Source organism: Pipra filicauda, unplaced genomic scaffold (assembly GCF_003945595.2).
Source record: "Pipra filicauda isolate LSUMZ 115617 unplaced genomic scaffold, ASM394559v2 scaffold98_size3848907_pilon, whole genome shotgun sequence".
NCBI lineage: Eukaryota > Metazoa > Chordata > Aves > Passeriformes > Pipridae > Pipra > Pipra filicauda.
This window is the reverse complement of record NW_024105186.1, coordinates 1,126,043-1,194,548: the sequence shown is the minus strand read 5'-3', so window position 1 is coordinate 1,194,548 and position 68,506 is coordinate 1,126,043. Positions and strand designations below refer to the sequence as shown.

Genomic DNA, 68,506 nt, shown 5'->3' with positions numbered 1-68,506 from the left:
GGCCTACTGCTCAGGAAATTGTAACCTGAGGAAAACCGTCCAAGCTCTGCTCAGTTTTTTGTGCTCCTCCTGGGCTTCCCCCTCCAAGCCCTCACCTTCTGGTAGCACCTTTACTGGTGCATGCTGGCTGGGCACACTGTGCCAGGGCTGCAATCACCACCCACCAGCGCTGCTGAGCAGAGCAGCAATTCCACACCGAGGTCCTGCTGGAGGAGGAACATTCCCTGGAGCAATGCTGCAATGCACATAAGCAAAGCAACAGCAGTTTGATTTATTCCTTTCTGTGGCATCTATCTGCTGGGCTGCCCTTCCAGGTAGCAGGGGAGGTGCTGTGTGCCACGCTATGCCAGCTCCAACCTGCCCTGACAGATGCTTGCTGCAGGTGTTTTCTGTTCCCTCTCACAATGCGTGTGTGCTCAGTAGTCAGTTCCCCATTTCTACACCTGCCAGGAAAAAGATAAGAAAGCTGACATTTTAGAAACTCTGATATTTTTGCACCCCAGCTGGTGTTGGCAGTGAAATGCATTAAAATGAGGGTTCTTCAAAAGCAACATGGTACCTGTGAGCAGTGGAGCACCCTTCACCTTGCAGGCAGGGAGTGAGAGTCAGCTGGCTACTGGCACTTGGTGGCTGATGCCACCTCCCTCAGGCCTGGCACCTGTGTAGTTCACACAGTGGTGCCTGTACTGCTGTGATGCTGAGCCCAGGTGCTCAGGCTGCCCTGCTCAGACAAAAATCTTTGCAAGGAGCAGAGATAGCCAGAGATGGGAAATGGTTGAGGAGGAAAGAGGATGTAGGATCAGTGACTTCTGATCTGTCATCCGAGCATCAGGCTGTTCCTCCTCATTGCGTCTTGGCTCGGTTATTTTAGGAGATGTTTGTCCCTGTTTCCTCTGAACTCCTAGGAGGCTTGTGAGTCCCCTGACTCAACTCAAATGACTCCACATTCTTTTATGCACTACCCCCTGATGTGACAATGTCCTTCCTATGGGATTAATGCTGAAACATGAGATCAAAATACGGGAAGGAACATACAGTTTCACTTCAGTTTTGCAGCTGGCTGACCCTCGTGTGACCAGTTGTCCCACCCATGTTAAGGCAGTTAAAATGCAGTTAAAAGCTGCTTTGCGAGCAGCTTATCAAAAACGGTGTTGGGAGGTGACTTAAACACTTTTATGGCAAGAAATACTGTGACTAACATGGCTCTTCAGTCTAGAAGGGGTGGAAAAGCCAAGAACCAGGTGCTGGAGTGTGGTGTTAAGTTGGACGTGCTGTTGGGCTGAGGCCAAGTGTTGCGGGAGATGCAGTGGCCCACGGTGTGGGAGGTATTTATAGGGCTCCTGTGGGCTGTGCACTCTGCCCAACAAGGGCTGTGGGGCATTCCAGGCACCTCAGGGTTCAGGGCCAGGCAGGGAACAGGCATCTGGGGACAAAAGAAAGACTTTGATCTTGTCAATTGCTTCCTCTGGACAACAGCCACTCCGAAAAGTGCCAGCTCTAGCCTTCCTGGAAGCAGATTTGAGGGATACACTGTCTGTGCTCCCTACTCAACTTGTGGGTTGCACCGGGGTGCAATCAGCCATTATATGTCCCAGAAGGGATGTGTGAAATCTGGGTTTTTGGAGTGTCAGCCATGCTGCAACCCCTCTCCCTCCAGATTAGGGCTGGCAAGCATGGCTCCCAGGATAGCCTGCCCTCTCTGCTTCTGTCTCCCCAAGCCAGTTCGACCTCCAAGAATTTCACAACACCACAAATATCCCCATCCTCTAGAAGACCATGTGGTTTTGGCCTTTGCTGCTGCATTTCTCAATTGTGGCAGTCACTGGCATGTGGAAGAGGATATGTTGCCTCTTCTCCTGTAGCAAAGGGGCTGTGGAGGAGGCAAGGAAAAAGGCACTTGAGAGCGTGGAAACACAGCAGGTAACACTGAGAGCTGAGGCAGTGCTGTCGTTCCTTCAAATATCTGTCTTTACATCCTTCCTGGGGAAGCACCTGGGTCTGGCTTGGCTGTGTCCTCATTGTCCATAGCTGGCCTGGTGCTCCCTCCTGTTAGCTGGAGAGGAAACAGGCGCTGAGCACCTGGAGGAGAGATGTGGGGCCAAGGGTAGTGCAGGCTCTTGTTCCTATGAAGGTGCAGACCTGGAAGGCACCTGCAGCAAGAGCTGGACCTCCTCTTCAAAGACCAAAGAAAGATTTTTTTTGCCTCCTTGCAGCGAGGAGGCTCATCTCCCCATCTCTCCCATCACACAACAAGGGACATGGATGTGGTGATGCTCATTATTGCTGCTCTGCTTGCCTGGGGCTGGCATGGAGGCCCAGCAGAGAGGCTCACGCTTGGACACTGCCCCAGTGTGACTAAAACAATTTGGCTCTTTTAACAGGGCTTCCTTGCTTGCAAAGACTGGTTTTCAATGGGATTTTAACCCCCAAAGTCTTGGGGACACCTCTGTGCTCCTTGCATGACCCTACCCTGCTTACAGGGAGAAGGGTGGACTGTTACCTAGCTTTAGACCTGCCCAGAGGACACAGGAAGATGAAGCAATGAGCAAAGAGCGAGGCTTTAGCGTTGCTTCCCACCTGGCAGTTACATCTTTTGGCAAGGTGCTGACCCTCCCCAGGTGCAGCCAAGGGGGAGAGCAGAATCACAAGGACATTCCTTGGTGTGCATGGGGTTGATACCAGTCCTGCCAACAGACAAAGTGGCCCAGCAGCCCTGTGGTGGGCAGCTGTGTCCAGTGGAAATCTAGCAGGGGCTGTTGTTGACCTGGAGCCTTTAACAGCGCGGGGTCAGCCTGGCAAAGCTCCCACTATCTTGGCTGCACCACGGGACTGTGCCGTTTGTCCCTGCTCTGATAGCAAACTCTGCCTGGCTGCTTTTATCTGGTGGTCAGGGTGGCTGTGGCTGCGGCAGGGGGGCTGCGGGGCTGGGGGCCTCCGACAAGTGTACAAATAAGCTCAGGACGTGAGTACAATAGCTAAGGATCGGCCTTTGAAAAGCAAGGGGACACAGCGTGGCCGCCCTGGGGCACATCAAAGGTCTGTTTCTCTCTGCGCTGTAGAAAAAGCCCGTGTGTTTGATGGCTACCCATGGACCTGGCCCCGGCATTGTGTCAGCACAAGGGGAAGAGGGTTTGAGTGGTGGGAAGCGGAAAGGGAAAAAAAGCAGCAGGGAGAACACAGACACAAGAGCTGGGACACAGTCCTGAGTGTCTCTGCCTCCAGATCATGGGTTTCTCGTGAATTTCCTTGGTCCTGCTTTGTTCTGGCTCTTGCTGATCTGTATCTGGAGTGCAGCACGCTCCTTCTCTCTCCTCCTTCAGCGCACCTCCAGATACACATTCCATTTGCAAAGTGCTTTGTGTGCAACTTTACACGGACTTTCCTTGAATCAGCAGTTGCCACAGCTGGGGGCTGTTGGGGTTTTTCCCTTCCAGGTGGTTTGAATCCTAGAAAACCAGACATACCATCTAAAATTTGTGGTGTTTCAGTCAAGAAGCACATGTGGCCAGAAGGAAAGTGACTTTTACCCAACAGCCTCGGAAACAGCTCTGCACAATGCCTGGACAGAGCCAGGAAAAGACATAAAGATACGGTGGGAGGGATCTGCTTGGTATGCCGGATATGTGCCTGCCTGACAGGGTCCTGCAGTACCTGATGTACGTCTCTAGCAGGATCCAGTCCTGCAAGAGTCCCTGTCTGCTCCCTCCAGGGAGGCTCTTTTCCAGAAGAGCCTGGAAAGCCCGGGAAAGTTTTGCCTCTGATTTGCTCTGCAGTGTGTGCACACACTGCTGCTTTTGGATAAAGGACAGCCTGAGCCTGCTCAGTGGGAACCACCCTCTGCGATAAGGGTACATGTTGACTCAGGAGATTAGAACTGTCCACTGCTTTGTGTTTTTATAAAGTGCATTTATTGGCAAAAGAGCAGCCCAGAGGACAAAGGAAAACCACAACATAAAGAAGCCAGTACCCTGTGCGCATTGGAGGCTCTGTGGGGAAAAACCGTGTCCCTAGGAGGCCTGGATGATGGTTCTGCTCTTCGGGAAGTAGCTGCAGCCTGCAGGCACTGGCCCCAGGCGTGTGGGAGCAGCAGGCAAAGCCGGTGTCTCCTTTGTGGATTTGTGATTGCAGGGCTCTCATGGCCCTTCTGCTCTTGATGCCGTTGTCAGGGTAATTAAACACTCCCAGGCAGGTGCCGAAGCCTTTGCAAACTGAGATTTGGCTTTGTCTTGTTGGCCTGCTGGAAATGCCTTTTTTTGGGTGGATTAATGTCTCACAGCAATATCTGAAAGCAAAGGGAGGGCTTTAATTGGGGTGGGATTAGTGCAGCAGGGTTGAGCAGGGAGAGTGGGAGCTTTCTCCCTACCTGCTAATTGCCCCTTCTCTGCACTCTTCAACACCTGCCCCTGGCTGCCTGTGTGCCAGCTTTGTGCCATGGGGACCCAGGTGGTGCCAGGGATCTTGTAGGTTTATTTATGGAGCAGAGGGTGAGATGTGATGCTCAAACCAGGGGAGCTCGATCTGGCTATGGCAGCCAGAGGGCTTGGGATGCTTTTGGCACTCGGGTGCCTGACATGGCTCTGGGGGGCTCATGCCTTTCCCTTCGGATGTTGTGGGTCCCAGAGGCTGAGCTGAAACCCGTGGGCTGCAGTTTGCAGCCAGCCCCTGTCGCCGGGCACAGGCAGGCAGCAGGCTGATATAAATGTGAGTCTGGTATGGTTTTCCCTGGGACATGTGAAGCAGGCCAGTCCTGCAAGGGCAAATCTCCCAGGATGTGTGTGCTTGGAGAAGGGCTATGACTCTCCAGCTCTTGGAAACAAGAGATAACCAGCCCTGTGCCTCAGCCAAATTGCTGACCTTCCCATCACCACTGGTCTGCCCTGCAACAGCCTCCTGTCCCAGGCAGGCACCATCTCCCCACATGCCTTTCCAAGGGACGGGGTGTCAAAGGCAAAGGTCCACAATGGGCTGTGTGGAGGCACAACCTTGCTCATCACCCCCTTTTTTGGCGGGCATCCTTTTGGATGCACATACGGCAGGGCAGGCCCCTGCTTGGTGGGAAAAGCTAACTTTACCCTAGGGGAAAAAAAATATGTCAGATTGTATTTTTGTCTCAATGTGGCCTGAAAGTCAAAGTCTTTGCTGCAGCTAAAAAAACTCCCTGGTCAAATCAATTAAAACAACTTCCCCTGCTCTCTTCTCTGCTTCCCCAGCAAAGAGCAGCCTGGTATTTGTTTTTACCTCCTGACTGTTAGTCATCTCTGGTCATAAAGGAATGGTCAGCAGGGACTGTTTTCAGCACCAACCTGTCCTTTAGCTCTGCTTGGCTCAGTATGTCCACGAGAACTGCCCCAGGGGCTGCTGAGCCCGCTGTGCTGGTGCAGGCACCCGTCCCAGCTCCCTCCTCGGCCGCATGCCTTTGTGGGGTTTGTTGGGTATGATTACCCCTCTCTGGAGAAAGCACCTTTCTTTGCCTGTGCATGTCCTGGTGGCTTTTATGGCAGGTGTGAATTCGGAGGTTTTATTTGTTACTCCATGATGCAAAAAGGGTAAAGGGGCCCAGGGCAATGTGCATTTCTCCTAGAGCTGCCCCAGCCCTCCCTTCTCTTCTTCATGATTGGAGACTGGGGGTGAAACGCCTTGTCCCTTTGCTTTATCCCTCAGAAGGGACTTGTGGGAAGAAGTGATACCCGGAAGAGAGGCTTGGCTAGGGCTGAGTATTGCTTTGCTGTCAGCAAGAGCTGGTGATACTAGGCCTCTACCACCCTCTACCTCAGCTCCATGCACCTTGTAGGGTGCCATAGGGTGCTGTGCTCACAGCCAGGATGGACAAAACCATGTGTACGCACACATCTACATGTCAAGTTTGGGCACACACACACGTACATCCACATGTACGCCTCTATCCACGTGAACATGAGCACCCATATGTGTGCCCACACCTCTCCGGGCATGTCCATCCCCTCCCACCTCTCTGCCTCCTCCCCTGACAAAGCAGGAGTGAGCAGGCAGTGGGTGGAAATGCTTGCATGGCACCCTGGTGTGGACCTGGCACTGGTGACAGGAAGGGAAGGGAGGTGTTTTTCTTGGTTCCTTTTGAGCTGCACTCCGGATACTTTCCCACCTGCAGTGGGAGGCAGCATCACTTGGGGACAGCTGAAGAAGTCTCACAAAGGGCTGAAGGCTTTTCCCCAGCGAGTGGGACTGCTCCCTGTGCCTGACCCAGGCCATTGTGGTCACCGTGGGGTGGCTGAGGCTGGTGGGTTGGTGTTATGGAACCGGGAGGGCTCAGGGCCATCAGAGAAGCACCACCCGCCTTCCACAAACATGCTGTGTCTCTGCTGGCTCTCTGCGAAAATATTTGTCTGTCTGAGGCAGGACTTTTGAAAGCCTCAGCATTTTCACCTGCAAGCTTCTTGCAAGAGACAGACGGGTGTAAAAATAAAGCTCCCGACCAAAGCAAACGCTCACAACCCGCTCAGAGGGCGTGTTAACCTAGTCATTCTCCAAAAGCAAACATCGGCAGTGACGTGCAATATTTTAGGTAGCTGTGGCACAAGAAAGCCCCTCTGTTATTCAAACAAGGTGCCCTTTCATTCAGAGGTTGGAGGCAGCTCTGAGAAAACAGTGGCATGTCACTGGGATAACCCACTGGAAATGCAGACGTTACCTTACGGCAGCAAAACACTTCTTTGCGCCTGAAGGGTTGGAGCAGGGTGGAAGCGACTCCTGAGGGTGTTGACCGTGGTATTTCCACAGGATCTCCCCAGCCGGGTTGGGGACTGCCAGCTGTTTGTTCGTCCCCTTTGAAGGACACAAAGGCCTCACCATGCTGAGCCCCACAGCTTGGTCACTTCCGCTCTGGCCAAGTGCGGCACCGTCAGATGTGGGGCTGCTGGGAGGAAAAGTAAACAGAAAGGGGGCCAGAAGGGCTGGGCAGAAGATGGGGGTGTTATCAGGTACCCAATCTGTAAGGCTCTGTTCAAAACAGAGGAGAAGGCTGGAACCATCAAAGCTGCTCTGATGGCCTCGATCCAGACGGGAGAAGGGTTTCCTCCAGCTTCTGCTGGGCTTCTTCCTTCTCATGGTGTACTCCACTTCCTCCCAAGCCAGGGACAAGCCCCAACATCCTCTTCCTCTTCTCTGTGTGGGAGATGACCTTCAGAGTGCTAGGCCCTGGGCAGCCCCTTCGGTCCCTGGTGGGGACCCTTGGGTGGGAGCAGCAGGGCCAGTGCCCTGGGAGCAGTGGTTTGGAAGCGTGATTGAGGCTACGGCTTGGGCGATAAGCAAGCCTGTGAGGACAAGATGTTCCACTCCTGGGGGCACACCCATCCCAACTCATCGCAGTTTATATCCACTATACAAGATCTTAGACGGTATAGAAAGTCACATACATATTTATAGATGTGTGTGTATACATTATGTGTGGGTTTTCCATGTACATGGTCAAACAGTCTCAGCAGTTTTGGGGAGAGGCATCTTGCTGACCTGGACTGCAGTTTGGCTGCTGAGGATCTGCAAGCCAGTTCCCTGGGGGTCACCCCTCTAAGTGCTCTGGGACACAGTGATGCCCTGGTTGTTCCAACCTGGCAGCACAGGAGCCTGGTCAGGGTGGGAGCATCCATGGTAGTATCCAGCTCTGTCTGGGGAAGGAACAGGAGGGTCCCTGGCAGTGTCATCAGGGCTGTGCACAGGAGCTGGTCCCATGGCCGTGGCTGGGCAGTATTTCTGAGAGTCAGAGGTGGCAGGGAGCAGGGCATGGGAGGATCTTGCTCACACACCCTCTGCATCACTTCTGCCTCTCAAGAAGTTGAGACATCCGGGGGCTGGATTTTCTGTGAAACAGTGTGCTCTTCTGGTTAGCAAAAATCCCCAGCTCTCCCTTGCACTCCTGCACACCTCCGGTCTCGTTCCCCCATCACAGCCACCTCACTGGCGTGTCCCATCACCCACGGCCAGGCAGAAGGCTCAGGAGCTGGTGTATTTTGTGGGAATGATCCTTACTGCCTCATGCTAGCAGAAGGGGATTTTCCCTTCACAGAAGGGAAAGGCTGAGGCCAGCAAGACTCCTACCCCAAGCCCCTCCAAGGCCAGCATTTCTCCTGGTGACCTTGAGGCAGAGACTGGAGGCAGCTGGCTGGCTCTCAGGGCCTGTCCCCATCTGAAATGCCAGCTCAGTCTATAAATAACACCTGGCATGGTTCTCTCCCCAGGCGTCAGAGCACTGAGAAACTGAGCCCTCTATGCCCTCATGCCCCATTTTAGAGATGGGGAAGCTGAGGCATGGTGGGGTCCTTGACCCTGCCTTGCAGTGAGCCGTGATGCAGTGCTGTGGGTTTGCAGGGCACTGGGAGGTGTTTTCCAGTGTCAGAGAGACTGGTCGCCACTGGGAAGGGGAGGATTTGATGGGAGCTATTGCTCTGCCAGGGGCTCTACATGTTGTCCCACACCAGCTGGGCTGTCAGGGCACTCAGGGTGCCTTTGTCCCCAGAGAAGGGGACCCACAGGGGCTTGGTGTGTCGTACCCCTGTAATAGCCCCCCTGCCCTCCTTGCTCACTGCTCCCTCCTCACCATATCTTCCAGGGACCGCAGCTCCCACCCCATCAGCTGCCTCCCAGGGCAATCGGTGGGGAGCACCTGGGCCTTATCTGCGGGCCGTCCGCGGGCAGGGCTCCCTGCCATCCCTATCAGTGGGTGGCTCCAGACCCAGGGCTGAGGGGAGCCGGCCCCATTCCTGCTGTGCTGGGGCCGGGGGCATTGTCACTTCCCCGCGCTGACCATTGCAGGGGGATGGTCGAAGGTCCGGGACCCCTCTCCAGTCCTGTGCTGTGATGCTGATGGATTTGCAGGGGTCCAGCCAAGGCCATCGCACTGGGAGGTTGTGGGTTGTGGTGGGGCATTGAAGGCAGATGGTGGCAGCAGCCTTATGACTGCCAGCAGGATCTGCACGCCCTGACATGTCCTGGCCATGGGGAAGCTGGAGATGGTTGGCTGGGAGCCTGCGGTGCCCACCAAGGTCAGCTCCTCTGGCCATTACCACAGGGAATTAGAAATGGGTGGAAAACTGTATAAAAACCCATGCAAATATTTGCATTTCAAGGGATTTTCCAAGTATTGGGGAACGCTGACACAGCAGCAGCGTGGGCGATGCTGGCATGCCAAGAGGGTCTGCTTGACTATTTTTTTGGGGCAGAATTTCAGTGGTCAAAGAGTTTTGTTTAGAATAAAAAAGCTAATCAAGCAAATGGGGAGATTTTCCACCACTGCTGCTGGTTTGTCCAACAGCTTCTCAGGGCAAAACAGCCACCTCGATTCTGAGGGAGCCATGAGCCTTCAAACCACTCCTGCCCTGGGTTGGTAGGTGTATGGCTCCCGTCTCAGTGCTCCTTTTTCCCTCTCTGATGAAGGGATTTTTGGCAGGAAAGGGGCTCCCTATGCCTGGGGCTGCTCTGCCCAGGGGCATCCTGGGAGTCTGGGGCTGAGGTCGAGTTGGTGAGAGCCTGACCTATCTGTTGCCCCCCAGTTTTGCCCATGCCAGAGGATGCTCACCTCCTGTTGGCTCCTGCCCATCCTGCCACCTTTTGGCCGTGGTAGCAGCCCGTGTGGAGAAGGGTGACTGGTTGTCTTGGTTTAAAAAGACAAATGTCTGCCAAGGAAGGCAGTAACCTGACTGGAATGGAAAGAAGACCCCTTCCTCCAAATTATTATCCTTCGAAACTAAGAGGCTCTCAGGCAAAAATGTAGAACAAAGAATTACAGTTCTTTACTAAAAAATATATATAGAACAAAACAGAATGAACACCACCGCAACAGAAGCTTTCAACCAGCTGAGTACTGCTTCCCCTTTCGGTGCAGTTATAACCACAGACGGCAGGGGACGCGGCACGTTTCGGGAGGCAGAGGGTCAGCCGAGAGGGCGGTGCCGAGTTCCAGGACTCACCCGACCACGGTGGCAGAGACGGTCTGGGAACCTTCCCGTGGGCAGCACAAGGACCCTCTCACCGTTTCCAGGAGCGGATGGGTGGGGAGGGGGTGGTGTTGGAAGCTCCTCCACGGACAGTGCCCTCCACCAAGCATAGATAGGGGCTGCAGTAAATAAGAAGTTGGGGGGATCCTGGCCTCCCCCATCCCGCTGCGTCCCCCCTCTCCACACCTATCTCCACCAGCTCCCGGGACAGGTCGAAGCAGGCAATTTGGAGGCACGTCCTGTCCTGCTGGGGCAGCGAGGGCTCAGTGCCATGAACTGCAGGGGTGAGAGCCCTCCATGTCCCCAGGGACAGCTCTGGGGTGGTGTCCACAGCAGGATGGTGTGATGGTGTGTGGATGTGTCCTGGCCCCATGCAGGGTGGGATGGGGTGGTCTTGGGCAGGGTGATGGGGCTGGGGGCTTGGTGGAGGTGGGTCAGTGCTGCTGGTGTCACCGGTGCATCCAGCACCAAGACAGGATGAAGAGGGGAGAGTGTGCAATGATGGAAACCTCCTTGCATGTGTGTGCATGCATGGTGGGACCAGCTCATGCAGAGCATCAATATGTGGGGCTGCCCCCCTGCTCTGAGCTTGGCATCCAGTCATGTCCTGCATCCCCATCTCAGGTTGGCAGGATGATCCATGCCCCACAGCCATACCTGGCACCTCAGGGTGTGCTGTGCTTGTGGAACGCAGAGGACCCAAGGCTCAATCATGCTTTGGTGCTACCTCAGTGACAAGGAGGGTCATGATGGTGCTAGAGCAGAGTCAGGGACAGACAGATCCAGGTGTGCTGGACAAGGGGACCACTGTGTGCCCCCCTGCAGTGGGCACCCATGGGTGTTGCTGGCCCCAGGGCTGTGTGCAGGCAGGGGAACAGGCTCCTGCACAGCCTGTGGGCACAGCACACTGTGCAGCATGTGTGCGTGCGTGCTGGGACAGGGCTCTGCTTCCCTGGGGCCACGGATACGTGCAGATCATGCCTGTGGTTATGGACTGCAGGGGGATGAGCACCAGGTAGATGAGGCAGGAGAGCGGGCCTGCCGTGACATAGCAGTGACCGCCAGACACTGGCGGTGATACTGGTGTGGCACAGGGGTGCTGGGTGGGGGGCTCCCATAGGGCCCCTGCACCATGTGGGGTCCAGGAGCACCCAGGGCTGTGGTCACCCCCTGTGGGGGGTTTGCTTGTGCAAAGTCAGGTAAGTGTGTGTGTGTGAGTGCACAGGGCTGGCTGTGCAGCGTGCAGTGTGCCAGGTTAGTATGGGGGTACAGCATATGGGGCAGGATAGGGAGCATGTACAGTGTGTAGGGACAGGGATATGGGGCTTGGTTAATGGGGCTGAGGGGAGGGCCAGGTGTGCGCAGCACCTCTAACATGCACAGAACCCCCACAGCAACACCCTTCTCTCCCCATCCCCTTCCCATAACAACTGAGGCATCGCCCCACCTCACCACCCCATTCCCATGAAAATGGCAGCATCCTGCTCCCACAGCAAGATGCAGGGCACCCATTTGGGGTCCCAGTGCCACTCTGGCTTCAGCAGGAGCCCACTGCCAGAGGGGCAAAGGGTGGAGGGCTCCAAAGGGACCCAGTACAAACCAGTACTCATTTTCCTTGGGGTGCTGGGAGGACACCTGGAGCCATGGGCAACCCTGGGACCCATGAGGGTGCTGAGATCCCTCTAAGACAAGGATACACTGCTCCTAACACTTCAGCTCCCTACTCAGTGTGCCACCTCCAGCCCGCTGTCCCCCTCCTCAGGCCGAGGCTTTGCTGTTGTCCCCAGAGGCCAGGGTGCTGAGCCGGGGCTGAGCACTGGGCCAGCCCTGCCCCCTGGTGCCGTGGGAGCTGCTCCCTGCAGGGCTCAGCCCCGGGGCTGCTGGAGCTGAGCCACCACAAACTCCTCACAGGGCCCGCAGAGCCGCTCAGGAGCTGGCGAGCTTCCCACCGCCCTGTGGCATCACCTCCTACTCTGTCACCGCTGCTGAGGGGACAGAAGGACACGTCCTGGACCCTCCATGGCACCACCAGCCCATTTCCGGGCTGCCCTTGGGGATATGCAGCAGTGTCACCCCAGCACAGGTGCCCTGGGACACGCAGGACTGCCGGCACGGGTGACAGTCGCCTTCCCGGCACCCCGGGTCGATAACCGGGCGGCCGAGGCTCTCTGTGGGCCGGGACACCAATGGGTGGCTGCAGCAGTGGGAGAGGGAGGGGAGCACGGGAGGCTCTGGTTAAACTGGAACGAGGCGCGGCGTCCGCCCGCGGTCCCTGCCCTGGGGACTCTGACCCCGTGGGCCGGCGAGGGGAGCTGAGGCAGGCGGTGACGAGCAACCCCACAGCCACTGGGACGGAGCCGGAGAGAGGAGAGCAGGATGGATCCGATCTTCGAGCTGGCAGATGACCCCAGGTGGGTGCCGGAGCCCCCCATGCTGCTTTTCAGCCAGGCAAATCTAACTTTTTGCAGCAGAATTTTGGATTATTCCATCTGCTAAGGAAGGGAGTCACTTGTGGGTGAGGCAAGTCAGCCAGGGGACTGCAGGGACCCTGCAGGGCTGGGTGTCCCCGTGTCCTTGTGGCCCTGTGCAGCACTCCCTTCTGCTCCACAGGTTCTCCCACACTTTGGTGGAGATGCTGATCAGGAACTACAGCGTGCCAGCAGCCTGCTTTTCCCTGCCACCCACCTCCCGGCAACTGCTGCACCGTAGGTGGGGGGGACAGGGTTGGGGACACCCTCCTCTTGTTGCTGGCAGGAGCAACAAGGGATGAAGGTGGTGGGGTGGCTGTAGCAGCTGCAAGCAAGGAGCAGCCCCAAGGAAGGGGGAGGCAGTGTGGTGCTGCCAGGGTCTTAGCCTCCCATCCCACAGTCCTGCCTGCAGGGATGGGGATGGCCCAGGATGGGTCAGCACTGGGGCAGGTGACAGGGGACAGGGAGCAGCAGGTCAGAAGTGCCAGCTCTAGCACAGCAAGACATGCACGGTGTGGCACAGAGCTTCCCAAATCTGTGGGGTGGTGGGTTGGGGGGCAGATCTCTGCAGTAGTGGCCCCAGGAGGGACAGGACAGGATGAAGATGGCTTCTCCTCCCTCCCCGGCAGAGCTGGACACGGCCCAACTCACCATCATGGGCCTCTGCACCATCATGACGCTGCTGTCGGTCGCGATCTTTGTGGAACAGGCTTTCTACCTCACCCACAAGATCCGCTGCCCCATCAAGATGAAGACCCTTCGCTGGAGCAGCTCGGCCCCTACGGTGAGCTGGGGTTTGGGGGTGGTGGTGGGGCATCACCCCGGGCGGCCAGGGCCACCCAAGTGGTGCCAGCCCACAGGAGGGGGCAGTGTCAGTGTGCCAAGCTCGTGTTCCCCCAGGTTGTGTCTGTGGTCAGCTGCTTCGGACTGTGGTTCCCACGCTCCACGATGGTGGTGGAGATGGCTACCACGACGTGAGTATCATCCACCCCAGGGAAGGGGCACTGTGAAGCCCATGGGGCTTAACTTGCCTTCCTCCTCCCCCTCCTCCCCAGGTACTTTGCCATCTGCTTCTGCCTCATGATGAAGGTCATGGTGGAGGGCTTTGGGGGGAAGGAGGCAGTGCTCAGCACCCTGGAGGATGTGCCCATGGTGGTCAGCACTGGGCCCTGCTGCTGCTGCTGCCCTTGCCTGCCCAAAATCACCATGAACAGGTGAGGGAGAGCTGGGATAAACCCCTGCCCCTGGGGAGGGCTTTCAGCCCCTGCTTCTGCTGGGCTGAAGAGAGGCAGGGGCTTGGGGACCTCAGAGTGCTATTGGTCTTTCTGTCCATGCCAGGAAAAAGCTTAAACTGATGATGCTGGGGACTTTCCAGTATGCCTTCTGCAGGGCAGTTGCTGTCTTCCTGGGGCTGGTCCTGCACGCCGATGGGAATTATAACCCTGCTGACGTGAGTGCCAGGGCACAGGGATGGGCAGGGCGATGTCCTAGACAGGGAGCCTCCACCTGCTCTCACCTTTCCCAGCAGCTTTGTCAGCCCAGGAATATATTCTGTGTGCTGCCCCTACAGATTTCGGCGGAGAGTGTGGCCCTCTGGATCAACACCTTGGTTGGTGCCTCTACCCTCTTCGGGCTGTGGGCCCTGGGCATCCTCTTCCGGCAGGCCCGGCAGCACCTGGCTGAACAGAACATCCGGGGCAAGTTCACCTGTTTCCAGGTGAGCCCCTGTCCTGCCCAGCCCCCTCCTGCAGCACAGATGGGATGAGGTGGCAGGGGGGAAGATGGTGGGACAGGAGCCACCACTGGGAGAGAGCCCGATCCGGCTGCAGGACAGAGGGAAAGGTAAAGGGTGGGATCCTGGCAGTGGTGCAGCCCCCACCACTTGTGTTGGTGGTCGCAGCTCCTCCTCGTCCTGACGGCACTGCAGCCTGCCATCTTCAGCATCCTGGCCAACAATGGCAGCATCGCCTGCTCGCCGCCCTTCTCCTCCAAGGCCAGATCGCAGCGTAAGTCGGGAGACAGGGAACGGCATCGTGTGCTCCTGGCTGGGCCCCTCTGTCACATGGTGCGGCGTGGGGAGGGGGCATGGTGGAAGGTGGCAGCTTCAAATGACCCTTCTGCTTTTCCAGAGATGAACTTGCAGCTGTTGATCCCGCAGACCTTCATCCTGGCAGTGCTGACGCGGATGTACTACCGCAAGCAGGATGACAAGCCAGGCTACCAGCCCGTCGGCTTTGCACCCACGGGCACTGACGTCAAGGCGTGAATGGGAGGGAGAAACTGGGGTGCCAAGGGGCAGAGTGAGGTGAGGGGCTGGTCTGCCCTGTACAACCATCTCCTCCCCTGGCCCTGGGGAGCTGCAGGCAGCAGAGGAGGCAGAAGGGGAAAGAGCATCTTGGGACCGAGTGAAAGGGTCTGAATCCTGAAAGCCACAAGCCAAGGGGGTCAGTGAAGCTGCCTCCAGCATGGGGGCTCTTGTCTAGAACTGAGTAAAGGTGAATTTGTACTTGAGTCTTGTGTTGGTGACTGGGTTAATATTATCTCTGCCCAGGTTGGGTGGGAGATGACTCCATACGGGGGAGGAGGATGAAGTCCAGAGCAGCACAGCCATGGCATGGGACCATCATGGGGTGCCCAACATCCAGCTGTGACAATGACCTCTGGGTGCTGCTGCCTGGGGTCCCAGAGCCAAGGCAAGGCCAGGGTGACGGTGATTTCTCCCAAGACCTCTGGATGGGTCTGGCCTGTCCCTGGGGCACGTTCTCCATGGCAGTAGCTGCTCCTGAGAGCACAGAAGGCAGCATCCACACCTGCCAGCCTGGAGCCAGGCAAAAGGAGGAGCGTCGATGAGCCTTTGTAACACAGGCAAGTAGTTAATGCTGCCTTAACCAGCCTTGCCCCCGTACCAGTATCTGCTCTACATTTAGAACAGAGGTGGGGACAGACATCAGGAACAATTGCAACTTGCAGAAACCACTGGGCAATCTTTTGACTTCCAAGTGTTCATTACAGACATCACAACAGGCACAACTTAGCCCATGTTTTCAAATGAACAGATCACATGTTTAAAATCCTAAAAAGTTGCAGCACCCTCTGATGCTCTTGCTTCTACCAGCATCCTTAGCATCTTTCAGCTCTATTCTCCTGCTGCTGTTCTCTGCCATCAGAAAATCCCCTCCTAGAGGCTTACGCCAGCTCTACAGAGAAAGTGAGGTAGGGCTGTCTCACAGGAGTAGACTCTGGATTTAGCAGCATTAAACTCCACACGTTCCTCATTGCATGCTAGTAAAATTTTATTTTCCCACTGTACCTCTTACTTCATGCTTAATTCAAGCATGTCTCTTCTGGATGCTTCTTCTGAAGAGTGAGGGATGGGTTAGGGGTGAGCAGGACAGCCCTGAAGCAGCAGCATTGGGTATATCTGTGGGGAACAAGATGATCCTGGGAAACTTGGTCACGTGTTGCTGAAAGATCAATGTCCTATTCCTGATAGGACATGACAGCGCTGGTCTAGCGATCCATGAGAAAACAAAACAACAAAGGAAAAAAAAAAGAAAAAAAGACTAGATTGGGATTTGAGTGTCCAATTTAATTTCAGTGCAAGGAGGAAGCAGGGATTATTGGTTACAAGAAACAGCTCTGTTATTCCAAGCTACATGTAAAACCATGGCTGGCTTCTTACTGAGCACCCCAGGTTTTGCAGAGAGACCAAATATGTTAAGGTCCCTGCAGAATAAGCCACCATCCAAAACACCACTGTTATCCAAATTTATAGAACACTGTTGCATAACTTGTGTTTTAAACAGTAGTAAGGCTCTAAAGTAGCCTGACCTTCGTGATCCAGCTCAGGAAAGCAATGCAACACCCATACTGAGGGAAGGGTGAGAAAGGGAAGGTGGGGAAGATGAGGGAAGAGACAGTGTGGATGACAAAAAGTAAGTGCTCTACCACTCATAAACCAGAGGATTAACAACTGGCTTCTACCAAGTGACCATCATTTGCTCCTTACAGCTTAAAATCCATAGCAGCCAGCCACATTCCCACAGCCACACACATCCCTGCTGAAAGAAGTCCAAGTGGAAGATTAGGGATCCCCAAAATATCCTTTCCCATACTGGCTCTGAACTCAACAGAAGCACAGAGTCTCTGTCAAGCCCTTTGGACAGCATGACAAAGGACCAACAAGATAAAAGCTGGAAAGAAGCTGCAGCCTGTTCCTACCACAGGGCTACCATGTACCCTGGAAGCATCATATCGTGCACAGCTTGTGGCAGCACATGATGAGTCTCCTCCTTGCACCTGCTGCTTCCCAAGCCTCACATCCCGATCTGGAGACCTCCCTGCAGCACTGCTGACCGGGCTCTGAGCTGTCCTCTGCTCCCAGCACTGCAGGGTACAGGCAACTCGGCCCAGCAGCTCCACCCAGAGACCAGGGAATCACAGGCAAACCTGACAGAAAAGTGAGTGGGAGCTCCACAGCTCCACAGCAAGGCCAGTCCCTCCAGCGCTGGCTGTGGGACAGTGCACTGACCTGCTCTGCTCAGACACGGGAGGGCGAGTGCCCTCGGGGAGCTGCAGCCCACAAAGCTCAGTGTGTATCACAGACACGACAGCAGGCACAACTGGACCATGGATTCAAACAAGCATTACACGTTTAAAGACTTAAAAAGCTGCAGCACTCTCTGATGCTCTTTCTGGCCTGCCTCAAGGATCAGAGTGAGCCTGCACCAATTTGTGCATGTGCTGCACAACCCAAGTAACTGTCACATGAACTGGGACCCTTCATGGGGGTAAAACGTGCCCTTCATCTGCCCAGCTGCACACATTGACACGGACAGAAAACTGGCTGCTTTGCCCTTAGAACAGCGACTTCACAGCACCAGTGTAAAGGACTGCTCTGGCCCTTAGAGCACAGAAACTGAAACACAAACACACACAGAGCAGTGCTGAGGGGCCGTCTGCACAGACAGTGACACGTATAACACACCACAGACTGGGACAAGGAACTTCTCAAAAGAGTACACACATTCATTTCCGACATGGGCTCTCACACACCCAAGGAAACGCATAGACAGCAAGTGCCCTGAAGCAAAGATTCATTCTCTTCTCTCCAACAGCAACTGAGGGCTCAATTTTAGCAGTCTTGTTGAGGTTAGCTGGACAGGCCTTTCCCCTGCAGCCCCTGTATACTTTGGAGCTGTGAATGCTGCATGCTTTACGGGGTGTGCCACTCTACGGTGCCATGAGTCCTTCCTGGGTGTAACTCCTGCGTGCCAAGCTGGTACCCCTGCCCAGCACGCCCTCACTGCGACACACTGGGAAGCTCAGTTTAGAGGCATGTGAGCACTACAGGGTCTGCTGGATAGATTGCTATCGCTCCAGCCCAGCAGGGAGGTCTCTATTTCCTAAAGCCTTGTTACACCACTGCTTTGTGAGTGCCCTCGAGGTCATGCTGGTTGAGGAACTGAGGGGTCTTCCGTTTGGCAGTGGCACAGATACTGCCTGGGGGGGGGGGGATAAGACAGAGGAGCTGAAGGAAAGAAGAGACAGATGGATCTTCCCACTCTCCCTCTTGCCTGGAGATTTAACAAGGGAAAAGAAACCAAAACAAAAGCCACGCTAGAGTGCTATTCTTTGCGCTTTTAACGAGTATTTTTTTAAAATATAAAAGCCATCTTCACCCTGGAAACTACTAGAACGTAAACAATAAAAAGGGGATTTGGGGAGAAGAAGGGAGAGGAGGTTCGAATGTGCTTCCAGGCAGCAGCCCTTGCTAAGAGCAACGGGTGCCTCCAAGGCCCTGTGCTCACCGTCAGCCCTGTTCCTATGGCTCTCTTGCTCATTTAGAGTTCCCCGCTGGGTCTGGACTTAGGATTCTGCGATTAGCAGTTCACAGCAAATCCTGGCAGGTAGCTTAATCCTCTTCATCCTCACTGATGTCATAGGTGACTGCAGACTCATTCCTGGAGCGGTTGGCGGGTGAGGAAGGAGGAGTCTTGGTGGAAAAGGGCCAGCGGAAGGAGGGAGATGGGGAGCGGTCATGTGTGGGGCTACTGCTGGGACTCTGCTTCGGGCTGATGGCCTGCAGCATCCGGCCCTTACCCTCCTTCAGCATGTGTTTCTAGTGATGGAAGCAGGAAGACAGTTAGCACAGTTTAAACAGTCATGGAAATGAACACTACTTACAGTTGTGCAGCAAGAGTTGTGTCCCTTCATTACTTTGTGCAATGTAAGAGCAGAAAATGCCCCAGCATCACTCTGGGCTTTGGAAACTGCACACAGAGTAATCACCACACATTTTCAAGCACTTCTAACATGAAGTGCCTGTGATATTTACCCAGCAGCACAGGAAAGCCTGGCATAAACAAGTAGCTTCAGACTCATCCCAGGCCAGTGACAAAGTGACTGCCATCCTCTTGGCAGATCAGTGGCCAAGAGGGCACAAGCTGGAGTTGACAGGCCAGCTCATGCGACAGAGGAACTTTTCACCTACAACCATAACTAGCATTATCTAGTTGGCAATGGTGACGGCTCCCTGAAAACAGGCTGCCCACGCCTGGGACAACTTGTCTGGAGACAGGCAGCCCACTGAGCACCGCAATTAAACCCTAAACCTCTGCTCTGCAGACTCTGCAGAAGCCCTACAACGAGCGTTGATCTCTCCAAGATCCCCTTTTCCCAGAGCACCTCCTTACCAACGCGCCTTCTGGACCAAACATCTCCAAGAAATTGCCGATGAACTCTCGGGACTTCTCTTCCCACTTCTGGATGAGATCAATGCTCTTCTCCTCCACTTTCTGGACAAATTCCTTTGACTTCTCCTCTACATCCTTCACCCTCTTTTTCACCTTATCCACGCGTTCCTGGAGGTGGTATTTCTTCTCCTGCACAGTAAGTGGTGGATCAGAACACAGCTCACTAAATCTCAGTGGTGACCACTTCTGCTCTGTGTTACTACACTGAACTGCTGCTTAAGACTCAGCATCTCCATTAGTCTGGTGACACTTCTCCTTCATTTCCATGACACTTCTTCCCCAGACTACATGGCAGACACAGTGGGGCTGTGAGACACTTTGTGGCAGGCACTGACACAGCACACAGAGCAAGGCTAAAGCGAGAGATAAGCACTATCTAATAGGAGTGCATGGAAGAAGGAAATATTTATATAACATACAGATTAGATTTGAGTGACCTGCTGTAGGTCTGTCTGCATATCACAACAGCACCAGGCTTTTTGCTGGGTGTTTTTAAACAGAGGCAGAGTTACATGCCAAAGAGAGGCTAAGCAGCCGTTACCTCTCCTCTTTCATTGTTGTTCACAGGCATGGTATCTGAGTGATAAAAAAATGTTTACTACTTTATTTCCAACATCAGAAGTGTCTTCTGCCATGTATTTTGTCTGTGGGCTAGAGCTGCTCAGCAGAGGATCAGGGCACGTCCTTCTGTCCTACTCAAGTGCTTACTACTACTCCTGCAGCTCCAGGAAGAGAACAGTACAGTGGGAACAGGATCAGATTTTATCCTAACAAATGACCTTAAGAAGGTGGCTGAGGGAACAGGAGAGAGATGAGACAGCAGCTGCTGCCAAAAACAACCCACTTTTCATTCAATTCAAGAAAGCACATATTTCGTCACACACCCTCTCTCCAGCTCTTTCAATAGGTAAAATGTCACCAGGATATCTCTGACAATGGAGCAGTATTAGCAAATCACCAGTTCCTCTGGGTGGGTCCCTGAGGTGATTTTAGGGGCAGAAGAAGTTTAATTTCTACTCCAAGGAGGCTGGTTTGGTGCAAATGCTTAGCTCTGCAGACAGGCCTTTTACTGGCATGTGGCAGGACTGTGCTATCACTAGACAAGACTCAGCATCTTCTCACCCTGCAGTGTGTGCTGAGACCCCCTTCAACTCACGTTTATGAAGCTGACGTTGAGCTCTTTAGCCGTGTAGCCCCGCTGCAGGTTCCGTCTGACATAAACATCATAGTCCCGCACGATCCGTGTGATGATGTCTGACGTTGAGATCCCCTCGGTCCTCTGAGTGGGTGCAAACATGCCTAAAGTTGGGGAATAGGACCCAAGACAGCTGTAGCAAGACACATGGCAAAAAGCTGCTGCCACCTCTACTAGGAAACAATCTCTCCTGTCAAGAGCAACTTTCCTAACTGTCCTCCTATCACCACATCTTTGACCTTGAATGTACAATACCAGAGTCCTCCTTTTTGGGACTATAAGGAAGACCCAAGTAAGACCACAGCTTGTCAAAACCCTGTCAAAATACCAGGTATTCTAATGAAAAGTTCTTTACTTTAGCTGGTATAAAGACTATTGATCATAACCCACTGCATATAGAATAGTGTGGGGACAAGGGGCCCTACAATTTAGTGGGTGGAAATATAACACGCTGTGAGGGCTAAGTTTGGATAGTATAAGAAAGCTGCACCCCCAGTGAATTTTACAGCAAACAGTTAGAGGAGCCCCTTTGCTAAGCTCATGAAATTCCCCATTTGTGAGAATCTGTAAGACAAACTGCAGTATGTTTTCAAAAGGTGGCAGTTAATTCAATCACAGCTAGATTGGAACTAGGAATTAATGCTGGGCCATGCATGGCCTGGGACATGGGACAGTCCTAGTGATATGAAATGGGGCCCAAAGCTGCTTCTTCCTGCCCTCAAAGCCTCCTGGGCAGACCTTGTTCCCAGAGGGGCAGTGCCACTTCCCCAGGCATAAATAGTCCTCCCATGCACAGGCACAGGAGAAACTACAGCAGATCTTTGACAGAAAGCCCTGGGGAATCTGACTCAGACCCACCTGCCTCTTTTATATGCTTATAGACATCATCACTGCCAGCAGAGGAATAGGGGATGTCATCATGTGCAACAAAGTCGATCTGAAAATTAAGAAAGTGAGTCAACATTTTATCTTGAATGTGCAGGTCTGCTTCTGTCAAAGGTTGGTAATTTTCGGCTCAACACCTCCACGCAGGGGTGCGACAGAGAACAGCAAGAAAGCAACACTGAGCAGTCCCAAGTTCTCACTGGCAATTGCCTATCAATTGTAAGCACACGCCAGAGAGGCAAGGAAAGCCTGGGAATAAGGACACAGCTGTTTTAAGCCCCGCAGAGAAATGGTTTGTTAATGGCAACAAGTCTCCCCTGGAGACTCCTTCACCTCTCAAAGCAGTTCAACAGATGTTAGAGATTCCTTTCACTTTATCTCACCAACTAATAAAAGACTCTCAAGGCAGCTTGCCTGGTCTCCTGCTGCAGGGAAGCTCATGAAAATGTAAGCTGCTCCTGCTGTAAGCAAGGAGTTGGACCAGACACCCCCCAGAAATCCCTTCCAACCCATGTTATCCTCTCCCTACTGCATTTCACACCTATCTCTACCCAGCACCAACTTCTCCTGGAACAGCAAGAACCCTCTCAGGCTTCTTCACCATGTCACAATCTCTACCTTATTTTAACATTACCTGCCAGTTCAGCAAAACCTTCTAGTCTCCCAAGAAACCCACTCGATCCCCATAACCCAGTTCGTTCTATAGTCAAGGAGTTTCAACAGAAAGAGCTTGCTCAGGCAGAGGTCACCCTCAAGGATGAATTCTTGCTGTGAACAGACAAGAGGCTAATCAAAATTCCAAAAAGATCAGATATCGCAAATTACCCTGTGCTCTGCCAGGAACTCGGGCGTGAGTGTCCATGGCGCGTTTCTCACCACTTCGTCCACATAGCGACAGTGCTGCACAGCATCATACCGCTCATTCTCGTTCATTACCGTGAAGCCCTTGAAGTTATGGGTCAGCTCATCACTGCAGACTGGAGAAACAGGCAGACAACAGTGAGCCTGAGGTACTTACCCCGGTGCTTCACAGTAAAAGGATCTTGCACACATCTCTGCTGGCAGAGGCTGGCAATGGCACTTCCAAACCCAGCTCTTCCAGCCATAAAGAACCAGAAACAGGGAGCAGTACAGGGCACTAAACTCCTGAGCAATTCTGGGCAGGCTGTTTGGGGAATTTCTGCCCAAGCCCACACCCCAAACCTTCAGGGTCTCTAGAGCTTACAGCGCTTATCAAGAAAACCAGTCAACACAGAAGACAACTCTCCTGTATGAAACAGCACCTGGGGGCCTACTGGGCTTTTAAGCCTATGGATGTCTCAGGCTTGGAATCTGAAGTCCACAAAAAAACCCATTGTCTAAGCTTCCCCTTTCATAAAATGCCATAACACAGTCGAGTTCTTGGAAAGTTGTATTAAAACACAGGGTGAATTCACAGGAAATCAAGTTAGCTTAATTATTATGTTCTATGAGAAAGCAAATTAACAACTCTTCATAATCTGCAACGCAAGGTATTGAGGAGGGAGTTTTATTTGATTATCAGACTCAAAAGTAAACAGGGCATTACCAGTCTCACTGGTATTGGATGTATTTACGTTCTCGACAAACATGATAAAGAGCGGGTGAGACTGTTCCCAGCTTGGAGCTCATGTTCTCTTGGGCTGTGGCCTCTTGTCTCAGTCTTGGTGCAAGGGGACCAGGGGTCAGCTCTCGACAGACAACATGCACAGCCTGAGGGGCACAGAGGCACTGCCTGGACAGAGGCCCGTGTACTGCAGCAGCCAGAAGAAGGGTATCCATTTTCCTCTTACATTTTTGAAGGAAGCCTGGCTAAAACACCTGTGTTAGATCCCCTCAGGCACTCAGCAGGATATTTCTGGCATCATCTAAAGACTTACGACCTAACAGCCAAAACGGTGAACTTCTATTTGGAGAAATGGGGCCTCACTGACTTCCATGTGTCCAGGCACATGCCCAAGAAATGACTCTGATCTCCACGCTCCTAAGGGGATCTGTCTGGCATTAAGCAATTCCCATAAGCAATCCCCAGCAGGGAGCTGGAGCTGGGGAGCGACTTGCAGAGCAATATAAATGACACAAAGCTCAAGCAGCCACAGAAGGACTGTTACTCATTCTTTAGCTGTCTTATTCAAGAGTCCAATGCTCAGTTATCCCTAATACGTTTTGATACTCAGGTGTGCAACTCACCTGTATCTGTCACAAAATAGAAGGGTCGAATTAGAACAGCATGATCAAAAATCTTTTCCTGAAGCACTCACCTGGTAAAGGGAATCTTTCTGCAGACATATCCAACCCTCAACATATTGCAATAAGACTCCAGCAACATTTGGGACAACCAGCTCAGTGAGAGCCACTGAGGCCACAAAGACAAAAGCCCTGTATGCACAACCCCAGACGCAGGTAAACTGTACTCCTGCAACAGCCAAAGACAACAAGGTCACTCCTTACCTCCAACAATGAGGTATGTGTTTGGGAAGAGGTTCTTCGCTTGCATCAAGGCCCGGGCATGTCCAGAGTGAAACAAGTCAAATATTCCATCGGCATAAACTCTGACGGGGCGATCCACTGTGCCAAAGGGACAGAGAGACAGTTGTGAAGATGCCTTCCGGGAGAAGCAGCTGCTGCTCATGCCTGCATTTGAGGACCTACTTAAGCTCATGGGGGTGTTACAGAACACAGAGCCATAGCCAGGACAGATTTGTGAAGAGAAATGGCTGTCTCTCCGTCTTCCCACATGGAAACAAATGCATCTGAGCTGAAATACAATCACATTCAAAGGCAGACTGAAAGCCTACCATATATCACCCTAACAAGATAAAGGGAGACCTAAGGAAAAGCAAACCCTGAACATTTCCCTTCTATGGAAATCCAAACGCAGAATAAACTTTTTTCACAGCAGTGAACTACCAGAAGGGAACTGGCCCACATGTTTCATAGGTGCCTGACTTCCTCCTGCCTGCCAGGATGGCATCTCAAGACCTTTAGAGAATCCCCCTCTGCAGCCTGCTGCCACAGCTACCAGTCTGGTTGAGGGACCAGACTGTTCTAATCCCCCACCAGCATCATTGCCTCCTCTAGACCCAACGGCTCTATCCAAAACACAAGCTGGACTACACAAAGCAAAGCAGACACAATTCTGCTGAACCTCTGGCATTAGCAGCTAAATCCATAAATAAATATGGAGGAACAAATCTCTCCTCAGGCTACCTCTGCCAGGGGAAATTGTAGCTCAGCTCTTTGAGGTCAGCACAGAGGTAAAGTGAGATAGTCTAGCCCTGCCATGTAATAGTGGGAGGCTCCCTGACTTCTGGTCTTGAGACTATACAGGATTGCAGTCCTCTTGCTGCTGGTAACAGAAAGCCACACAGTCTTTGTATCTGACACACTCGGGAACAGCCTGCTGCTCTCTAGCCTAGTCAGGCAGACAGACTCAGGGAAGTGGTGTGAGCAGAGGCACACCAAAGCTGCAGTAAGGACAGGGTAGAGATAAGACCTAGCAGGATTGCTGAGACCCCAGGGCTCTGGAGAGGGCCCTGAAGGTACCCAGAGACAGAGCCTGGAGGGCAGCAGGAAGAGGAGTTGATGCAAAGGTCAGGGTTGTCAAGTTCAAGCTAAGCAGAGGAGTCAGTTTGAGGACAGCCTCTTGCAACCACTTTTTAGTGATTCTATGACCTCAGTCTGAAGATGTCAGGAGGCTCTAAAGAGCCAAGGATCTGGAGATATGCGACTGCAAAAGCTCTCTGTATGCCAAAAGAAGGCTGGTCCTGGCAAGCCTTTATGAATGTACAATCACATTCTGGAAATTGGCTGGGACATCCTTCCCTTTCCTCTGTACCTGCAGCAGCTACAGTTCCTGAGCATAGACATAAACAGCAACAAGGAAGCATGCAGTGTATTTTAGTCCTAGCAGGCAGAAAAGCTACCAGTGTTGAAATCAAGAGACCTTTGTGCAAGCTCTGGAGACTTTCAGCTGGGAAATTAATGTGGACTGTGAAATACACTGGATTTTCAGAGCCTCTAGCAGGAAACCACTGCCAGGTCTCAATCTGAGCTGGCTCATCTGTCAGCAGCAGTCAGGTAGATAGAAATGCAGCATTTTTATTGTCTCTGTAGCTATAACAGAGAGGCCAAATAAGATGGCACCATCTGCACACTCTGTTTGGCAGGAGAGGGCAGTCATTCCTCAGGAGTCAGTCCTGCCTCTGCTTTGGACTTGCAAAGAGAACAGTGTTTCTCCCACATTGTTGTTGTGAGGCTGGCCAACTGTGTTTAATGACACTGACTTTACTTCAAATCCAGGCTAGAATGGGACATTCAGATATGTATTTTTTTTCATTTGCCCATTTCGATTATCAGAAAAGATGACTTTTAAAGTGCTTAACTTCAAGCTACCACAGACAAAGTAAGTACAGAAAATGTATCTGATATTACTCTATAGCTGTCAGTGGCACAGGAAGAGTTAAAACAAATACGTTTGCTTCAAAATACCCTTACTGGTGAAGGCACAGCTCCTCACACCTACAATTTCAGTTGTACTGACAGGCCCAATTTCACATGGGAACAGTTATCTAATCACCAAAGCATTAACTAAGTCATTGGCTGCAAATCTGGTCCAACACACAAGGTTGTTTTGGTCTCAGAGATATCACAATCACATGCACCCCCCAAAACCCCAACATTTACACAATCTCCTTCCAGTCTGTTTTTTTTACTTACAAGGGGTCCCTCTCATCGCTTCCTCATAGGTTACTCTGATGTATGGCTTGCTGTAGTCAATTTCCACTTCATCTGAAAACGGAGCCGGTTCCCTCAGTCCCTAAACAGCCAGGGAAGTTTCGCTGTGAGAATGCAAAGGTGAGGGCAGTTCAAAGCAGCAGCACTGCCACTGCAGTGTCCTAAGCCACTGAGTGACTCACTGCGTCTCTGCACAGTTCAGACACGTGTACTAAAAGACTAGTTAGTGTAAAACCTCAAAACAGCCCTGCAGGGTGATTAGCCTGAGTTTAGAGAGCAAGAGAGAAAGCAATGTAGAGTTTAGAAGACAGCAGTTATACTGGACCCAAGAAAACCGGTGGCTCAGATCTGCAGCTGCTAAACCCAAACTTTGGACACACGGCACTTCACAGCAGCACAAGCCAAGCTTCAAACCTCACTATTGCAGCTCCAGCTATGCCCACTCTAGAAAGACCATCACTCTGCTGTGCCTGAGTGCTTGTGCCATGACATACAAATTGTAACAGCTCCTTGATTTGAGTAGATGAGTGAGCAGAAGAGCAATACCAACAGCAGCACTAATGTGTGTATTGTCATATTATATTACATTCACCATTTCTGAGCCATACACAGTGAGGGACTAACCTCAATCTGAGGCAGAATACTCCAGGTGCTTCAAGAAAACAACTCTAACTTGCTAGCTTGACCACAGCAGTACATTTAACCAACAGCTGAAGTCCAGGCATCATTTCTGGTCTGCTCTAAATGGAAACAAAACATCTGCTCTTCCCATAACAAAATTTCCTTCTAGCTGGAAGGTGTGGGGCAGCAACGGACAACTCGTTCCTGAGTCAGAACACTAGGAAACAAGCTTACAGACCAATAACATCTTCAAGCTGCAAAAGTCTTATCAGCAGTTTCCTCTCTGGCCTCCTGTCCCCCTGCAGAATCCTGCCACGGTGCCCAGCACCACTGCAACCAGAAAAACCACTGCTATTATTGCTACTGTCATTCCTCATTAGAGTGCTTATAGAAAAGAGCACAGGAAAACAACCACTGACCACTACATTCAAGCAAACTGATACTGCTGAGCATCTCCTTTAACTTACTGAGGCTCCGTGTTTCACACACCACCTCCTCTGCCAGGATCCTTACTGTCAGTTAAGGCCTGCAGGCCTCTCCTTTCTTCACTGCCATTGTATCTGGGACTCGTGAATAAAACCAGATTCTTTGTAGTTTGGTTGGCACACACCTGATATGTAGCTAGGAATAAAAGCATAAAAAAGCCCTATCAAAATTATCAGAGGAACAGAGAAACGTTCTCAAAAGGTCCTGCCAGTGTCTTGCCCTTCCTCTGCAGGGCCTGGGAGGGTCAGAACCTAACGTGGTGTGCACAGTACAACAGGCTTATGTGTCAGCAGGTTTGTTACCACCATCTGCTGCTGAGTCCTGCTGCTTCGGGGGAACATTCTGCCAGCCAGCTGCTTAGTTGGGAGTGGTAAAGGCTTCAAGGTAATCTCACAGTTAGGCAACACTATTACTCTTGCTATAATAAATAAAACTTTTGCAAATGGAAGAAAAAAAAGAAATCTTTCACAGGAGATCTGTGTTTGCCCTGTGGCTAAAAAACAGGCAGGAAGCTTAGAAAGTGGCTAGATATCACTTGTCTTGTGCTATTTGTAGACAGATGCTTTACTTCTGATACAGGACAGGCACCAACTTGAAGAGCAAGTGACTCCCATGGAATAATAACCTGCACATTTCTCTTTCCTTATTGAAAAGACATGGGGTCTTTAAAAGAGACAGGGTGGGGTTGACAACAGTCAAGGATATAAAGGCTCTGTGGGATAAGTCACACAAGCTCAAGCCTCCACTCCCAATGCTTGCCTCCCCAGTTCTCACTGCTGGCACTGCTCTTACTTCATTACCACCAATGCTGTGGGACAGGGCTGAAGGCCCTGAAGAGCAAAATGTTGCCATTGAGGAGGAAAGCTGCAACACATCACCCTATTTTGCCAAGGACTATGACCCCAGTGCGACGTGGCAGGGATGGCAGCTGGCTTTTGATAGAGATAAGGAAAGAACAACCAGAGCACACGTGATGCACGGGACAGCTCCAGGAAGAGGGCAGAGGAGAACTGTAAAAAGCCCATTGTTGCAATATTGTGGCAAGGACAAGCTAAAGTCAGCCCTTTACATTGGCATTAACTTGCCCAGACCCCCTTCAGAAGAGATCCCTCTGGCTTTAGCTTGCTAAAGCTGTCCCAAGGTTGATCTAGGAGAAATCCTTCCAGTTGTTTGTGCTTTTACTTTTATTGCTCCTGAACAATCCTGAAGTACCAGGAGCATAAACGCAGTCTTTCTCCGGACCAAGAGAATCAAACAGTGATCTTCCCAGTCCTTCAGAGCATGGATTCAACAGATTACTTCTGTGGGTTCTTACAGACTTCAGACCCTCCTGCAGTTCCATGTGCTTGCTTGGAGTATTTCTCCCTCCCACTGGGTCACTCAAAACACACCTCTCAGAAGCGACATGCTACTCCTCCATGGATATCTATATGTGCCTGTGCCACTTCAGCTTAAGTGACAAGCCGGACACACTACAAAAGCAGCTTAGCGATTGCCTCAGACCTAATTTAAGCTCACGTTGTAAGTATGTTATTAGTATGAACAAAGGAAGATTTCAAACTGGATTTGCAAGAAGGATAGCTACTGTCATGTGCTTCTTCTCCTCTGCCCCCCCCTTGTTTTCTGTGTCCACAGACAAACCACCTCAGCTCAATGTTCTGATCTCACATGCTCCTGAAATTCATATCTCTGCTTACTTACGAGTGAGCGTCGGGACATTTTTGGAGGGATTCCATCCAGCTCTGTTGCCCCATTAGGGCCAGATCCATCTTTTCTTCTCTTTCGGGAGTTCAGCCTGGAGGAGGTTGGCGGCTCCATCTTGCCAAGTACGTCCAGTAAGAACTGGAACAAAATGAAGGAGGGGCAAAAAAAATCAAAACAAAACAAAACAAAAAAAAAAAAAAAAAAAAAAAGAAAGAAAAGAGAGAGATTTGTCAGTTCTTCCAAAGCAGAATCAGTCAACAGCAGGCACAGTGTACAGAAGGTCAGTGCAAAGACACAGCCACCTCACAAGGGGCTTAGCCAGTTGTATTTGGCATCAGCTGCCAAGGCTTGACAAACAGTGCCTGGTGGGAATACTGAATCATTTAATGCAACTCAGAGCTGTTCTGCAGAGAGAAGTGTGCAGCAGTCAGCTGGCTGGAGAGAAACTGAAACAAGAGTTGCAATACAAATTATAAATCATTACTAAAAGGCTAATTATATTACTCTCATATCTGAAAAGCAACTTAAGGATTATGGTGCACCCAGTCCACATTCAGCCCTCCCCCAGCTCTCATTTGGACTCTTTACCCTTTACACCCCTCAAGATAGCTGGCTGGGTGTGCTGCATCCCTGTAGAAACCTCAAGAGAGGAAGGAGCAGGCCTAAGCAGAAGGGTAAGGGTGAGGGAAGGGGTCAGAACTTAAATGACTAGGTGGCTTGCTGTTTGTTTTGTTGTTTGTGTAAGACCAAGCTGCAGCTCCCCAGTGGGGACAGCTCACTTTGGGATGGCTGCCACCATGCTCCCCTCTTGTCCCCTGTCCCCACCGCAGTGGTGACTCAGCAGATGGTGAAGCAGCTGCTGACACCACATTAGGGCACACTGACTTCTGGCACTTTATGTACCAGGTTGTCATTAGTGGTGGTACAGCTGAACTGCTTCTGTGATGAACAGACAGACAGACCACCAATTTGGGACAGAAACTGTGACAGCTATGTGGAAGTAAGTTATCTGTGCTTTTGAGCTGGAGTCACCATACCATTCCAAAGGGGCCCTGGAGTATTAGAAAGCCCAGCTTCACACAGCTGAAGCCAAACTACGGGTTTACAGGAAGGTGTGGTGGCAAATATTCCCTTTTCAGCTGCTGCAGGATTTAGAAATGGGTGGTAGATCTGCAAAAACTAAAGAGCAGCGTTATGTCTCTTGCTCACTTGAAGTGTGCACCTCTCCAGCGCAGCAAGTGGCATTTCTGGCCTGCTGTTCCTGAGAAGAGCATGACCCCTCCACCAAGGAATGATCCTTACGTGCATGCCTCAACACCCTAATAATAAGAGCAGTGTGGAATTTAAAACGTCTCTCCACCCACATGCTATGGGTGTGCTGGAATGTGCTAGGTGGGGCAAGTGCAGGGTATGAGAAAGGGCAGATGCCCCCCTAAATACCACCCTTTTCCTCAGCAGAGGGGTTCTGCTGAATGTTCCTGCTTGGAATGAGCTGGGACTGTCCTCACTAAGGGCCACTGGCAAACCTCTGCTGTTGGCAGCCAAGGAAAGTGTGCTTTGTGGAAGCTCTGTTAAGAAGCAGATTCAGTGATCGGACTTACTCAAGCACAAATGACTCCAGGTTAAGGAATGTTCCAAAGTAAGGAGTCCAACGCAGTTAAACAACACATAAACATCCCATTCTCCTCACTGAGCATCAGCAAGACAACACCTTAGGGACAGCATTAGAGCCAAACACAGCTGAACTGGGCTGGGGCTACATGGATCTAAGCATCCCTGGCTGCCCTGCTAGACCTGCTACAATACACTAAGAACAGGAAAAGAGAATCTTAGGTGTGTGGGGAGCCAAAAAATACTGTGAAGAAGATAAAAGCGACAGTGAAGAGCAACCACAAGGACACTTAAGAACTGCATGACCCACCCGGCACTCACTCCATAATGCCTGTGAGTCAAGCTTGCCAAGTTTCCCCCATTCCAGTAATTAATTTACCATTTCCTAACAACAAACATATGGGAGGATGCAAAAGCAACCTCAGGCAAAAAGAGTTTGCAACCCTGGCTTCAAGTCTTCAAACACTTAACTAAACATTTAACTTTCAGGCAAGATCGGTGCTATAAATGCAGCAGATTCCAAAATGCCTCTGTGAAAACACAGGGTATGACACAAGTCATTCCTAGATTTTGCAAAGTGTCACCTTGCAAGCACACTGTATCAGTCATTTACTTCATCACCACGGTCCCAGCAGAAATCATTCAGTTCACAAAAAGCATTGAACATCTGTCCTTGGCTCAAGTAACCCCAGCATTCATGGAAAAAGTGAGGGAAACAGCAGCAGCTTTTCTTGTTTTTTGGTCAAAATAATTTCACTGTGCTTCAAGTCCCCTGTTGGTCTGTGACCACTCCCTTTCCTTCTCTTTGGAAAGAATTAACCAGCTTGTTCACATGCTGAATGCAGACATTCTGAAGCACTGCCCGGCAAAACATGAAAAGCACCGGCAGAGGTTTTGGTGCTGAAGCATGGACATAGCAGCCCCTACACACAACCAGGTGAAGCTCTTCCCACGTGAGCCCAGCCCACCAGAGCAACCAACTTCTCAGCTGAATTATCACCATCACCTTCCTGCTGGGTGCAGAGCTTGTGGCCAGACAAAGACTGCAGGTTACAGCACAGGGCAACACCGTGATTTAGGCTGATGTACAGCAGCACTGTCCCGGGCCAGGAGGAAACTCCAACAGCTTCTTCCAGCCCCTCCCACACCCAAACCACCGGCTCTCCTCCACCCTAACTAACTTTTTCACCTCTCAGGGTATTTGTAGTGAAATGATGGCAAACAACATAAGCGAATGGATTCCAACTTCATATATTCTATTACTGGCATTGCATTAAATAAGTAGCAGTGGTGAGACAGTACCAGCCACAAAGCAGCAGCAGCTCTACCCGATATACTGAGTGAGAAACTTGCTTCAAGGATGGGATAAACATGGTCTATCTGCTCTGATCTTACAAGTTAGGTGTTGCTGAAGAAGCCTCTGCAACGTTTGGAGAGCTGGGCTGAGCACCTGAGTGATGCAGCTCTGTTAATTACTCAAATTAATGCAGAAATTAAACAACAATTTTACCACTCTTTGGAACTTTAAAACCTCTATGCTGTGGCTAGTGCATTTCTGGGAAGTCCTCCCAGTACCAAACTTGTCTTCATTAAAAACTGGGAACGTGTTTCCAAAAACAACACACCTTACTGCAATAAAGCTGCTAATCTTAGAATGTTTCATTTTGACCCAAGTGACAAAAATAGCATCCTAAACAATTACTAACAACGGGATCCAGCATCTCTAGCTGACCTTAACACATGAGGACACAGCTTTGGTTCCCCAAATGCATAAAACACTGCCTGTTCTAAAATTAATTACATTTGCAGCAGATGGGGAAGAGGAAAGACAAGACAACTCTCAAAGCTCACTCTGAAAACTCCAAGATAGAAACCAAGCATAACCAGAAGAAAGAGCCCTGCTGTAAAATATTAACATTGTTCTATTTTAAAGCGTCACCCTCCTACATTAGTGAGCCCATGGCTAAATATGAGAAACTGCTTGCAAGGAGCAAGGTTGGAAGTGTCCCATTTGGGGCAAACCACAGCCTTTGCACCACTTTACAAAACACTAACGGCTTTGCTTCTTAAACTTATTTCTTTGGTGCATATCCCATACCAAAGAAGGGCCTTGCATCACCTGCCAGCTGGCTCACTGAGAGAGAGAGACCTGTACGAGCTCTGCGAGGAGCAGTCGACTACCAGACAGAAGAGTCACCCTCCCTGTCAGGGAATCACTGAATCCCACCGAAACGCAGTTGCTTCTGGGAGGGAAAAAGGACAAGCATTGATTACCACCAAGGAAGAAGATATATAGGCAGGGAAAAAATTTAAAACTCCTTCCTTAGTGTGAATTAACTACACCATCATCAGAGCTGGAATTTAACCACAACATCAAAGTTAATACCTCTGGCAGGTGGAAAAGGTCGGAATAGGCACAGCAAATCTTCTTGCTCAGCCAAAGCCTTATTTCAATTCATCTTCATAGACAGCACTGATGTTTTTTAGCCTTGGTGGTGTCAGAGAACTCCTGCCTCACACTACACCGGAGAGGCAGATCAGATCTTTCTGCACCTTGAGCACAATGATGGCACGAGGACCTGGCCCATCTGCATTGCCTTTTGATGTCCCAAAGGACTTCTTGAAGAATATTATCTGAAAACTTACATCAGCAGCACGATTTCTTCTGCCACTTCTTTTGCTTTTCACATGCAGATTTATATGCCAAAGCAAAATAAATCCTGCTACTTAAACTGAAAGCCTGTGCAAAACAAGAGCTGACTGTAACAACTTGATAAATGCTCCAGTTCAAGGCTGCTCCAATTCCTACCCTGGACCCGAGCACAAGACTGGCAGTGGGACCAGCGAGGCCCTGGGACACCCACAGCTCCCTGGGTGGCACTGCCTGCCCCAAGGCTGCACTATCGTCCCTCCGAACCTGGGAGGCGTTGGCACAGTCAGATGTGACTGTCATGTGCTGCTTTGCCTACAAGATCATTGCACTTTACAGGAACCAGCTATTTCTCTTCTGCTGACTCATCTGCAGGCAATACTACTAAACTTTGCACTCTGCCAGCTGTCTGCAGAGAATTGCCTTGACACATGGACAGCATGTAAGCGGGAGCCTCAGGGGAAAAAGAAGAAGTCCTGTCACTTCAGATAATACCCTTGCCAGGCTATAAAGTACCAAAGAGTCCCTGTATTCCTCCACATTCCTCAGTCACGGGCCAAAGAGAATCCTTTTTCCCCTGTTCTTACCTACTTCCAATGCCCAGTTTACAAGTAACCTTGCTGGCATGTACTCCTGGAGAGATCTGCTGTAGACAGAAAGACTTGGAAGAGGCTAATGGCAAAAGACTCATCATGGATCTCTTTTCAATCAGTGTTTAAAAATCTTGCCCAATCTCCAAGGCAACTTCATGCCCTGCCCAGGCTTGCCATGCCCACCTCTGTCCCAATCTCCAGACTCAGAGCATCTGCCTGGAAACGGAGTGCTGCTGGCTGTGACCCAGCCTGTTCACCTCCAGAGATACTGTGATGCTCCTCACAGTCAGCATCTGCTCTATCTACGTGGTCTAAGTCCTTGAGACCCTTGCAAAGGTTACTGCAGGATCTGGCAGAGTCCTGTCTACACGTAAAAGAGTCCGCTTCAGCTTCTCTGGATAAACAACAGCAGCTATCCTGCATCATATTCACAGACATGGGAATGTATAAAAGGGATTCCAGTTCAGCCGGTGCCACACATTAGTCCAACAGCATCCAGACCTTTAATACACCAGCTAAAACAACCTCCCAGGCCTTGCCTCCCCTACTGATCTAGGCAGGCTGATAGCATTTTCTTGAGCAGAGCCTGAGAACGAACAAGCTCTGGTACCTGTATCCTGCAATAATTAAAAAGATGCTGCTTCTCACCAACTAAGTCCCCAATGGCTTAAGACAATTCTCCATAACACCACCACAACTGAAAAGAGTGCAGCGTGCTCACCTTGGCAGTGCTGTGAACTAATACACACGTAAAAAAGAAAAACTGCCTGCATGACCTTCTCTGTGAATTCACGGCTCTTCTGGGTATACCATAACCCTAAGGCACTGAGTGTCCCACCATGCAACAGTCTCTGCTGCGGGTAGTGAAGCAGATGATGTAGGGTTTATGCAGAGGTCTGGAGCCTGCCCTGGGACAATAAATTCTGAGAATGGGTGGTCATTCTGTCCCAGCTTCTCCATTGTGTTTTGTTTTTAGGACTTAACCACAGAGCTTTTTGAGACTTCAGGTGTAAACTTCCTTTCACAGTTTTACACATCAATACCAATTCCTTGCTGCAACAGTTACTGTTTGCAGATCTTTCCACAGTGATTTCAAGACAGTTTCATCCGAGTCAGATCTTGGAGCAAGAAACTTCCAAGTCATGAATTTTAATAGTTAGGCATATACAGTGAATTCCTTCAGGAAATAAAGCATGGGTACTTGTCATCTGAATTTCAGAAGCAAATACCACGGCTGTCCTCAGGCCCAGGAGTCCTGCAGACGGAAACTCAGTGGTACCTGTTCCTGACCACCCCAGCCCTTGCCAGCTGCTCACCACGGTCCTGGTTGCTGCAGCAGCACAGGGTGGGGACACAGGGAAGGCCACCTGCAGCATCCTGCACCTCCCTCCACAGCCAGCGAGGGCTACCTAGGAGCATCGCAGCTCTCAGAATTCCTGAGGGCTTTAAAGTCTAAGTACAAACCCATTAACGAGCGCAGCCAGGGCTTTGGTGGACACCAAAAGCGGGTTAGAAAGGACGTGTGCCTGCGAAGCAGCTGGGTCACACCTTCCTTCGCCGCAGCCAGGGCCACCTCCTCATTGTCCTCTCTAGGCCGTGACTGTGTCCTCTAGGTCGGGGCACGTTCCCCAAAGTCCTCCTGCTCCAAACCCTGCGGGTGTACTCCAAAAGTTTCCCACAGCGTCTGCTGCTGCCTCCTCTCAGCCATCCCCGAGGAGCAGCCCCGAGGATCACGCCCGAGCCCAAGCCCCCACGAAGCTTGGCACCGCGACCACCCCAGCAGACACTGCCCTCTTGCCCAAAGCCAGTGCCCCATGTCCCGGCCGACCAGCACCTCCCGCCTGTGCCACGGCCAGCCCGCGGGGAGAGCGGTCCGGGGAGGGACCCCTGAGCGGCTCCGCAGCGGTGCCCTCGTGTGCCGCCAACCCAAACCCGCGCCCCAATGACAGGCACGGCTCTGTCCCTGCCCCTGTCCCTGTCCCCACAGCCCCCCACAGCCCCCTCAGTGCCAGCCCCCGCTCCCGCCGGACTCCCCCTTACCCGCGCTCCGCCGCCGCTCCGCCGCCCAGCCCAGCCCAGCCCAGCCCGGCCGGTCCGGCCCCGCCCCGCTCCCGCCGACGCCAACGGGGCGCGGGCGGAGCGTCGGCCCCGGAACGACGGGAAGCGGCCGGCCCGGCCCCGGAAAGCCGCGTCCCGGGAAACCGCGCCTTGGAACCTCCGTTCCGGCTCGCGACGGCCCTCCGAGTCACAGAATATCCTGAGTTGGAAGGGGGCCACAAGGATCAGCCAAGTCCGTCTCCTGGCCGTGCACAGGGCAGCTCCAAGAATCACGTCATGTGCCTGAGAGCTCGCTCTTTCTCCAGGGAAAATACAGCATCCCTGTCCCATGCCACAGCCAGTGGTGGTGAGGCTGAACGATCACGGATGCAAACCTTCTTACCTGCTTTGTACAGCACCTTTGTGAAGCAGCCATTAAAACCCTCCAAAACAGAGCAAGCGCAAGGTGAAAAATCGTGATTTAATAGCCATGACTTGATAAAAGCATCCAAATGAGCCTGAGGTCATATATACCATCTCCTGGAAAATGTTGCTGTGGGGAGGGTTTCGCTGGTCCCCAGAACTCACACTCCTGGGTTGCACACAAACTAAGCAGTGCTGTCAATTCTCTGGGCAGGTGCCTCTGGGTGACAGCCACAGGCAGCAGCAAAGCAATCAGGGAAGTCACCCTCCATCTCCCATCAGAGGAAAAGGAGAGGAAACCAATTTCAAACAAACATAATAGAGACCCAGCAGTGTGCTGTCTCTGGCACTGTAGACCAAAGAGGGATTTTAGAAGATGCATCGTAATTTTTTACTTCCCTGACTTCCAAGAGCTGCACAGGGAGAGCGTGTTTTGCTCTACCAGTTGGTGAGGGTGGGATTCAGGGCTCACCTCACCCCCCTTCAGCACGCTAAAAGCCATTTCACGTCACTGGAATGGCTCAGCTATGCTTGCTTGGTCAGCACACAGAGAACAGGCATCACCACAGAACAACTCATCCCACCTTCCGATGGGCATCCAAGATGCTCTTTGGTGGCACTCACTCTCTCAGGAACCAACCTGGTCCTCTAACTCTGGGGGAGATGAGAAGCTTTAGCACTCTTCTGCAGATTTACAGCAGCCTTTCTGATGCTGGAGTCCTAACAAATTTGATTGTAAACATCCACCCTTATATCCTAGAACAGAGAGGCAGAGACTGAGAAAGCACTGCAGTATCTGCTGAAGAGGGCAAGGCGCAACAATCATTCACAACATCCCTGGGTGCACCAAACCAAAGAGCAGTCACAGCAGGGAGAAGTTTTGGCAGTCTTGGGGTGTGTGGGCTGCTGGCCTGACCTAATGTCCTAAATACCTTGTCTTCCTATCAATTAATACCACCTCATGTGACACAGCTGGGACTCGTAGCCCAATTGTTATAGGAGTCACAGAAACAAATCTGGATAACCAGAATAAGAGGTCAGCTTTATGGGTTAGTTTACAAAGAATCATCAGAAAATGCTCATCTGAGTAGTGCAGACAAGCCATCCAGACGAGTGCACTTTGTAGAGTGGAAGAAAATATCACAGGAGAAGAAATATTAAATACATAGATTTATTATGTTTCTTTTCTTATAAATATTTAATTAATTTCATAAAAATGGAAGTAACAGAACCCTTTCAAGACACAAGTTTAGTTTGTCTTAGAAACAATACACTTTTAGGACAAAACCAACATACTACATAAAAAACAAAGGGCCATTTAAATAAAGGACATAATAATATTGTGCTTAAAGCTCTATTGATATCCACAAGGAAGAAGGAATGTTGTAGTGTGTAGACCAGGTGTAGGACGTGCTTTGTATAGCTGTTATTTTCTTAGGTACTACAGGAAGAACATGATGCTTTAGTGCACTTTAACAAAAAATACCCCAAAGCAAAGCTTCCTCCTCCAACTCTGTCCCTCTGTGCAATGTTTGCCACTTTCAATAGTAGAAGCAGCCAAAGGCAGCTACCACACAAAACAAGCTGTCCTGGGGAAAACAGAGAAAGGGTCCATGTTAGTCAAGGCTCTTTGCTAGCCTAGTGGAATGGGAAAACCTCAGGGAACGTTTAGGCCAGAGCATAACCTTGCTTTGTAATATATAGCAACTTTCTGTCTTTTGTTCACCTCACTTTTGGTGTAACCCAGGTCAGTGCATCTGAATGCCAGAAGTGCCTCACCTTCCTCCATCCACACTCCCACAGGTGTCTAGGTGCCAGTTAAAAATAAAAAAATAATGAAGTAAAACCTCGACTTCTACTCAGTCCTGGATTTCAGCCATGCTCCATGACTGCAGTTCAGAAAAGCACAGAGAAGACTTTGTGTCTTGTGCTTCCTCTTCCCACCTGTAAAATGGCATGACTATAATGACTTCTGTACCGTACTGTGTGACCTACTCAGGAGAGAAGTTTCACTATGTCAGATATTATATCTAAGTATGTTATGTGAATGAGGACATAAATCATACTGCTTCAGTAGTCTTGGTTCATTCCTTCTACTGGTTGCGTTTTTTTCTGCTCCATATTTAAGGTCTCTCTGGCTCTCATACAAAAGCAAGTAGCCCTACACTTCCCATGGGAATCCAGCTGGTACTTACATTCATGAACACGTCGTGAGCACAGCTGTCAGTGTCGGCATCCCAGAAACATCGCGCGGCCATGCTAAACAAAGGAGCCAGAGCAGAGACGTTCCTGTGTGAGGACCTAAGTGATCACAGATACTTTCCTCGAAAACCAAACTGAGCTTTCTTTAAAGATAAAGGAATTGGGAAGCGTTCTCCTGAATCCCAAGCCTAAATCTCCACTGCTGAATACCACATGCTTTGATCCCCTCTGTATGTGGCTCAAGCTCCATCTTCAAGCTCATCACATATCAACCCTGCTACCTCCACTGTGCAGCAGGGCTTGAACCTCATTGGTATGGTGTGTAAGAATCTTTGACTTCTGGCCTATGTGTATTGGTGACTGATTTAGCTTATTTGTCCTTGTCCTTCACCTTCTGCACCCTCATGGTACATACTCCCAACTTATTTATAGGAAGCGATCGTATTCCTTGGCAGATGCCGTGTTACTAGACCACGAGCTAAGCTCTTCTAGTCTTTTTGTATCTATACTTTCTGTTCCCTGAACATCCTGCTGGACTTCTACACCTGCTTCAGTCCAAGCCTTACCCTGAGGACAAGTAACCGGACCATAACAGGGTATTACAGATGAGACCTCGCTGCTGTCTTGTCTGATGTCACTGACATTCCCCCTTCTTTGCTGCAAATGTCCCAGTCCCTGCCTGCCCCAGTCAGTCTCAGCTGATGGGATTCCTCTTTGTGGCACACCATGTTGTTCCCAGTCCCTACATGTATGACTTACTGTTCTAAGATTGCTGAATTTAATCTCTTCTATTACCTTAGCCCTCAAGATTATCCTGATTTTTTGTTTTTTGCTGTACAGTATTCCACTCTGCCTCTGGAACACCCTGGTTACCCAGTATTTTGCATTAAGGATGTTGGTGACCATTCATCAATATTGCCTCCTGTCTGTTGCAAACCAGAGAATTTCCCCACAGGCTGCTCTGTCAGCCTGTGTTGTTGGGCTTCACATTTCCACCTCACTGAACTGTTCACCCTGGTACGGTGCTTCTGGAGCAGTCTGCCTGCAGCTGGACATTCCTGACAAAAGCCTGAGCAGCAGGTACAAATATTTCTCTCTGACCCCCAAAACACTAAGGCAGCTCTGCTGCACTTATCTTCTGCTGGAGTACCAGGAACAATAATAAAGATAAGCCCAGCAGATAAAGCACATAAACCTTGTGGGCTGTTCTCTTTTGTCTTCTCCCTACCCAGTAGTAATAATGGAAAGCTACAGCCCACTACTGCAGCCAAGAGGAATTCTTTTGTCTGACTGCAGGCATCTGGAGCTGACTGCAAGTGCTCAGCACCCACATGGGAATTTGGCTCGGTTCCCAGGACAGTAGTGCAGGGGGATTATTGATATTTAAACTTCTGAAAAATGCCTACCTGGGATGATTAAATGTAAATGAAGTGCTTATGGAAATCTGGCTTTAGACAGAAGTGAGTTACCATGGCTCTTTTGCTCCAGCAGGGCCTCGGGAACGGATAGAGTCTGTGCCCTAGTTCATCATGAATACAAAATAAAATGCTTCTGCAACACTCCTCACCAATGCTTCTCAGCATTTCGGGTTGCTAAGAACCACCACAGAGCCCATTATCACTGGCTAATTCAATCAGCCACAACCTAAGCCCTCAAGTGCCACTTAAAGAGAAAAGAAAGTGCTTTACACTTTATCATCTGCAGAGAGATCTTTGTACCTAGCAAAGCTGGAAGCAGCTTCCAAAGGAAAAAACGACACCCAAACCCAACAAACATGATAGAAAGACAATTAGAAAACTTACTTCACTCCTTCTCCTCTCTGTTCTCCAATCACAACCTGCACCACCATTTTGTACCTGTCATATCCCTCCTCTGGAGAGAGAGAAAAAAATAATAGTGAGAGCAACAATTTGTTTAAAATATGAGCCCAAAACAGGACCCTAAATGCTAAAGGTTTCTGGCTACAAAGCAAGTGTCCTCTAAAAGCCCATGCAAGTAGCCAAGTGGACAGACTGCCTTGTGGATTCATTTTCCTAGCATGGAGTACCATGGTTTTACTGGAGCTAAAGGGTGAACAGAATAGTTGGCCTCTATCAAAAGATGCATCTAAGGCAGAAGACACCCCTGAGCAGCCACACTATATTCTGCTTTGACATCTTTCAAGAGCTGACCACATGGAAAGAATGTAAATAAGGCTGCTGTGGAAAAAAATGCAAATTGAAAAAAATTGCCTTATTTTAAAACTGTTCTGATGCAAAGGTATTGTAGAGATTATTCTGCCATACAGGTGTTTCCTTTGCTTCTGAGTGGGATAAAAGGCCCCATAAAAGCATATGTGGGTCTGTGTTATGTGTCTGCAGAGATATGCAATAGTTTTACAATAGTAAAGAAACACCTCCGAGGCACAGACCAGATCCAATCAGGCCATGGCAATGTTCCAGAAGCCAAATCAGAACAAGCATGTTTAAAATCAAATACGGATCCTAATGCCTATCTTCAACAAAGCAGTGTCCCAGGAAGACTCCGGCGCATTGTTTCCACTGGAGGATTGAACACAACAGGCTGGGTCTGTTATAACATCCACCACGTCAATGCTTATCAGAGATACCAGCTGATACAGTGGCCACACGGGGCCAGCCTTGCTTCAGGCTGCTGCAACTGTGTTTACACATTACTACAGCCAAGCCCTGTGCATATGAGCTCGGAATCAACACGTGCTGGGCCTACAGCTGCTGCTGGCTTTAAAGCAGATGTGCAAATCTGGGAGAAGCATCAATCCGTGGCACTGCCGAGGGTGACAGTCCGGCCATGCCACTGCGTCAGGCCAGACCAGCAGATGGAGCACCAGCCTGCCCCAGGAGGAAAGCAAAAAAAAAAAGTGGCTGTGCCAGCACACACATCCATGTACTTGTCCCAGCACAGAACTCAGGAAACACCTGCTGGAGCTTGCAGTTTCCTTCTTGAACTCAAAAATATTGGAGGATATTCTGTGCAGCATCACCACAACCTTCTTCCAGTGCTGTAAGGCTGTAGTCATACCCCTCCTTGTCTGACTGCTCCTCTCTCCCCCTTCCCTGTGCCCTCTGAGCCTTATTCTGATCTCCCTGCTATTCCACTCTGACACAACTCTGACCTAACTCGCAGCAGAAAAAAGGCAGGAATGGTTCTTTTTATGGAAGCAAGAAGCAATGAAGCATCACTTCTTTCTTCTCTCCAGTGCCGCTTCTTCACCTCTGCAGCCCCTCCTGACATCCCACACTAGCCAAGCTACACAAAAACAGATCCTGTCTGCTTAAATTAGATCTTCAGTTCCGCGGGCGAGGAATGTATATATAGGACAGATTGTTTCATAACAGTAGACTCGAGTCAGTCAACATGGAAGGAATAGGTTTCAAGAATAAAAGAGGAAAGAGAGATTTTGTCAAAAGGGAGACGACACGGTAAGAAGAGAAATTACTTCCCCAGCAGACCTCCTTACCTTTCAGTCTGTCTTTTATTGTCTCTGATAAGGACTTTGTAAGCTCAGGCATTTCCTCTGGGTTGTACTGTACATTGGCCAGCTTCTCCTTCAGTATCACATGGATGCATTCTTTTACTGAGGACGATTTGAATCTATCAGGGAAAAAAAAAGCAGCAACAGAAAGCCCCAAAAGTTCACACAACGTGTAGAAACATACACAGTCCCACCTGGGAAAATGTAGCTTTCGCATACTTAAGAAAAAATGACAAATCAAAAACCACGGGGGAAAAAAACTCTGCTAAGACGGAGATACTTAACCAGCCCTGCCAAAAGCCAAACACCCATGAAAAAGTGTGAAAACAGCCTTCTTGGAAGTTGCCCCTCCAGCAGCATCCTCCACCCGAGCGCATGTCAAAGTTGGTCAGGGAGCCCAGTGCCCCCCATCTCCCAAACCCTCGGGGCTCCCCCATTCCCAACACACCCCTACAGCCTCTCCTGCCCAGGGAGCCCCTCCCCGACAGTCCCACCGCAGCTCCCACATCCCCAGGGCCAACCCCCCCCAGCCCAAGGCCCCCACCATCCCCTCTCCGTACTAAACCCCCCCCCTTGGCTCACCGGTGCTGGAGGCCGGGCCGAAGGCTGTAGGTGTTGCCGGCCCCATCGTCCGGGCCCAGCTCGCCCATGGCCGCGGCCCCCGCAGCCTTCCCGGCGTTGGGTTACCGGGACAACCCCGCCGCTTCCGCCGCTCCCACCGCCCGCGTCAGCGCCGCGTCACCGCCGTGGGGGGAGCGCGGGGGGGGATGCGGAGTTACCGACCGGGGCGTATTTCCTACCCTTGTTACAAAAACAAAAAAAAAAGGCAACAAAAACAAAACAAAACCAAACAACAACCCCCCCCCAAAAAAAAAAAACAAAAAACAAAACAAACCCAAAACCCCCACAAACCAAAAACCCCAATAATTATTTTTACTAATTTTTGCGATTAAAAAACTTGCCCAATAACGTAATTGGTAAATAAATGGTAAATAACTGCTGTGATGATTGTAAACTATTTTAATAGTTGTATTAATGGTAAAATTTTGTTGTGGAAGACACTGAGGTCCCACACTGAGCAGCAGCTGAGGGCAGTGGGGGTGTTCTGCCTGGAGAAAAGGAGGCTCAGAGGTGACCTTATTGCTCTCTACAACTCCCTGAGAGGAGGTTGTAGACAGGTGGGGGTCAAGCTCTTCTCTCAGGCAACTAGTGACAGGATGAGAGGACATAGTCTTAAGCTGTGCAGGGGAGGTTTAGGTTGGACATTAGGAGGAATTTCTTCACAGAAAGGGTGATTAAAGTTTGGAATGGGCTGCCCAGAGAGGTGATGGAGTCACTATCTCTGGAAGTGTTTAAGGAAAGACTGGTCGTGGCACTTAGTGCTGTGATCTAGTTGTCATGGTGGTGTTTGGTCATAGGTTGGACTTGATGATCTCAGAGGTCTTTTCCAACCTAAATGAGTCTGTGATTCTGTAAATGAAGTGTTTGATGAGGCTGCTGCCTGGAGTGAGGTGGGAGGTCTGATAGAGAGAGAATGAGATAAGATGGCCTGGCCTCTCTGGGTGCTTCCCTGATGCCCCCATCCTGCCCCAAATCAGCAGCTGCAGCCCCTGTGTGCACCCTCACCCAGGACTCAGTGGGCTGGAGCAGCTGTGGGTACCAGCAGGGCAGAGGGGTCCCTGTGCCCAGAGACATGCCTGCCGGATCCTGGCCTCAGCTGGATGGGGGCTGTGATGGTGTCCCAGCCCCAGGAGCCTTGCTGGGAGGGCCTGGATGCTGAGGGACAGTGGGTGCAGGTGGAGGAGAACATAGCCTGGACTCCTTGCCTTTGCAAAGCCTGCTCCCCTGATTTTTGCCTGTGTTTTGCTGCCAGGCCTTGTACCCTCTTCCCACCTCTGGGCCATGCATCCCAACCATCAGGGAGAAGGTCCCAGCCTTGCTCCTTTCCTCCAGGAACTTCTTAAATCCTCCAGAAAGGCCTAAAATTCTTGCCCCCCGATATCCTTCCCCTATCATAGCCCTGTGCTCTTTTCCCTGCCTGCAGCTGCTGTCTGTCCCAAGGAAGGCCGCATGTGACGCAGCCCCTCCTGAGCTGACATTCTGCTTACCCCACAGTTTATCTCGATGCAGCGATCTCCACGATCCTTCCTGCGTACAGTGAGTGACGCGGCTGAGAAAGGTCCCTGTGCGCTTCACCCAGCTCCGAATGGAAACAGTGTGAAGGCACAGCCAGTGCCGGTGCAGAGCGTGCTGCTGCCAGGATTGAGGTGCTGGAGTGGGCCATCACTTGTGACAGGGCTGGGAATGACTGGAGGTGCCCCTTGAGTACAAGAGGTGCACTGAGAGGCAGAGGGTACAGCTGCTGCAGTTTTGCTTGGGATGCACGGGCATATCCCAACTGGTGCCAGGTCCTGCCCCAAACTGGTCTGAGCACAGATGGGTTGATGGGATCCCGAGCAGCAGCAACTCCTGATTTCTACAGACTTTAACAACACCACTTGCTAGAGATGGACCATCAGAGTCCTTAGTACCACCGGGCTCTGCCCGCAGTAGGGTCAGCACCTCACTGCCATGCTGAAGGTGATGGTGGCCCCATGCCATACCCTTGTGGCACCTTCCCATCACAGTTACCATTGCTCTGCCCAGGCCCTGCAGGTTTCCGCTTGCTAAAGGAACATTTTCGTGCCTCTGTTCCATCCCTCCGCTTACTCACTGCCTACCGCTGCTTACTCACACCCACGGGCTGCTGCCTGTCCCCACAGGGTCAGGTGCTGTTCCTCATGCAAATAATTTGCAGAGACCTTCCTAATTTCCAAGAAGTACCTGAAAGACCTCAACACTCTTCCGTGTTTATCTGCAAACACTATTAACTGTTTCCTCTTCTTGCCCAAGCCATTCACCTCCCGCCTGGGTCAGACCCACAGATGTGAATTCAGTTAAACTGTTGGGGGAAGGATCTTTGGAACCTGTGGGTTTCTCTTCCTGAGCATCTTTTTGGGGTAACTTGTGTTCCTCATTTCATTTGGGAAGCTTTACTTTCCCTGGACTTCAAAGTCATTTAGCTCTGGACTCCAGTAAGCTCATCTGTGGTGTTTGATCACGGCTCTTTTTCATCTTCCAAATTTTCAGTGCTCCTTAAATACCCCAGATACTTGTAAGCCATATTGGGTCTGACTCTCTACCCTTTGACTCTGCTGATAGCTGTGTGCCCTGACAGCGATGGCTGCAGGAGACTAGAACCTCCTCTGTGTCCCAGCTGCGTTGGTGGGACTCTCACAGACTCAGTGGGCCACCTTCTTGTTGGGGAAAAAAAAGGACATTTGTGCTCCTATGAAGTGGTGTGATGTGCTTGCTGAAGTTACTCTCTCTTAGTTTTAAAGAACAAACTGTTTTCTCACTTATTCCTCTTTCTCCTTCCTTTTTAGACCTTCTTTTCCTCTTTTGGTGGCCAAATAGCAAAGGACTGTCCCATGGAATTTACTATATTCAAGCTCACATAAAGTGACCCCTCAGCAAACCCCCAAGGTGTACCATCCACCCCATTGGGCTGGAGGGGATTTACCAGCATGACGGGGTGCAGCAGCATGGCTTGAGCCAGGCTGTTTTTCTTGGTGCTGGAGAACCTGGTGAAAGAGCCAGCAGGAGCTATGTTGGTCTGGCAGGGTGCAGGCAGGGTGCAAAGCCTTCCTGAAGCCTGGTGGCTGCTGTGGGACTGGGGCTGGGCTCCTCTATGATGCTGACACCTGAGGCACATGCTGGGCTGGGGCATGGCACCGCTGCTCACCTCGCTTTCCTCCGCAGCGGCTTCCTAACAGCGAGATTGATCTTTTCTTTTATTCTTTTCATCACTTCTAGTTTTTTTTTCTCAGAAAAAAGGGCACCTAGCCATTGTTGGTTTCTCGTGGACGTGGCAGCCTCCCCGCCTTGGGTACCGGCTTACACCCATTTCAAGCGTGCATTGGAAAGTCTGAGCAATTCATGCTATGATTTTAATCAGAGCCCTCTGATGCTGCTGCATGGGGCAGGGAGGATGAGCCAGTTTTTCCTGCTGATCCCTGCCTCGAAAAGTCGTGATCTTGGCAGTGATACCCATCACATCTTCTGCCTTTAGAAATCAAAACATGTGGCAAGTGCCAAACAAGCCTTCCCCAACGTGGCCCAGATGCCTCGTGTCAGCATTTGGGGTCACAAAACCTCAAGGCAGAAAAGCCTCCTTGCTATGAGCTTCCATATTTCCTGAAGTTCATTTTAGTTTATTTTAGTTAGGGTTTTCTGAGTGGGAATGCAGAAAATTGTGAAAGAAGAGGTGATGTCCAGCTCAAAACCCACCTACACCCTTGCACATGGTGGAGAGCACTCCCTTTGCCACCCATCCAGGCAGTGCGGTGGCCTCTGGCCAGGTGGCATGGAGAGGTGACAAGGTAGGCACAGTTCCCAGCCTTGCTCTGCAGCCCAAGCAGGGCCAGCAGCTCATGAGAAAGGAATGGTGCTGCAGTGCCGGGAGGAGACTGGAAAAGAAGACCCAGGACAGGCTGGACTTAGCCACCCACCCAGGGTGAGCCCTGTCTGCCCCAGTTCAGAACCCCCTCCTTGGCCATCCCAATTTGACCATCACAGTAGTGTTAGGTTAATGGTTTGACTTGATGATCTTAGAGATCTTTCCAATCTTAATGATTCTATGATTCTATGAAGTTGGGGGTGGTTCCCCCAGCCCACTTGCCTGCCAGGGCCATGTTTGAAAGTGAGAGGTGAGCAAGCCCCAGCCCTGCAGCTCATTTCTGAAAGCCTGGAAAATAATGAAATCGTCATTAGAATCACATCCTTCACCCCAATTATTAATTTTCCCCTGACATTTTCCAAAATTGTGAGGTACCGAGGCTGTGTTCGAGAGAAGTGGAGGAGCTGCTTTCACTGCTGGTTATTTCCTATGCGAGTATTAGTGTGGTGAGTGGGGAACATTGATGGTGGAAAAACTACAGAAGTCTTCTGCAAATTTCACCCCAATAACAGCATCCTGGCTCTGGGCACCTGCCTTTACTCTCTGCAAATCTATCATGAAAAAACACTCTGAAGGTGGCAAACCTTCTCCTTCTCCTTCTCCTTCTCCTTCTCCTTCTCCTTCTCCTTCTCCTTCTCCTTCTCCTTCTCCTTCTCCTTCTCCTTCTCCTTCTCCTTCTCCCTCTTCTCCCAGTGGGAGCAGCCTACCAGTAGGTGCCCCATGGCTACCCAGACCCTCCCTGTCTACCCAGTGCCACATGTCCCCCAATACTCCACTGCCTTGGGCACCTGTTGGGAACACCCATGGGTGCCTGGGAACCCAAGACAGCTTTTACTTATGTGCCAGGCTTGGAACTGAGGACCTGTCCCATGTGGCCCCTGCCTGCTCCATCCCTGAAAGATATCCCCAAAAAGGGTTCAGGCTCAGAGGTACCTGTCCCTGCTGCTCGGTAGCTGGTTGCCTGCGTGGGAAAGCAAGGAGGGGAAAGAGGCCATGTATGGCTCAGCTGATCCTTGCCTCCGAGGGGAGGAAGCTGGGGGTGGGAGGCAGCCCGGGTTTCCCTCTGGGGGAGAGCCGGGCACGTTTCATTTCCACCCAGCCCTTGCAGGGTACGACAGAGAACAAGTTCCTGCTGCGGGGGAGGCGGCACAGAGGGAGCCGGGGCCGGCAGAGCACATACAGCACAGCACATCGCCTCTGCCTGGGCAGGGGACCCACCGCCTCGCCGCGGCTCCAGGTGCCTCGACGACGACGTGGGGCAGAATGGAGGTGGCCCTGGCTGGCCTCTGTGCTATCCTGCTCTGCTGTGGGCCCACACTGGCCTGCTGCCGCCGGGGTAGGTACTGGAGTGTGGCGTGCTCGCTGGCATGGCGTGTGTCATTTGTAGCTCTTGGAAAATGTCTAAAGTCTAGTCTAACTAACTAAGAATCTGGCATCAAGAAGGCAGAGACCCCAAAGCTTTTGGGTACGTGTGGCTGAAACAAAGGACGTGGGGATGCTTGAGGCAGAAACGGGATTAACAGATGGGGAAGGGCACACAGCCCACAGTGCTGACACCAGAGCTGTGTTGTGGCACAGTGACTGTAGTTAGTGTTTGATGGGTTTGCCGGTGCCATGTGGGGTCTGGTGTTTTCTGCTCTGGCTCTCATGGCTTCAGTCTGTGCCCTTGGGCTGCAACTCCTGTTTTGGACTTGACACTGAGGGAGCCAGGGTCCTTGCTCTGGATGAAATTTGGGGAAGAAGGAGAGGTTGAGGGGAAGGGGTGAGTCTCGGCAGAGCAAGTGAAGCCCTGGTGAAGCTGTGTTCCCCCTTTCTCCCAGTCTGACTCTTCCTTTAGTGGATTCCTGTGTTTTCTGTCCTGATGGTGGGTGCAGGGCTGGGCGTTCCTTGGAGCAGATGTTACCTCTGGTGCTGGGAAGAGGCAGGGAAACATGTAAACCCAACATCTGCTTTCAGATGTCCTCTGAACACTTCATTCATTGTTGGCACCAGCAATGACAGAAAGCAAAGCCCTGAACCTGCCAAATATTTCCTATTAAACACAAAACACTGCAAAATTAAAAAACTGCAAATTCAAAACTCTTCAAAAATTCCATCTCTTAGTGTGGGCACTGCCACAGCTCATCCTGCTGATGGGAACTGAGGCACTTCTCTCCCTCCCTCCTCCTGTTTGATCTCCTCCCTCATTTCTCAGCCCAGTTTTCCATCTGATCTTGTATCTATTCACGGAATTGTCCAGGTCCATTTGCTGGTTGATGACACTGAGGTCATGGTCCTACAGCCTCAGGCCAGAGCTGGAGGGACAGGAGGGACTTTCTGGCTCTCCCTGTAAGCTCTGGAGCTGCTATTGGTGTTGATTTCTGAAAAGAGAAGGTAAATTTTTTAATAACAGGGACTTTTCAAAACCTTGGTGGTTTGAATCACTTGGTCAGGTAACCCATGTGAAAAATGCCCCTTCCCACTTTTTATTGCTCTCAACAGAAATTAGTGCAACAACTACTGTGTTCTTCTGTGTGCCTGGCCTGTGTTCACAGCATCCCCGCTGCCCAGAGGGGTTGAACCTGCTGGCATAATGGGAAGGGAAGTGTGGTGAAGCAGCAGGCCAAGAGGCCTGTGGCTGTAGCTGACTGCCCTCTGTGCTGGGAACAGCCTGGCAAGCCCATCTGGGATCCCCAGGGTGGGGAGCACACAGTTTGGGGACAGGCAGCTGGAAAGGGATGGCATTGTAAGCTCCAGGTTGCTCTGACCTGTTAGGTGGTCTCAGGATGGAGATAGCAAATACTGTACCATGGGCAGCCCCTGCCTGCTCTGAGGTCCAAGCATGGTGCAGTGGGGAGAGCCAGAGCATCCCAGCAGGCAACCAGGCATGAGATGGGCTGTACCGGAGGGCACTGCCCTGACCCAGGACTCAGTCCCTCTGCTCACTTTCAGAGTCAGCAACAGCTGGAGGGAAGATGACTCAGACATCAAAATATAGCATAGATTTAAAAATAATACAACCCTCAACGTTTGTTTTCCCCAGTACAGGTGTTCTGTGCCAATTTTAGTTAGCTCAAAGCACAACTTGCTCTGCTGAAACCACTTCATAGTACAGTTACTAACTCTGAGGGTCCCCCTCCAGCCAGCATGCACACACTCAGGAGGGAAGAGGCATGGACTGATGTACCTCGCTGTGACCCAGAGTAATGAAGTGGACTGGGCTTGCATCCCAGGCTCCTGCACAGGGGGTATGACTGTTTCTGAGATCTATGCCTGCTGTAACCGTGTCTGCTCCTTGTTTCCTCTCTCCCAAACAGTGACTATCTTCCCATCAGTGTTAACTTTCCATGAAGGTGGCATAGCCACCTTCTCCTGCAATAAATCCATGGAGAGTGACTCTGGCTCAGAGTACAGCCTCAACTGGTACAAGGACACCAACCACAGCCAAGCCCAAAAAATAGCTGAGATCAGCCCAAACAACCCCAGGATGGAGACAGAGAAGTACCGGCTCACCAACCACACTCCTGTCTTCAAGATTGAGATCCGGAACCTCCACCAAAATGACTCAGGCTCCTACTACTGTGGACTGATCACCTTCTTTGAACCCAATAAATTCCTTTTGATGGAGAGCAACCGGTCCCAGCTGATGGTCACAGGTCAGGCTTGGGGCTGATCTGATGGGTAACACATTGTAGCTCCAGGGCTTAAGGCAGACAGTACCCTGCTGGTGGAGGATCTGACATGGGTCAGGAGAGCACAGCCCTGCCCTTTCCCCCTCCTTTGCATTCAGGGTTGAGGTCCAAGAACACAGGCTAACCTCCTTGTGAACACTGCATCTGGATGTGGTCCTGATGCAGGAGGTCTCCATCCTGCTGGGGCTGTGTCCCCAGTAATGCTGTGGGGAGAAGCAGTTCTTACCCATTGATGGAGGCTGAGACCAGTGTAGGGAACTGCCTTCATCCTTGAACAGCTCCTCTGGGGACAGGAATTGTGTTTGGGGTGATGACCAGGGCTCAGACACCTTGAACAGCCAGTGTCGGTGTAGATACTGACATTGCAAAATCATGCTCTGTGAGGGTCTGATAGTCCCATGGTGTGTGAGACTGAGATCTTGCAGCAGTCTCTGCCATATCCTTGCTTGACAGCAGAGGAGCTTTGTGGGGCTCAAGCTGACCTTTTATAAAAAAGAAAAACTCTGCAAAAGTCACTGTCTTCCACAACATCTCTTCCCAATGCGAGCTGATGCTGTGCTGACCCCAGGATGTGGACATGGCAGGGAGGCCTGGGGAAACTGTGTCCTCCATGGGGCTCTGCTGAGCATAGTCATGCCACAGGACTGCCTGCAGGTGCAGAATGGAGCCCTGGCCCTCTGCACCCCAACTCTCAGAGGTGTGGGATCATCTTCACCACCTACAATGGGAAGGAATGGGACACATCCAAAACATCTCCCATGTCAGCCCAAAATCAGGGCCCCTGGAGGGATGGTGGGGCTGTGGCAGCCTGTCTGGGACTGAACCTGTTCTGAGGACAGCCCCCATGTTCCTCTGTTGCCTTTCACAAAAGAACTATAGAGACCATTTTCCACTCTTGACCTGCTGTTTTTGAATGGCTATTGCAGCAGCCCCTGAGATGAATCCCACTGAGGAGCCAGAGATAGAGGAAGGCAACCCCTCAGACCACATCAAGGCCATGCTCCTGGGCATCCTGCTTCTGGCCGGGGTGATTCTGCTGCTGATCTTTGGCTACCTCACCATCACATACAGGAGAGGAGGTACGATCCCCCTGGGGGCCATGCAAACCCAGCCCGGGACTAGGGATCAGCCAGATGTCTGCAGCTGCTTGGGGTGCATGGGCTGGTTCAACGTGCTAAACTCTGCTGTGACATATCCTTATGGGACAGATATCTCCATGCCTGGGGGAGATGGGGGCTTTGAGCCCTGCTTGCCCATTGTAGAGCCCCCAGACCACATGCAGTGGATCTACACCACTCCTTGGTGTGGTGCCTTAATGCTGCACATGAAGCCCTCCCATGCCCCTTGCCCAGGCACCTTTGGAGCATCTCATTATCACCCTGCTGCAGCACAGGGCATCACCTCAGCCACTCTGCAGGCACCCCAGGGGCTCTCACAGGGGGCTCCCCTGCATTCCATTAATTCAAATTAAACTCTAGACTGTGGGCTGGTGTCTCACTTGTCCTTGTAATGCTCAGGGTGTTAGATCATGAGTAGAGAAAGAGTGTGGTGAAATGAGTCCAGCGCTCTCTAAGGCAGGGGAGCTGGGTCAGCTCATGCTGTTGTGGTAAACAAGTCTCTTCTAACCAAGTGTGTTACTTTGCAGATGTGCAGAAACCATCAAGTGAAAACATGCCAGCGGTGAGTTTTCCGCCTCTGTCTCCCTGCCGTGCTGCAGGGGAGCATTGTGGCATTGCTGGGGTGAGCAGGGTGGAGCGCATCCCTTTATCAGCCCTTCACAACCATCTTACTTCTGCTGTCTTCTCTGCTGCTGCTTGATCTTTTCTGCACAGCTACAACTGTTTTTCTGCACCTGCAGCAGAACAGTCCCATCACAAAATCAAAAAAAACGCCCCAGAGAGGATGGGACTCTCTAGTCCAACCCTTTATCAAAGCAGGGCTATCTTTGACAGTGGATTGCATTGCTGTAAAAAATGGGAGAATGTTTCCCCCCCAATATATTAAGCTAAAATTTATTTTGCTACATTTGGTGCCTGGTTTCTTCTCCCTTTTGCCAAGCACCTCCAGGAGGGATCTGTCTCCATCTTCCCTCCTACCCCATTAATTTGGTAGCTGAAGGCAAGGAGTAGGTTCCCCTGCTCTCTCTCTTCTCTGGGCTGAGCAAACCCAGCCCCAGGCTCTTTTTGTGCACACTGTGCCATCTTCAAGCCCAATGGAGAGGTAGGAAAAAGGCTTCTAGCACATCCCTGCCTTCCACTGCAGGACAGGGAGAGAACTCAGCCTGCCTGCAGAGGCAGAGAACTGAGACACACATGGCTTTGCAGTGAACTGAAGGCTCAAGATCTGGTTCCTCTGGGCACATGCTATCCCAGGTCTGTGCATCTTTCTGCTTTGTATCTCTCTCACCCTCCTGGGATACCTCAAACCTGATTCTGGCACTTGCTGTAAAAAAGGGGGCTTGTGCTGGTGATGGCAGGTACCTCTGGATGTTGAATCACCACAATGGGATTTCCTTGCAGAAGGAAGAGAAGCCCCCTGTGGTGTCCGTATCCACTGTGGACTATGGTGTGCTGGAGTTTCAGAGGGATCAGTGCACCCAGGTGCCCCCCAAGACCCAGCCAGCTGACCAGACAGAATATGCCACTATCATCTTCCCAGAGGAGAAACCCGTCACGCCGGAGCGGGGCAAGAAACGTCAGGATGAGAGGACTCGACATCTGTGCTCACAGCCCTGCTGAGGATCAGGGTCCCTCCTCACCAGGGTGTGGGCATGAACATGCTGCCCCGGTCCCTTGCTCCCACTGCAGTTTGCAGTTGGGAAAAATCCAGCATACCAGGACTGAAACAACAGAGACACTGCTGCTGGAGTTGATATCAGACAGTCCTGGCCATGGTGTTATCGTGGCCATGGGGTGGGTACCACAGGATAAGGAAAGTCCCTGCTGGGCTCCATGTGCTGCCTCTTCACTCAAGGCAGGGAGGATGGGCTGGGACAAAGCAGTGACATCAACAGGTCTATCCCAAAGGCGATTTACGTCATGCCTCAGTTTTCTACCTCTACCCAGGGCTCTGTGGAGTGGCCCTGCTGCTTCCCTTCCCCAGGTCTGACCCAACTAGGAAAGCACGACTGTTGGAGGAAATGCTGGAGGCCAGAGCTGGAGTGGTTCCTGTGAGATGCTGCTCATGGAAACCCAGGGCTGAGGGCTTCTGTTTGCTCAGAGCAGAGGCTGTGTAGTGGTTTGAACCTTGTCTTCCCCAGAAGCTAAGAGAAGTGGTAGACCCCAAGGGGTGGAAACCCCTGGAAGTTTTGAAGTTCTGCCCAATGGGCGCTCCTGCAGAAGTGTAAACATACCACAACCAGACCGGAAAAGAAGAGTTGTAGTTTGGTTGTTGTGGAGGAGGTGGCCATGTTGTAGAGCCACGAGGTAGGGGCTCTGAGCCCCTTGGGGCCTCTGGCCCCCTCCCAGCCCCTGGCTGGGGGGCTGCAGGGACCTGGAACAGCATAAAGCTGGGCTAGGTGCCTGTAGTTATGCCAGGAGATGTTTTCTCCACGGGTGCAGAGCAGCAGCCGGGACTGACCAGAGAAACGGTGGCAGAGAGCCAGAGATAAGGACCTGAACTGGAGGAGCAGCAGAAGCAACATGCAGCACCAGAGGAGACTCCTGGAAGGAGAGCCGAGGAAAGGAGAGCCAGCAGCCTGAGAGCTACAGAGTTCTTGGGGGTAAGACCGTACCACACTCCCCCAAAACTCCCTTGAGACCCCTCTTGGAGAAGAGGGACATGGACTCCTATTTTAGAGAGCAGTTTTGGACATGCAGCACCGGAGAGAGAGAGAAGCTGAGAAGCTCAGAGCGTCCCGGAGCTGGACCGGGACGGCCAGATGGAATGCAGGGGGAGTTGACCTTGGCTCTCCCCCCTTGCACTGCTGCCACGGTGGCAGCCTGAGAGACAGGGCACAGAGGCCCTGCAAGAGATACCAGACCGTCACGAAGACTCCCCTGTGTCTTCGTGATATGACGTGGTGAAACGACCTTGTCTGGGGTTACGAAGCCCACAGAAGACCCCTCGGTTGTGAGGCGATGGGGCCGGGGGAGAGGCTTGGATACCTCCCTCATGGAGTGCTGGCAGAAAGCCAGCTATCAGCTGCTGCATGCGTGAGATGAGGAGAAACCTGCTGCATTAGAAGATCCTGCTGCTTAAGGACTGGAAGGGATCTGTCCTTCTTTCCCTCCTGGACTTTTATTTGGAGGGAAGAAGAGATCTGATCCATTGTAAATACTATATGTCATGGTAGAGATAGTTTGTGATCATGTGTATAATGTGATATGGTATTTATTTGTACAGTCATTGTAATATATTCCCTTTTCCCCACTTTGAGTCTGGTGTGTTTTGTCTGGAAAAACCCATCTCACATTAGGTTGAGATGTGGGAGGGGGAATGGAGCTAGGGAATTGGATTTTGGGACTATCTCAAACCATGACAGGCTGCCTTGTGTTCTGCTATTTAAAGAAACCCCTGGGAAGTGGGCAGTTTTCCTTCTTTCTCCAGGCACTTTCCTTCTCTCCAAGAGGGGAGATCTACCCCTATGTCCTTCTGACCACAGGTGGGAGTCGAATCTGGCCATGGGGGTGAATAAAGGATTTTGCGTGCGGGGTGTTTGTTCACTTGTCGTGGCAAGTGCGTGGGCAGGCAAATAACGGCTCTTGCGGTGCAGGCAAGTGCAGTGCAGTGCTGGGAGGTGGTGGCATCTGTTGTGGTTCCTGGGTCTCTCTGTGAGGTATGCAAGCTGCTCTTCCACAAAGCTGCTCTTAATAATTTAAGAGGCTGATGCTCTTTTTCCTCCTGCCCCTGTCTGAGCTGGTCACTCAGGTGCAGCTGCAAACCCAGACACCCCCATTACCAGACTGACCCCGGGGCACTCACTCAGCCCGTGGGGATGTGCATGCTTGCTGTGCCAAGGGTCTGGCTGCCATCAGCCAGGGCACAGCTCACAGCATGGTGCTCAGTGTAGCTTTCTGGCTCCGAACTTCCACTTTCCCTCTTGAAAGAGGTGCCAAGGCTGTGGTGCCTGCCAGAAACCAGAGCGGAAAGAAATGACAGCTGCTCAAGAAGGGAGAAACCCCAGTAAGGAGTGGCTTTGAAGGCAGCAGAGACCTACTAGGAGACTGTGAAAACCAGTGAAAACAGAGAAGAATCACTTGCATCTCACACTTCAGCAGCACCGTTAGCAGGTTTCTTCTTCACTTACTTCCAGTAAGCCTTGTGGGACCCAGCCTGGGTGCTGGGGGAAGGGGTGAGGCAAGCCAGGCATCACATCTTGTCCTCTGTGGGGACTGGAAAGTCCACGAGAAACTTCCAGAGGGGACCAGATGGAATAAACATCCATTTGGGTTGTCTTTCAGCTTCCTTCAGGGTGGGAGAGTGGATATGGTGGCCTTCCTTTGTCCCTGGTGCTGCTGAAGGCTTCCAGTAGCCTCCATGGGCAGTGCTGTAACTCCCAAGACATTGACTCAGGCCAATGCGTGGTTCAGCCCATCAGGACGTTTTGCCAGCAGCAGCCCTGCTCCTTTGCCCCAGCGGCTCTGTCAGAGATCTGCTGTGGCCGGCAGGGCCCGGAAAACCAAGGCAGGAGGCAGCCACAGTGGGCGAGAAGCGGGAGCTCAGTCAGCAGTTTTGGTTTTGGCTTTCCTGTCAGACACAACACCGGTGAGAGGGTAGGCCAGTGGGCCCTGCTTCATATTTTCCAATCTGCCTCTCAGGCAGCAGAGGTGCCGGATCTTGAGCCCTTCCCGCACCCCCTGGCGGCAGCTATGACTCCTCCAGGAGCAGTTGGGGCTGAGTCCCTTCCTCTCTTGGTGGATTGTGGTCTGCAGCTGCCTGGAGGCTCTCAAGCTCTCTGGTGGGGTTGAAGGTGTAGCAAAAGCATCTCCCTCTGACCTTTGGGATGGGAGAATATCCAGCCTGTGTCAGTGCCTGGGCCCCTCCAATCCCCATCAGCCTTGCTGCAATCCTGCCCCTTGCAGGGAGAAAGGCTGGGCTCTGGGGATGTTTGGGGTGGGGATGCTCCAGGTTGCCAGACACCATCTCCCATCCCTGTTTGGAGCACGGGGTGCCCAGCACTGGCAGAGACATAAGCTATACTCCCCTGCACTGGGCACGGCACTGACTGTGCTAGCCAGAGCAGGAATAGGGTTGTGATGAGCTCCAGGTGGGATGCAGGTTTCAAGCCCCCAACTGGGCATCTCTAAACCAAGCAGTGCCTTCAGATGGGTGTCAGGCTCCACACCCCAGCATCCTGGGAATGGGGAGTTGAGTGTGTTTGTGTGCAGGAGCTGTTCTTTTGTCTTTCTGTGCAAGCCAGGAGAGCCGACGTGCAGTTTTGACTCTCCCTCCAGCCTGGTGATGGTAGTTTGGTCTTCCCGGAGTCACTGTGCAGGATCTGGAAGAAGCTGTTTTACCTCCTGTCCTGAGAAGTTCCCAGTTCTGGCTTTCCCGACTCCACCATCCTACATCCCTCCTATCATCCTATCATCCCTCCCATACCTCCCTATCACAGCCCTCCTGGTTTTGCCCACCGCTGCACCCATATCAGTCGGCTGCCGGCTATTTGCACTAACTGGCAGGTTTATGCCCCTTTTTTCCACTCCAAATTAAGGAAAGACTCAAGTAAACTCATTTCCACCTAGGATGCAAAGGTTTGTGTCAGTTTTTTTGAGGGGGCTGAGTTGACACTGTCAAGTCCTTTGGCTTTCCCTGCCCACATCAAGAAGAGACTGGACTGTGATGGGCCTGGTGTGGTTTTGGGGACATCCTTTCTGCCGCAGCTGTTTTATTGGCTCTGAAGGGCTGTGGGTGGCAGGGTTTCAGTAGTCATTGCTTTAGGCTGTGAAGGGGAGGTTTGCTGAAGAGTGTTTAGGCAGACCTGACCACCTGGCTCTGGATTTTGACCTTGTTCCCTGCAGCGTCACAGCCACTGGGACTAAGCCCTTCACCTTAGAGTCACTGGCCACCGACAGAGTAAGAACAGGGCTCAAGACTGGTCCTCCATCCCATTTTGAGTAAATGGTGGCTTACATCAGTGCAAGAGGGAAAAGAACAAGGCCCTGAAAAATTAAATAGCACCTGGACCTGACTCTGTGTTCTCAGATGTGTCATCACTGGGAATAACCCCTGCAATGCCAGAGGAGATAGGGTGTAGCTTTGGGTCTGCCCACCTCATTCCCCTTGGCATAGTGATGTAAGCTATGGAGAATGCTCCCAACAACTTCCTCCCCGTTGCACAAAGCTCACAAGTGCACAGCAGCCAAACCGGGGTTGGGGGGTGAAGGGGGTGCATGTCCAGTTTTTTCCACTCTCTATCTCCCCAGAGCAAGCATCCCCAGCCTGGCCATGCACACTCATGTGCAAGCACACACGAATGCTCGTGAACACACAGACGTGCAAGCAATTCCCCATGCAAATTTGTGTGTACACCCCCAGATTTGCACAGTTATTCTTACCAAATACACCCACCACCCTGCAGACACGTATCCCCCCAGCCCCTCCATCCATGTGCCAGGGCTTCTCCCATACTGGGACCTGGGTGGAACCAGGGGGGTGGCTGTGGGTGCTGAAGCTGCTGCATTTCCTGCACACTCTGGTCTGGCAGTTACAGCAACCGCTTCTGACCGCAGACACCCGGCACTCCCCCGAGGAGTGGCTGTCACTGATGTCAGTGTCAAAATGCTTTGTCAGCTCCCTGAGACCACACATCAGCTGTGACCTCTGGAGAACCTCATCCCTGGTCCCACCCTGGGGTCTTGGTAATGGAGAGTGGCCAGACCCCTCTGTGATACCTGAGACTGATCCCTGTCAGCTTGGATGTGTGACTTCTCATGCCTGAGCTATACCTAGGCAAACAAAACCCTCTACACGATGCTTGGGAGCCAGCCTAGCTCCTTATATACCCCAGCCTTGATTAAAGATGGTTGGGAACAACATGTGAACAAGCACCCTTTAAAAAAACCTGTTTCCCTTAAAGAAACCTGAACTTATAAACCATATATTGAGAAAACTGGGCAGGCAGATAAAGATGGAGAGACACTTGGAGCAGTGTCTTTGAGGAGAGCTGTGCCATGGAGCAGAAAAGTGCTGTTCCTGAAAAACAGGGCATTGCAGATGCTGGGTGGGGGGGAAGGGTTGGTCAGGACATAGAATAGTAAGGTCATTTTCAGATGAGCACTGTCCTGATCACTGGGAGGTCTTGAAGATGTGTTTTGGTTTGGAAGAGGTTAGGCTGGAGGTGCTGCAGCGGGTATGTGGGTTATTTGGGTTAATGAGGTGGTCTGTGCATGGCACTGGTCTGTGTGGCATTGTGGTATGGAAGCACTGCCATGGCCTTGACTTGCTGGGAAAGCAGATGTCAGTTCTGGAAGAGACAGGCTGGGGTGAGCTAGTGGGTGGTGTCTCTGGTCATGGGAGGGATGGGCTGTTGGGCAGGCTGCCTGGGTCCCTAACCATGGCCAGCTTGCACAGCCCTGGTGTGTCCTGAGGGGTCCAGGCCGCAGCATGTCTGTCCTGTCCCATCAAAAGCCTTGCCCTGCCTGTCACCAACCTGCTGTAGCCTTGTAGAATGTCTGTGTTTCCTTCCGCCGCCCTCATTTTGCTTTCTCTAGTTTTGCTTTGAGTCGTCTCCAGTTTCTTCTCTCTCTTCTTCCCTTTGCTGGGATGTGATACTCAAGGAGGGTGGTGGCAGACCAGATCCTGGCACATGGGGGCTCAGAGGGCTAGGCAGGAACCCTGTGCCTGCCCACTCCACTGCCCCAAGACCAAACCTACTGTCCATGGAACTGGGGCAGAGCCTTGTTGGAGGGTGCTGAGCTCTCTCCTTACGACTGGAGGGACCACCACAAGGCTCACCTGAAAGTCAGGTATCCCAAATCCATGTGGACTGATACCTGCCCACATCTTCACATCCACCTGCTCCATTAAATCTCTCCCCATCGCTCAGCATACCGCTCCATCCCATAAGTCCAGGGTGATGGGGCAATGTGCCCTCTCTAAAATCTGCCTTGGGCGTACCCCCATTTCCAGAGGACCTGATACTCCTTGCCTCAAATCCACCCTGAGATAGGTGCCACCTGAGATAGGTGCCACCCTGAACCATCTCCAAGGGCTTGAATGTGGAGGCAATCGAGCCTGGAAGGGAACCTGCAGCTATTGCTTGTCCCTAGAGGTGATGGGTTTCACCATAACAGGGTGACAACCATTCAACGTCAGCAGTGGCAAGGTCGGAGGGGGACTGAGGCATAGAGAGCTGGCATGGAGCTGTGTCCCAGGAGGATATGGATGCCCAATTTACCATCTGCTTCAAGGAGGGGAAAAAGAGGATCTGTGAAACTCTATATGAGTCGGCCTGCCTTGGTACCCAGAAAAACTCCGGAACAATTAGTAAGGCCACCAAGCAGTAACACTGACAGGGCAGTGCTGCGGCTGAGATCACACATTTAGCAGGAACATGTGTCAAACCAACCTCATTTTCTCTTCACTAGGGCGACAGGCTGGGTATCGCAGGGAAAGCGGGAGTGATGCTATCTTTGTGCTGCCTTATGTGACATTCTCATAAGCAAATTGGGGAAATGGGAAATTCTGCCACTGTGGGTGAATGGCTTCCCAAGAAGCCATATCCCATGAATGGTTATCAATGGCTCATGAGAGCAGACACATCAAACTAGTTTTCTGTGGAAGCGTGGCTCACATGAAGGCAAGATGCTATTGAGGGAGGGTGTAGGGCCTATTTGAATGGAGGGTTAGAAAACAAATTCACCCTGATGACCTGGAGAAAATGTCCTGAAAGAATGACTGGTGGAAAAGAATTGTGTGTGTTCAGTGCAGGAAAATATGATGGAAGTCTTCAGAGTGGGAAAAAGCCCCGATATGAAGCAAGCAGTTTAGGGTTCTGCCCTGTTGCTCAGATGTCAGTCCATCTGTCCTGCAAACCTTGCCATGCCCCTGAACACAACATCCCCACTGCTGAGGGGATGTTCCTCTCTGCAGTCCTGCCTGGTTACCGGGGTTGAATGTCCCTTTCTGCCCCTCCTAGGAACTGCTGGCAAGATGGAGCCACCTGTGTACGGGATGACCCATCCCAAAAGAAGGAATGCATATCACAACAAGGATAGGGTGCACATGGGCCAATGAGAATCTTCATGGGCCTGGGCTGGAGGCCTGGAGGACAGGGAGGCTGACACACACTGAGAGATGAAGAGGAGGAAAAAGAACTTTGGGAAACTTTCCCGCTTCCGCAGGGGCTGCTCACCCAGGGGTGGGAGCTGAAGTAAAAAATCATTTCAAGCTGTGTGAAAGCAGCAGGGAAATTACCACACAGGCTGCACCTTGTGTACTTCTTTCACATATCCCATGGAGGACCCATGACCAGCATGCCGGGATGGAGAGGATTGTCAGGGTCTGTCTCCAGCAAGGGCTGCCAGCCCAGTGGGGTCATTCTGTGTCCAGGACAGGGCTCATCCCCGCTTTCTGTTAAGGTTGAGCTGCTCCCTGTGGCAGCAGCTTTGGTTTCCAAGCAGGTGCTGGTAAGCAGCAAGGCGCTTGGGCAGAGCCAGGACGTGTGTGTGAAACAGAACAGGACGTCAAAGCAGTTTCAGCTCTGGGGGTGGTTCCGGGAAAGTCCCTTTAGTAAAAGCAAGTCAAAATCTTTAATAGAGGGACCAGCACCCAGCTCTGTCTCAGAGATGACTGTGAGGGCTCGGCGCATTGTGAGTTGTGATTTGAGTTGTGTTGCCATGATGTAACAGGGGACTGGTTTCCATCACAGCTGGGTTTTGGAGACAGGGACCCGTCCCTGTGCGAGGAGTGCCACTGGATCCCCACTGAACACTGTGTCTGAGGGGCAGTATTTTGGCCCCTGGAGTGGGAAGCATGGGGAGTGGTGCCTGTCCCATCGGGAGAACCCCTCTGCCCTGTGGCAGCAGTCCTGGGGAGGAAGAGCTGGGCTGAAAGCACAGACCCTCCAGACGAAGCGATCAGTGTGTTTGGGGTAGAACACAGGCAGATCTGCCTGCATTTTTCTTGCATTCAAACCCCCACAGAGTAAATCTTGGACAATAACACAGAGAAGTCCAAGGGGGCAGGCAGATGCTGCAGAGTGAGGGCCCCATTCTGGTACCCTGCTGCTGCTGGGTCACCATGTCATACTAGGCCATGGTGCCCACTGTAAGGCAAGCCTTGATGCTGCTTAGCTCCCACTTTCTGCACCACAAGATTTGCAGCCCTGGAGACCCCTCTGTGACAGGATGCATGAAGGAGTCTTCTGTAGTGAACCTGTAGAAATGAGATCCACTGGGAAAGGAGTGAGAAGAGGCCAAGGAGATCTGCTACTTCCTCCCTTCCTCTTATGTACCAGCGCTGAGCCAGGGATGTTCCCTGGTCCCTACCTGTGAGCACTGGAAAGGCTGGTGGGATGACCAACCTTCACTGGTGACCTTCACCATGACTTCACTGTCCTGCTTGTAGTTCACTGCCTTAGCTGAAGCAGGACCCCATGTACCCATAGTAGGGCTCTTGGGTAGGGGGTGACTCAGGTCCCATCCACAGGTTAGGGCTTTCTACTCCTTCATAAGGATCCTGAAGACCTTGGCCCCTCTGCATCCAAGAACGCTCTTTCCTTCCTCCTAATCCTGCTTCAGATGATAGCATCAAGGGGTAATTAAGAGTGGAAGGACCTCAAAACAGGAAAGAACCTCAAAGCTGAAGATATGGTCTGCCCTGGGACCTTGTTATGTCCCTCTGCTCTCACAGGATTGGCAGCACACATTGTGAAGGTGTTGGAGGGCTCTTGGTACAAATGACTTGTAGGCTTTTCCCTTCCAGCAGCAAAGATCAGAGGCTCCCTGCCAACCTGTCATTGCTGGGACTTACCTACATTGACTGCCCGAAGCTGGACTTGCCTTATCAAGCAGCAGATCTTTCTCTAAATCAAAACCAATTATAATTTGACATCTTATCTAACCTGCTCCCTGTCCTGCATTGCTCTCCATGGCATTTCCTGGGGGACCTTTGCACCTGGTGAGGGGTGAGCTGGGAGACAGGGCTGCAAGCAGCCCCAGCTCTCCTGTTCATACCTTCCCTAGGTGCTCTCAGCTCAGAGCACACCTCACCTCTTTTGGTTTTACGTGCTGTGCTGTCCTCCCCAACTTTCCACTCTGCAGTTTCATGTCAGGCCTTTTTCTGCTTAAGTTGGCTGAAAGTTGGTAAAAATAGACCATGGTTGATGGCAGCTATTGAGAGAGATAAGGTTACCTGGAGCTTTATCGGCTGCTGAGTCCTGTGTGGGTTTCACTTCCATTATTCCTAAGCTGGGCGCAACCTCTGTCAGTTCACCCCACTGCCACAAAGGTGATGGGCATGGGCAGCCTGGCAGGGGGTTTTGTTTCCAATCTCTCTGCCTATGGACAGAGCAGCATCATGACAGCATGGCTCTGCAGCATCATGACAGCATGGCTCTGCAGGGTCAGGGGTTCATGTGTGGATCTTGATGAAACCCACCTGTCCTTGCTTTAGGAGACATTTTACCTGGCCAGGACCTGGTGCAACGTCAGCAGGGACTGTTGACCCAGAGATCAGGAGGGGGCGGTGCTGCTCACATGGGAGCAAAGGTTCCCCTCTTCAAGTACAAAGACATCGTACAAAGAGGAAAAGCTTGGGAAAAAGACAGTTTCACATGTGTATTAGCCCTCAGAAGCCACAAGCTTGACCTGCAAGCACGGTCACTGCCACTTCCACAGCTCCAGGTGGAACCATGATGAGCTGGCAGGACATTTTCAAAGAGAAGCTTGCAGAAATGCACGTAACAGAGCAGTGGACGCTTCAGGAGGATGACACCCTGAAGGCGAAGGCCCTCAGTCCTCACTGGAAGGAGTTTGTGCAGCGCCGTGCTCTTGGGAGGTAGGGGACTGCTGACTCGGTCCCCATCGGAGCGGGAAAAGGGTTGATGGGTTACCATGTGGATCTTTTCCTTTTTCAAAATTTGCTTGTTGGAAACAGGTTTTGACACAAAAGGGGCAGTTTGGAGGTGGGTGAGGCTGGAAGGGGATTTCCCATTTTTGTTCAAAGCTTAGTAGGTTATTGCCAAACTGGAAAACATGATAATTAGAGGGGAGAAGAGTGCAGCAGCCTCCACAGGGCTGAAGGGCAGCTGGTATTTGGCCAGAATTTCTCCATGTTGGTGTCAAGATGCAAGAGCTCCTCCAGTTAGCAGGGGTAGTTACACCGCACTAGAACCAAATCGTCTGGGTTTGGACACAGAGGATGAGGACAGTGAGAGCCACCGTCTGCCGGGACCTGGGGTGATGCCTCAGCAGCCCCTGCACCTGCACCAGGCTGTGAGGTCTCGCAGCAGAGAGAGGCTGTGGCTCTGCATTGCTGATGAGAAGCCCCATCCCAAACATTTCCACCCTGGGCATTGATCAGACACCCTGCTGAGGTGGCAGCAAACGGAGACCTTTGTTTCCAGCCCAGACTGTGCAAGATGAAGAGCTGCGGGTTGCACATTTTTAGACTCCTCAAGATCCTCACCTGTGCAGCAGCCTCCACCCACACCTTCCTTCTATTTTACTTCTTTTTTTTTTTGTCTTACCCAGTCCTGGGCTTGATGTTGGCTTTCTGCTGAGCTGTAATGAGCTGGCATGGGTGAGGGGCTGGGGTCCCAAACAGAGGCCTGATGTTTCCCACCCCAAGGACCCCTGCTCTTGGCGGTGGGGGAAGGATCCCAGCAGACAGCCTGGTTGCTAAGATCTTTAATGCTGGGACCAGCCCTAGCTCACATTTGTAGTGAACTCCTCAGCCTGGCATCATGCTGGTAGGGGGATGACAGTTCAGTGTAAAGCTTGCAGGAGCCATGGCTTCCCTGGTCCCTACTGGCTGAGCAGGAAGCCTCTGGCTCAATATGGGGAGCCTGTGATGAGTTGGTCTCATCTGTGCCCTCTCAGGTTTCAGTGCTCCCAGTGCTGTCATAAATGGACATCGGCCAAAGTGCTCATCCTGTTCCACATGCGCCAGTGCCCAGGCTGGGGCATAATACAGATGCGAGTCTTTCGCCAGGAATGCAGGCGCTGCCCCAACCCCCAGCTGGAGTATCCTGAGTTCAGCCTGGAGACTGTGGAGAGGATTCTGCACAATCTGGTGGTAAAGATCCTCCAGTATTTCTACAATAAGCCTGTCCAGTCCTCCGACCTCCTGGAAGTGGTGGTGGATATACCAGTGACGGGGCCGCACGACAGTGCCCGCTGCGAGGCCTGCAGGCTCGGCATTTGCAACAAGTCACGGCAGGCCCCGGCACTGGATACCTGGAAGGCCTGGAAGGCCTTGAGGGATGCCTGGAAGGCCTTGACAGATGCAGACAAGGACAGGACCCAGCACACCAAGTCCAGCCCAGCCCCGGAATGTGTTGACAGGGAGTGCTTGTTAGATGCAGATGGGTCCCTGAAACGCCAGGGCTCAGGGCCCCACAGAGCCTCGACCCACTGCCCCTCACCCTGCAGTAGCAACTTCCCCTGGAAACGCTGCTGCTGCATTGGCAGCTCTTTGCTCTTTGTTTTGGCAATGATCATCTTCTTTGTGGTTTATTTCACCAGGATGTAGTGGGACCTGGGGATTGCAAAGAACAGCTGAGGTGATGGCTCGAGGAGGTGATGGAACGCCTGGAAAACTGGCTTATGGCTCAGCTAGGCTCTCCTGGCATGGGAGGCTCTCCTGGTGGCATGGGAACACATCAGGATGCCTCAGCCAGGCACCTTGTCCCAAAGCCTTCGGAAAGCTGGTGGGTGTGATGCTTTCTTAGGGAATATGTTCCGTATGTGGATAACTCTCAGCTACCCCATGCAAAGGATGAGGTTTATTACTTGCAAGAATAAAACAAGCCCTTTATCCTCAGCCTAAAGATGCATTTGTGCTTTTTAATTTCTCTAAAGCCTTTTCTAAGTGTGTGTGAGCAGCTTGGAGAGAAGCTGGTGCTGCCTTTATCTACTATCTGAGCTCAGCTTCCAGGGAGGCACATCCTTAGTCTCCCCTGCCTTTGGCCTTGATGGAACTGGGTCAACAAAGCAGCTGAGAGGCACCTAGAGATGTAGGTTTGCAGCAGAGTCACGAGGACCTGGTGCCCATAGATGGTGGCACTGCCTCCTATGAGCTGTGTACCTTATGTCCTGGCCCTGTGCACCAGCAGATGTCCCTTGTGTCACCAGGGGCCCAGAAATTGCTTTCTCCTTCAGAAACATCTGGGTGCTGAGCTTTCACGAAGGGACTCTTTTTCAGGCAATATACTGATAGGACGAGGGGTAATGATTTTAAAGTGAAAGAGAGTAGATTTAGATTAGATATCAGGAAGAAATTCTTTACTGCGAGGGTGGTGAGCACTGGAAGAGATTGCCCAAGGAAGGTGTGGATGTCCCATCCCTGGAAATATTCAAGGCTGGATAAGATAAAGCTTTGAGCAACCTGGTCTAGTGGAAGGTGTCCCTGCCCAGGAACGAGGTGATCTTTACAGTCCCTTCTGACTCAAACCATTCTAGAATTTTATGACTAGGGCTCTGAAAAAGCAGATACAACCCCCTGCCAGGCTGGGGACCCTGTAGTGGAGTAGTGGAGGCAAAGGGTGCCCAAAGTGGGCAAGAATAAGAAGGCTGTGACAGCAAGTCCAAAGTCTCTGCCTAATTGGGTCAATTATGGGGAAATTGCACTTACTGGACTACAGGGTTTGGGCAAAGGGGAAGATGCTGACTCTTGTCTACCGCTACTTTGCTCTGCAGGGCTCTAGGGATCTGGTGGGCATCATAAAGTTGAGAGAAAACCTGTTGTCCCCCTGCAGTCAGACACCCCTCAGACTCACCATTCCTGTGGGGGAGCTCCTGGGCTCCTGCAGAACTTACCCGTGGGGACAGCATATCCTCTGGCCGTGACTTTGGCCCAGAAAAATGAGGCGAAGTTGGTCTGTAAGTGCTTGTGTCCTCATTTCAGCCGGGGTAGAGATAGTTTTCTTTTTAGTAGCTGTTGCAATGTTGTACTTTGGATTTAATATGGGAATAATAATGGTGATAACACACTGATATTTTGGTTGTTTCAAGTAGTGCTTACTCTAAGTTAAGGACTTTTCAGTTTCCCATCCTCTGCCAGCAAGCAGTTCACAAAGAGCTGGGAGGGAGCATGGTCAGCTGGCTCAAACTGGCCAAAGGGATATTCCATACCACAGAATGTCCTGCTCAGTGAATAAACGGAGGAGGAGTTGGCCAGGAGGGGTCAATTACTCCTGGGGGACGGACTGGGCATTGGTCAGCGGGTGGAGAGCAACTGTGGTGTGCATTACTTATCTTTATTGAGTTTTACGTCTCTTTATTATCTCTCTGTTCATGACTATTATTGCTATCATTATATTTACTTTGTTTCAATTATTATATACTTTTTATTTCAACTAACAGACTTTACCCTTTCCCTATTCTCCTCCCCATCCGACTGGGGCAAGGTGGTTGCACTGAGTGAGAGGCCGTGTGGTACTTAGTTGCTGTCTGGGCTTAAACCACAACAGCTTGAAAAAGCTTTTGAAATAGCCTGTAGCCTGCACATCATAAGCCTTAAATACAACCATGGCTACTAAAGGCCATCTTCTCTGGGGTCCTGTGGGGAGCAAGTGGTGGGAAAAATCAGAAGTGAGGTAGCAGAGATTGGTAAGATCTTCATGACACAGATTTTAGAGCCTCTCCTATATTTCTTTTTCGTATAAACAGTTTGATTGCTCTCCCGACCCCATTAATACATCCCGAATCACCTGCAGCAGGGAGCACTCAGATTAACCTTGTTGCTGAAATGCTTCCTTTTGTTTCTTCCTCTTTGTGTGTTTTGGTTGACTTTTTTGTGTTAGGCAAGACTGTCACCCCACTCCACCCCTGGTGGGCTATGCCTTGTGGGCAGCACAGGGCAGGACCAGAGACCCATTGCCCCTTGCCAGTCATTGCATGTGGAAAAAAACACACAGGAGCTGGAGAAGAACTGGCACTGTGGGCAAAACTCCTTTTGGTTTCCTTTCTTGTGCTCAGGCTTTGGCTCCCTAGGACAGGCCGCAGCAGGAGCAGAACACCCTGAGCACTCACCCTGTGCCTGTACAGCAAGCCTGGCCCCTACAAGAGATGGAACCATGCAGATGGACAACTGGAGGGAGATATTTTATGACCTGATAGAGGAAGTGAAACCAGAGGATGTGGGACCTGAAGGTGGATCAGGATCTCACTCCTGAAGTCCCGCCCTGGGGCTGGATGCAGATGGTGGAGGAATGAGGCTTGGCCAGGTGAGGGCAGTGAGTATGAGGGCAGTCTAGCAGTCATCCTCTTCCATGTCCACCTGGGTCATGCTGGGGCATGGGGCTGGGCGAGGATGAGGACCTTCGTGAGAGTGAGCACTGTGAGGGCTGTCACCTAGGAATGCATTGGGGGATGCACTGGGGACACCAGGGATTCCATGGGAAATCCAGCTCTGTGGGGCCACAGGAAAAGCCAGGAGATGCAGCGATCCCCTGGGGAAGTGAGGTGCCAGTGGTAACTGTTCAGTGACCATATCACTGCTGAGCCCTGGATGGGTTTAGGGGCAACTCAGGAGGCATCACCCCTCAGTGTGGCTGTGCCATTCTCAACATAGTTTTTGTTTTTGCTTGATACCTCTCATAGAGAGTTTGGCTAGCAGTGCCTGACTGCTGAATGGCTTCTATTAACTCCATCAACTTTCTGGATTGCTCTGCTTCACTGGCCCCAGGCACCTGACTGTGCTGGGATGCAGGCTGCTGGAGTGACATGAGGGTTTCTAATATCCCCCAAAGTGACCTGCATAGCTTGCTTTTCTCTGCTGTTTTCCCTGGGGTTCATACATCGCCTGGGTTGTTGAGGAGCTGAAACACAGATACCCGGGGACCTGCTGCTTACCTCGAATAGTGAGAGCTGAAGTGAACAACCTCCAAACTACTTTGGGTACTGAAATTGGTTTTAGGACTGTCTGTCAAATTAGTCCAACAAGGAACAGACCTGCAGAACCACCGAGGCAGATGCATCCATCCTCTCCTGACTTGGTAAATGATTTGATGCTGAAGATGGATATGGTAGCAAAGATTCCATGACTGAATTAGTGAAAGAAAGACGAGCTGAAGGAAAGACAACAACCAAACCCAGTGCAGCTTGCATAGCATCAATCCCTGTATGGGCCACTCACTTAAGGGTTGGACTCGATGATCCTTGTGGGTCCCTTCCAACTCAGAATATTCTGTGATTCTGTGAAATTGAACACGGCAGAGAGGCAAATCCCTGGCTGTGCAGTTTCTGAGGTGCAGTCCTCTCCTCTCCTCCCTGCTGTGTCCTGCAGGGCCCTTTACTCTGCTCACTGTGGGTTTGCTTTTTCTGCTGATGTAAGATTCTCCCATTTTTTCACATGTGCAACCTGCAGGATATTGGGTAAAAAAAAAA

At 51.5% G+C, this 68,506-nt stretch overlaps 5 protein-coding genes across 6 annotated transcripts; 3 read left to right on the top strand and 2 right to left on the bottom strand.

The window, feature by feature from the left end:
* Nucleotides 1–12,265: 12,265 nt before the first annotated feature.
* On the top strand, nt 12,266–14,944 carry SLC51A (solute carrier family 51 subunit alpha). The gene is made up of 9 exons (XM_027751073.2): nt 12,266–12,376; nt 12,576–12,670; nt 13,063–13,217; nt 13,334–13,407; nt 13,489–13,647; nt 13,772–13,883; nt 14,004–14,150; nt 14,334–14,439; nt 14,563–14,944. Exons 1-9 carry the CDS (start codon nt 12,342–12,344, stop codon nt 14,697–14,699), a joined length of 1,020 nt encoding a protein of 339 aa, XP_027606874.1. The 5' UTR covers nt 12,266–12,341; the 3' UTR covers nt 14,700–14,944.
* A 1,057-nt stretch (nt 14,945–16,001) lies between these two features.
* PCYT1A (phosphate cytidylyltransferase 1, choline, alpha) lies at nt 16,002–35,763 on the bottom strand. The gene is made up of 9 exons (XM_027751072.2): nt 35,729–35,763; nt 28,832–28,972; nt 26,006–26,105; nt 23,738–23,854; nt 22,094–22,245; nt 21,242–21,320; nt 20,345–20,487; nt 19,129–19,317; nt 16,002–18,554 (listed from the first exon to the last, which is right to left on the bottom strand). The coding sequence occupies exons 2-9, from the start codon at nt 28,946–28,948 to the stop codon at nt 18,348–18,350; spliced, it is 1,104 nt and encodes a 367-aa protein (XP_027606873.1). The 5' UTR covers nt 28,949–28,972; nt 35,729–35,763; the 3' UTR covers nt 16,002–18,347.
* A 1,540-nt stretch (nt 35,764–37,303) lies between these two features.
* DYNLT2B (dynein light chain Tctex-type 2B) lies at nt 37,304–42,537 on the bottom strand. Of its 2 annotated transcripts, none has more exons than XM_039378068.1 (5): nt 42,426–42,537; nt 41,829–41,962; nt 40,153–40,222; nt 38,344–38,407; nt 37,304–38,092 (listed from the first exon to the last, which is right to left on the bottom strand). In XM_039378068.1, exons 1-5 carry the CDS (start codon nt 42,491–42,493, stop codon nt 38,045–38,047), a joined length of 384 nt encoding a protein of 127 aa, XP_039234002.1. In that variant the 5' UTR covers nt 42,494–42,537; the 3' UTR covers nt 37,304–38,044. The 2 variants fall into 2 exon arrangements, with proteins under 2 accessions (XP_039234002.1, XP_027606892.1); XM_027751091.2 differs by having other exon boundaries at nt 37,304–37,737; nt 42,426–42,536.
* Nucleotides 42,538–47,577: 5,040 nt separating this feature from the next.
* PDCD1 (programmed cell death 1) lies at nt 47,578–52,750 on the top strand. Its single transcript, XM_027751075.2, has 5 exons — nt 47,578–47,677; nt 49,638–49,976; nt 50,939–51,091; nt 51,658–51,692; nt 52,532–52,750. Exons 1-5 carry the CDS (start codon nt 47,605–47,607, stop codon nt 52,748–52,750), a joined length of 819 nt encoding a protein of 272 aa, XP_027606876.1. The 5' UTR covers nt 47,578–47,604.
* Nucleotides 52,751–62,808: 10,058 nt separating this feature from the next.
* On the top strand, nt 62,809–64,940 carry LOC114003753 (receptor-transporting protein 3-like). Its single transcript, XM_027751077.2, has 2 exons — nt 62,809–62,954; nt 63,998–64,940. Exons 1-2 carry the CDS (start codon nt 62,809–62,811, stop codon nt 64,647–64,649), a joined length of 798 nt encoding a protein of 265 aa, XP_027606878.1. The 3' UTR covers nt 64,650–64,940.
* The last annotated feature ends 3,566 nt before the right edge of the window (nt 64,941–68,506 follow it).

Coding starts and splice junctions, on each gene's coding strand:
- SLC51A (XM_027751073.2), top strand. CDS start 12,342: ATGGATCCGATCTTCGAGCTGGCAGATGACCCCAG. Junction 13,408..13,488: donor GTGGAGATGGCTACCACGAC/GTGAGTATCATC, acceptor CCTCCTCCCCAG/GTACTTTGCCATCTGCTTCT. Junction 14,440..14,562: donor CTCCAAGGCCAGATCGCAGC/GTAAGTCGGGAG, acceptor CTGCTTTTCCAG/AGATGAACTTGCAGCTGTTG.
- PCYT1A (XM_027751072.2), bottom strand. CDS start 28,948: ATGGAGCCGCCAACCTCCTCCAGGCTGAACTCCCGAAAGAGAAGAAAA. Junction 23,855..26,005: donor AGCGATGAGAGGGACCCCTT/GTAAGTAAAAAA, acceptor CCTTTGGCACAG/TGGATCGCCCCGTCAGAGTT. Junction 21,321..22,093: donor AGTTCCTGGCAGAGCACAGG/GTAATTTGCGAT, acceptor CTTAATTTTCAG/ATCGACTTTGTTGCACATGA.
- DYNLT2B (XM_039378068.1), bottom strand. CDS start 42,493: ATGGGCGAGCTGGGCCCGGACGATGGGGCCGGCAACACCTACAGCCTT. Junction 41,963..42,425: donor CGGCCCGGCCTCCAGCACCG/GTGAGCCAAGGG, acceptor TTTCCCTGATAG/ATTCAAATCGTCCTCAGTAA. Junction 38,408..40,152: donor CAGAGAGGAGAAGGAGTGAA/GTAAGTTTTCTA, acceptor TCCTTTGTTTAG/CATGGCCGCGCGATGTTTCT.
- PDCD1 (XM_027751075.2), top strand. CDS start 47,605: ATGGAGGTGGCCCTGGCTGGCCTCTGTGCTATCCTGCTCTGCTGTGGG. Junction 47,678..49,637: donor ACTGGCCTGCTGCCGCCGGG/GTAGGTACTGGA, acceptor TCTCCCAAACAG/TGACTATCTTCCCATCAGTG. Junction 49,977..50,938: donor GTCCCAGCTGATGGTCACAG/GTCAGGCTTGGG, acceptor TGGCTATTGCAG/CAGCCCCTGAGATGAATCCC.
- LOC114003753 (XM_027751077.2), top strand. CDS start 62,809: ATGATGAGCTGGCAGGACATTTTCAAAGAGAAGCTTGCAGAAATGCAC. Junction 62,955..63,997: donor CAGCGCCGTGCTCTTGGGAG/GTAGGGGACTGC, acceptor GTGCCCTCTCAG/GTTTCAGTGCTCCCAGTGCT.